We start from the raw sequence: 66,666 nt of genomic DNA on the forward strand, positions 1-66,666 counted from the left end.
TACCCACATGGCGCAGCAGACCTCTCCTGTCTTGCCTGCTGCTCCAGGAGTGTATTTCAATCTGCCTGTTCTGTTCCCCACTCTGTCTCTTGTGAGTCCTCTCACCCCCTGCATCTCTGGGCAATACCCCAGCTCAGTGCTAGTAAAGAGATTAGGCCATTGTAAGAGCTGTTTTTACGTCATTTGTTTGTATACATAAGTAAATCTTTAAAAAAAAAAAAAAACTCACCTTGCTGCTATGGGATTGCCATATCAAGAAGCCTAGGTTAATCTCTCTAAAGTTGAAAGATAGCAAGAAGAGAAAGGCCCTGACAGCATGTGAGTGAAACTATTGTTGCTGAATGGTTGGGATCTTGTGTGCAAGTGATTGAGGAATAATCATGCTCAGGTTTATTGCAAGAGAGACTCCTGAAAGCAGGAGGTCCAAGTGAGGAGCCCGTTACTATTGGGGGTAGATTTAATTTCATAATCTCTCATGGAAACTTTCACCAATCTGGTGCTTTTCCACTACCCACTTTTGCCTCATTGTCCCACCTTGCCACCCAGAAGTGTGAAGCTACCACAGGGTACTGTGTGTACCTCTGCATGCCTCTTGTGGTTGCCAGCCTCTGCCTGCTAGGTCAGCAGCTAGTAGCCTTTGCCTGTCAGCCTCAAGCACCCAGCCTCAGTCTGCTAGCTTACAACCAGCCCTTGCCAGCCAGCTTGTAGCCAGTTCTTGCAGGCCAGCTCCCTAGCCAGCTAGCTCTCTACTGCTTCACTATCATGGATCATTCAGTCATTCTAGCCACCAACTAGCTGCAACCACAAGACTAAACCCAGGTGAGACCTGAATAACCATGCTGGGCTTAACCCAAACAGCATTGTAACAAAACAAATGGTTGTTGTTTTAAACAAATATATTTTAAAGCAGTTCATTATATAGCAATAGATAACTGGTATAGTATAATATCATTGCTTAATTAGTGTCACATGGTGTTTTTTTCCCCATTTTTTTATTGTTAGAATTTCTGAATCTGTAGATAAAATAAATTTGGGATAGACGGCATATAATTTGTTCTATTTTTTTCTCTTTAATCTGATGACCTCTGTCTTTTAATTGGTATATCTAGATCATTCACATTTAATGTGATTATTGATTTAGGCAGATTAAAATTTACCATCTTTGTGACTACTTTTTATACATTGTGATTATTCTTTCTGTTTTCCCCTCTCTTTTCTTTTTGATATGATTCCATTTTACTTCCTCTCATGATGCATCATTTAGATTAAAAAAAAACATTGCTTGCCTTAAGGCTTACACTATATTTAAAAATAACATAAGTTCGCCTACAAATAACACTATATTGATTCACTTTATAAGTATACTTCAAATTGTTCTCTTCCATTCCCTGTGACATTGCTGTCAATCATTTCACTTACCCATTTGGTAGTCACCCAGGACAGATCATCCAGACAGAAAACCACTAAAGAAACAGAAGATCTGAATAACACTATAGCCCAAGTGGACTAACAAACATATACAGAACACTCCATCTAACAGTTCTAGAATGCATATTCTTCTCAGGCACACACAGAACATTCCATAGGACAGAGCATATGTTGGGCCAGAAAGCAAACTTTAATCAATTTAAGAAAATTTTCTGACCATATGAGTATGAAACTAAAAATCAATGCCAAAAAGAATACTGGGAAATTAAAAAGTGTCTTAAAGACAAAATTGAAACAACCACCAAAACTTAAGGAAAACTGCAAACCTTTTTAGATTCATCTCCATACAAAAGCCTACTTTCCCATAGGAATGGTGAACAGTACTGAAAATATATACCAGTTGAGAGAAGGGAACTCCATACCAGCCGACTCCAGGCTTCCAACCAAGAGGAGAAAACTCCACAGTTAACAGGGGTTTTTCTTGAATCCTGGGAGAAAACTGTTGGCATTCCTGGAGAGGAAGTGTCCCCCCATGATCACCCCCATGGCTATGGTCTCTAGGAATTTCTCTTCCCATTAGTCCACACTTAATCTCCAGCAATTCATAAAAATTATTAGTCAAGTGCTCCAATTAGTTTACTGTAACCAGAAACGTTTGCTCCAGGTAAGTAAGTATCAGGGACTGTCTCTGGATTTGCATGTCTTTTCAGATTTTAGGGTGGTTATTTTCCCTTTGACAACAGTTCTCTAATCAACTCAATAAAAGTTATGGGTTCTGTTTGTCTAGTTTCTCTTCTTGTAGGGAGGCAACTTCTAAATTCTTTAAACATCAGAGCAGCACATAGATTATCGTGACTAAGAACCTCAACTACTGAGAACACAGGAAGTAGGAGGATTAACTATCTCCTTAAACCTGGGTTTGAACTTGTCACTGAAATGAAGTCAGGGTTTAATACAATCTATAGTGTGCACAGTATTGGGAGGTATTTTGGCAAGTGTTTTTTTTGTTTGTTTTTGTTTTTCTTGAGAAATGAATGATTTGTGTGGTAAAGTAGGCCTTGAAAAGAATAGGCTAATAGGAGCATTGTTGGAGAAAAGCAGAATAGCTGGATTGGGTTGGAGTAACCCTTAAGAATCAGTGGGAGCTAAAGCTGGAAATGTTAGGTTGTATATTTGGACTGAGAGATGTTTATCACATTCTGTGGTGAGCAGGGAATCACTTTAAGATTTGGAAAGGTTAACAGCAAACACGTGAACAATTAATAATCTAGCAACAGTATTGGGTGAACTGTTAATGACACTGAGCACGTAGTATCAAGCTCAGGATTTGGTTTCTGACTAGATGGAAAGGAAAAATTGAGGAGGGCTGTGATATCTCATTATTAAAATCTGAAATACAAGAGGAAAAGTCCAGGAATCTGGCATACAATGTGAAGAGTTTGAAATACAAGCGGAACACACAGCAGACATTAGATTTCAAAGGCATCTGTATGTATAATGGAGCTGGCACCTTGAACATATATTTGATCTCTGAAGAAGAACAAGAACTAGAGTTAGAACCTTTGGAAATGTGTAAATTTAAGGTGATAGGAGAAAATAAAGCCAGGGAGGCAAAAAAAAAAAAAAAAAAAAAAAGCCAGAAAGACAGGAGTAAATCCAGAACAAGATGAAAGAAAATTAAGACAAAAGATGGTCCTTTTTCTTTTCCAACTTCTGTTAGGCCGACAGGGCTGACTGAACTGTACAAATCCAAGCTGTCCTGCTAGAGGAGAACCACTTCCACTCCAGCTTGGCCCGAAGGCTTCTTGCGAGTTTTTACATGAATTCTTTCAGCAGTGGAAGTAGATGTAAATGTTCCACAGGAAATGGTTAGTGTTTATCTGGAAAAGTGTCCACATTTATGAGCTAAAGCCCTATACTTGGACTCAAACCAGGTAGCACAGTGATTTGTGGTGGCTGTAAAATTGCTCTAGCCAAATTTAGTACATAAATGACCATGATCTCAGAGGTAACTGAAAACTTTTTACTCCCAATCAATATATCACCCTCATAACATAGGAATTTCTTCAGATCTCTGTATTCGTATAATATAATGTAATTACACACACAAAAAGAACAATGAGATGACTTATGCTTGTTATTTAATAGCTTGTTTTTTTCACGCTAATAGCATGGCCAGTGTTTGAAGGAAACCAAGAAAGTCTGATAAGTTTTCTACAGGAACAAGGCAGTTTTCATCAAGTTTGTGAAATGTACTTTTATTAGTTAATAGAAGGGTATGTCCTATCAGACACATTGTCCCGAAATAAATAAAATCTCAACATCATTGAAAGCACACAGACACAGTTTTACAAGGTACAATACAAAGTTAATTTGGATGATATTCTTATTTTCCATTTGCTAAAAATCTGAGAATGACTGTAATCAATCTCTAAATAATTACCTTGCAGAAGTAGAGCACAATCATTTCATAGGAAGTGTGGAGTGACACTTTTGAGAGACTTTGCATTAAAAGATATCAAGATCTATCACAAATCAAATCACACTCTATAACGTTACAACATGGAATTGAACTTAATCAAAAACAAAAGTAAAGCAGCTGACACAGGCTGTATACTTTCTTTCCCAAAATTGGACTAATTTCTATTTTTGGCATGAATTATTAACCTTTTCCATCAGCAGGAAAATGTGCTCTGCAAACTCTCGGAGGGCACCACGGCCACCATTAGATTTGCAAATATAACCAACAGCCTTCTGGGCAGTGGAACAGGCATCAGCGGGGACACCACTGAGGCCCACTTTCTTCAAACACTCCTCATCAGACACTTCATTGCCTATTAAGCAAGAGAAGCACAGGTTGAGTATATACAGAGACAAAGAATATTGTTTCGAAATAAGGCAATAGCAACCAGTCAGTAATACTAGTAACTTTAATCAGGCCTAAGGCACTGCATATAAGAGTACCCAAGGCTAGGTGGAACAAAGTTACATTATAGTATTAAAAAGTATAACTGAGATCTAGGGTATTCCCCTAAGGAATTCAAAATAAACTCTGAAGGCCTTGGAGAATGGGGTATACTTTGTACTTGCATATTACAATCACTAGAAATTCTATATATAGATTATGAACTTAGGCTAAGGAAAATTCCAACCGTTTGAAGAACTCCAAGTTCACATGGAATAATTATCAATGTTTTAGATCTTTCATCAAAATTTTCTCTATTCTCCAGACCCTAGTTTTCTAGAGGAGAGGGAGAGGGATTCCCAGTTATTGTATTTTACCCTGAAAACTCTTTAGAACCTGTAGATGAACATTTTTTTAAAAGTGACATAGTATCACCAAACTAACAAAATTAACAATAGTTCTTTATTACCTACTAGTAACCTAATGCATGTTCATGTACCTTGAATTGTCTCAAAGTTGTTCTTTTACAGTTGATCTATTTGAACCAGAAGCCAAACAAGGTCCATATATTGCATTTTGTTAACATACATCTTAAGTACTTTTAAATCTGTAATACATTTGCTTTGTATACCACTTATTTGTTGAAAAATCACCACCACACTGACAAAACAAGAAATCCTTTCTCTCCCTGCCTTGCTCTTCTTCCCCTGTCCATTGTTTTTTTGATAGCATGAATTTCATAAGCTCCCAGTACCACAGGTTTAGTTCACCACTCAGAGTATAATTATTTCCATATCATTGATGAAATACTAATACTAAAATGCTGGTTAAATGGTTCCCACAAAAAAAAAAGTTTAAATTTCTTCTACATTTATTACTTCAATTTTTTCTTTCATTTATTAAATGCAATGAAATTTGTTATTTTCCTCAAAGATGATTAAAATTAAAGTTGATGTTTCTATACAATCCACCCTTCAAACTAAGTTTTATTTACTAAATTTTACTTATGAAAGTGGTGATATTTTTAAGGAATATATTTTATACTGTTTATGACCCATACAAAATACTTCTCTGATTTTAAAAATAAAAATTAGAAGTCTATTTTCTACTTTGATTTTTAACCACTGCTTTTTAGTTTTCTTTTTCTGTTATAGAAGTAATGCATATTTTTGGTAGACAGCCAAAAGAGTTAACTCTCACTATTTATGATCCTAATTATCACTATTTATGGAGGAGATAGCATTTATTTTAGAATTTTATCATATATATGGCAGACATGATTATTACCATATGCACACATTACTGTAAACATTTTCTATTGTTTTTTGCTTTTCTTTCAAATGCCTTATAAAGTTTATTTGTATTTATTTGATAAACAGGAAAACAAAGACATGGACAAAGTTTGCTAAGGTGACACAGATAATAAGTACAACGGGGATTTATTATGATCCATGAAAATATATTTTCTTCTTAGAAAAACTGGATCATTTTCTATCAAAGATTCTGTAGTACTTTTCTCCATTTAAGCTTCACATATGATTCAAAGGCTATACCTCGAGTCCCTGGATCATATGCTGCCCAATTATTCCTGTGCTGCTGCTTCTGAGATCCATGTTTCCCTGCATTTATATCATATTGGTCTACAGATATTTATGTATTTTAATAACTTGTCTTATTAACAGTGTGCATGTTGACAGCATCAGACAATATGCTCTGTAAGCAATTAAGTCCCAGCAACCAGGTCCAAGCAGCACAGAGTAGACACCTGATAAATATGCTTAACGCTAAAGAGAGAAACGCGTGACATAGGACCATGTACATTTACTTAATAAAGACAGACCAACAAAATCATGTATATATACAAATATATATCAAAAAACATACAGTGCTTTTTGGGACAAAAAGCATGGATCTTGAGGAGATATGCTAAGTGAAGAAAGTCAGATAGTGAAAGACTAATACCAGATGGTTTCACTCATTTGTGGAATATAAATAACCAAAGAAAACAAAGTGGCAGAATACAACAAAAATAACCTAAACTCTGTGAAAAATGTAATGGTTGCCAGAGAGAAGGTGAGAGGGGAGGTAATGTGAAGGGTATGGGTAGACATGGAGCTTGGTGGAGGGTAAGAGCCACATGTGCCCATGTTGATGTGTGAAGTTGTACTCCTGAAATTATATAGCTAGATAAATGATTGGCAAATTAATGAAATTTGATTTAAAAATATAGATTATAGCATTGTTTTAAATGGTTGCACAGTATTCCATTTTATGGATATGCTATTTTTGTAGGCTATCTAGGTGTGTTCTTTTTTCTCCATTAGTGGCACAGTGGTTCGATTTCTTTCTTGGAGTTGGAATTTGAGGGTCAAAATGATGTGTATTTTATTTTATTTTTTTTTTAAGGTACTTTTTTTTTTAAAGATTTCTTTATTTATTTTATACAAGCACTGGGTACAGTCAGAAGCGCGGGAGGGTGAGAGAATTCACCAGAGCCAGAGCGGGGAGCAGAGCAGGCAGAAGGACCGAAGTACACTGCTGAGGGGAGCAGTGGGTGGCAGGAAAGGTCTGCACGCCATGTGGGACCCTCCTCCGGTGGCCGGGGAGCAGCCGGGGATCGAACCAGTGCTGCAGAGGCTGCGGGCAGCTTCGCAACCCAGCGCTCAACCGCTGCGCCACCGGGGAGGCCCAAAATGATGTGTATTTTAATAATGGAAAAAAATATTTCAAAAGTAAACTTCTAATACATTAGCAATCTGCTATTGTTACATTATCTCATTAATCCCTATAATAGACCTATGCTATCGGTATGCTTGAAATTGGTATAACAGATCTATAACATCCAGTTTACAGGTGAGGAAACCAAGGCTTATCTTAGCAAAGCTGGTTAGTCAATGGTGGGGTCTGAGTCTTTGACAGATACAGTAGTCATTCTATTGGATTACTCTTGACATATGCTATGGAACTCACTTCCAGAAGACCTTCCCAATTTAATAGTTTGTCAGCAGTTCCTATTGCCCTACTCTCATGTCAATCTTGGAAATAGTCTTTCTTATTTCTCTATTTCTTACTCCCCCACCAAAAAAATCCTTGCCTATTTCATTATGTCTGAACAAAAAGATACCAACCAAGATAAGCCACTTCTTTCCAGCACAGGCCCATTTCTTTTCTCCATTCATCTACAATTGCTAGCTTGTCTGGTACGTTGACTTCCATTTTGCAGTCCAGTTTTAAGGACGAAAGTGTCTGCTTTGAACAGGCCCGTTCTGAGATTAACCTCACCTTAAAAAAAAAAAAAAAGCAAAATGAGAAAGTAAAGGAAATAGAAATCTTTCATAATAAAATACCTTGTAAATAATTTGACCTTCTATAAGACCAATTAAGTAAAATCAATTAACTGTCATTTTATATTGATTATGCTTAAAACATTTCATCTTTAATAGCCTCATGAAGGTGAAAGACACTTTTCTACAGTGGAAAGGAATCCATCCAGAGGTAAAAAATGTAACATATAATGTAACTAATAAAAGATTCCCCAGTAATTCAGTTTATCCAGAGGAAAGTATCACTGTCTTGTACTGCTTAGGAACACTTATTTATTTCTAGAGATTTATTTAAAAAATCTAAATGGTTTTTGAAAATAAACTTGAATATATTGATTTTGAATAAAAATTTTGATTTAAAGAATGAAGTATATTTTAAAAGTCCACAAGATATTTGCTTTTTTCCTAAATGCTGACACTCATTTTTATGAAATCTTTCTTTTTGCAAGATCCTATGGGAAATTTTAAGAATAATGGCTATACTTATTAAACAAGCAAGAAATATTTCAAAAAGATAAAAATATTTCCTAATTTTACTCACTTAAAGGAAAATGGGAGGGTTAAATTTCAGCTGTTTTAACAGATATATTAAAAACATAAATCTCTATTTACCTCACATATTCTTTAACCCTGAGTCATAATCTGAAAACAAAAACAAAAACAAAAACACTGCTATATTCAGGGGTACATACCTCAACACCACTTTTCTTTAATAAACTTATCCCAATAGCATCTTTTACATCATAAGATATTATTTCTTTTTGGTCTCCTGAGACATAAATGTGGCCATTGGTGAGGCATCCATCAATACTGCAAACCAGAAGTTTTATCTCCTTAAACTTCTCTTTGCCAAAATAGCCATATCTAAAAGGAATCAAAACAGACCTCTGAGTAAAAGTGCAGTACTAATCTCACTCTCTCATCTGGCTAACATCAGTAAACCTAATAACCATTCCCACTCAATTAAATACCACCCTTCCACTTTATATATATATATATATATATACACACACACACATGTTAACTCATGGTGCACGAGCTGTAAGTTGTGTGGTCTAACCAGACTCTCTTTCTTGAGTTACTGAATAAGCCATCTACAGCTGTATTTTTTATACATATGTCTTCCTCTCACATGCAAACTAATTACAAAGAGAAAATGTTTGAAGCATCAGAAATCAGTGTCTGTAAGTATTGGGTTGTCGGAAAAGTCATGACTTGTTTTTTGTTTTCAATGTAAAAATGCATAACGACTTTTCTGACAACCCAATATAACAACATGTATTGACTAAAATGTGCTAGGGTCTAGTAAAAGGCTACACAAGTCTTACTTTTCTCTGTGTGGAGGACCCACAAACTACTAAAAATAGAGCTATTGTATTACCCAGCAATTCCATTCCTAAGAATCTACCAAAGGACACAAAAACATTAATTCAAAAGGGAATATGCACCCCTGTTTATTGAAGCACTATTTACAGTAGCTAAGACATGGAAACAATCTAATTGCCCAAAACAGATGACTGGATCAAGAAGATATGGTATATACACACAATGGACTATTATTCAGCGATCAAAATAAACTCATGCCATTTGCAGCAACATGGATGGAGCTGGAAGGGATTATGTTCAGTGATATAAGTGAGAGGAAAAAGACAAATATCAGGTGGTTTCACTTATAGGAGGAATATAGAGAAACTAAACAAGAAAAAAAAGATAAAACAAACTATAAATCGGAGACATTCAGCAGGGAAGGAGGAGGGAGAGGGATCAAAACAGGGAAAAGAAGAACACAACAGACTATGGTGATGGTTTGTGGGTGACTTGGTGGTGGGGATTTTATGGGATTACACCTGAGACAACTCAAACATACAAATATGAATAATGATGTAGGAAAATATATACATGTAAATATATTGAAAAAAACGCCACAAGTCTTGCTTCTACCTTAATACTCTCTGTTCTGCAATAGGCCAGTCAATGTCCACATCTATATCCACACTGTGCTCAGCTCGCATTTCATAGTATGCCATTTTTCCACCCTAGAGATAGTACAATTGCATTAATTCACATATTTCAAAAGGTTTATCATGATACAGAACAATGAATTAATTTCTAACCTACTGAGAAAAATGGATAGCCCAGTAAAATCAGTAACATACAACAAATGATTTGTTAAACAGGGAAAAGCTTTTTGTTTGCCATTTAGTCAAACCACATAAAATATCCTTAATATTTTCAAAATCTGTCAATCCAGTGCGAATTTTTCTTTAAGTAGATTTCTATTTTAAGATTGAAAAATGGGGCCTCCCTGGTGGTGCAAGGGGTTAAGCACAGCATACCTCTCCTGACTTGCCCACTGCTCCCCTCAGCAGTGTTTTCAGTCAATCTGCCTGTTCTCCTCCTCACTCTGTCTCTGGTGAATCCTCTCAGTCGCCACACATCTGGCCTGTACCCCAGTTCTTGTATGCATGAATAAATAAATCTTTAAAAAAAAGGTTGAAATACATCCTCCAGGATTCTCACCACAAGTAATTTTCTGGAACCCCCCTAACTGTTCCCTGTTTTCTGGCAGTCTCTCCCCCATCATTATCCAAAAGCTGTAAAGATTTTTGGAATTTCTGTTCCAATTTGCAACTAAGAAGCAAGATAGGGACATAATGTCTCAGATCCCTCAGCTACAGGTGGAAGAGAAGAGAAATTGTCTGGCTCACATGTGGGCAATGGTGTGGTCTATGTGATCATCTTGGGGACTGGGGGCAAGAGAGGCTGTTCTGTGATTGTGATCATTTGAATGTCAAGATCAACTACTGGATACTTTCCTTTTTCAGACTTATCGTGTCTCCATAAGTCTTGTTATGATGAGAAACGTCACCTTTTCTCCAAACTTGAGAACAGGGTCAGTTCTAGTCCCCTTTAGCAAAGATCTTGGGGAGGGTGGTGCCTATATGTGTCAAACCTAACTTTCCTGAATATTCAAACTTAATCAAGCAGCTGGTCTACTCTATATACTGAGTAGAGGCTGGATAAAAAATGCTTTTCCTTCAGACTCTGATTGCTTTAGAATTTTGAACACACAAGAGCAGAATTTTGGGCCTTTTTTAATGCTGTATTTTAGCAATGTAAGGACCCGAATCCAAATTTTGATGGTACTGTCTATTTCCCTTTTAAGTTTTGTGGCAAGTGCTTCATTTTCATTTTTGCCATTTCCTCCTCTGTAAAGCTGGGCTAGGGACAGCTACTTTGTTGTGTCACTGTTGTGACATTTTAGGTAACCTATACAGACTATCTTGGATAGTCTTTGGCATATAGCCAGTGCTGAATAAATAACAGCTCTAACTCAAATGACCAAATAGTACATGATGTAACAGCCACGTCGCCTCTAAAAATGAGAGAGACCTCAAATTTCTTAATTTAAATGAGAACCATGAAATTCAGGACAGATAAAATGATATAGTCAACATTACCTGGCTAGAGATAGAGAAGCATAATCTTGGTTTCCTAATTCCCAAGTTGGTGCTGTTTCACCTCTACTGTACTGTTTTTTGGTCTCTTTTTAAAGCAGTAGAAATTATTCAACTGTACAACCACAACCTGACAGTAACACAACCATGGGTTAAAAACAGTTTTGAATGGAACAATATGAATACCAGGACACAGTAGAACAGTTAATACTTGATTCATTTCTTGTCTTAATGTGACAATTGTAGATTGTCTTGCAAATTTACTGAATGAATTCCAACTATCAGTCTGGGGTGAGCTGCAGGATAAATGCCACAGATAAGCCTTGTCAGTTACTGCCTTTCCTCCTCTAGGGGTTGATCTTGCCCTCCATGAACTCTGCCAGCCCGACTCCTCTCTAGAACTCAGAGTATACACACAAAAGGGTTTAGAAGGTTTTTGCAAAATGAAGGCACAAACCTGTAAGTAACCCATCTCTATCAAATGTCTTTTAGCAAAATAAAATGAGCCATTTTCATATAATTCTCCATCCCAGTCTTGTCGACGAGGTCGTTTAGCTGGATTCAAATTCAGAGGCTCAGTCACTTCACGAACTAAAAGCAAAAAGCTATAGTAAGTCCCTTTTGCTTTGAATACTGAAAGTATTCATTTAGTAATTGTTAAAAAGCAAATAAAAGTTAACTCAGAATATTTTATATCTCTAGATAAATAATTAAAAGGGATTTCTTAAAGGAATAAAATCCCTAATAATTTTAATGACATCTTTACTGTTAATAATAGTAGTAATAACAGAAAAAGTATTTTTTAAGGAATTCTGAGTAATTAAGCTTTTTAAATATTTACAGGAATATAATAGTTTAGGAGGATATCAGTGCAACCTTAAAGTAGCTTCAGAGGAACTAAACATGTCATAAACTACTCGTGTTCAACATTTGAGTCCTTTAATCTAGTTCTCACTGTTTGTGTCTATGGAAATACAATGTATGTTTGATTTATCTAATGTTGCTGAGAAATTACCTTCATGGGATTATAGAAAACTGTAGATTTTCCCATTAAATTATTGAAATTTTTATAGTGATAGCAATGTTTATATTATGTATTATACGCCTGCTGTATGTGTATACACACACGACGCATATCAATAATAAACTGTTTATTATTCTTGTTATGAAGGCTCGGCAGCACTGAAATGAATGATTTTAACATGATATAACAATGAACCCCTCAATATTAATATATAAGGATTCCCTTGCCTTTTCACTATTTTTCCTCCAAATTTGTGTTTGTGGATGTGTATGGGTTTGCATGCAAGCATGCCTGCACATGCTCAATAGCTGTGATTTTTCAGTAGCTTTCTTCCCTTCCGCCATCAATACTGTGTAAAAAGTCTTTTAGGAATGATCTCTGCTTACTATGCTAATTAAATGTTCCCTAACTGCTCAACTCCATTGCAGTGTTTGAAGTGTTTAGGAAAAACAGTCTGCAGGTTTACATAGAATGTATCATAGTTTTACACTCATTGGAAACACAATGAGTATGACTCTGTTCTCCTGGAGTGTGCAATCTAGTTTAGAGAAAGGCAAAGAACAAACTAGATAATTTAAGTGGTACTTTGAAGAAAAGGAAAGAGGGAAAAGTGCTTCCTAGGTGAATGATGACTAATGACTGCTTTCTTTCTGGGAATATTTGCTGAGTCCAAGAAGGAGATGAGAGAAAGGTCAGCCTTCACATAAGAAGAGAGACTCTGCTGAGTGAAGGAGAAACCAAAAGTATTTTTAATGGTCCTATGGACAGGAGTCATGGACTGTCATCTGCAGAAGCGCAAACACGGAGTGAGCTCTTCCTATGCAGTCATCCCCTCTGCTGAAATTCTGCTGAGTGCACTGTGGCACAAGAAGCTGGCTGGGAATAGGCTGGAAGACAGAGAGGCCTGAGTCTGGTTTTGTGGTCGCTGGATCTCAAAGTCCTGTTAGTAGAGGGGTATCAACAATTTCTGACAAGACACCTACACAGAGGTGAAAAGTTAAATTTTAACCCAGCTCAGTTCTGAATTGGACCAGAGTGATTCCTTATCCTATCTGCCTGCTACAAGAAAGGGTATGCTCTCTCTATAGAGAAAGTTCTATTCTCCAGCTCCAGGCCAGGCAGATGATAAAATAGAAAGCATATGAAGAAGCTGACCAATAGAGAAAAAACAGTCACAGAAACAACTACTGAGTCCCCAGATACTGGAACTTGCCATCAAGGATTTAAACAAAACTATTGTAAATATGTAAGAGAAACTGGAAAAAAGATGGAAAAAAAATAGACTGATAAGATGGAGAATTTCAACAGGGTAGAAACTCTAAACAAAAATCTAAATTTTATTCTAGAGTGGAAAAATACAGTGAAATAATTCACTGGAGAGGATTTACAGTGCCCAGGCTGTAAATAAATAATGATCAATAAATTCAAATATAAGTCAATAGAAATTACTCAAAATGAAATACAAAGAGAAAAATAGACAAACAATACAGAACAGAATGTGAACAACATAGAGACACCATAAAATTGTTTAAAATCCAATTAAATTGGTGCAATGACTAAGAAAGGAGAAAGAGGGGAGAAAAAATACAGTAGAAGAAATAGTTGAAGAGACTTTTTGAAAAATGGTGATAAGTATCAACCTAAATAGGAGAAAAGTTTAGAGAATTCAAAACAGGATAAACACAACCACAGCAATACAAATCAGAGTTAAATCTGTGGAAAACTAAAGACAGAATTTCCTGAGAGAAAAAGACATATTCAGAGCAACAACTGCCTATCAATGAAGGACAGATAATGGAGTGGCCTGTTGAAAATGTATCTTCAAAGGAATTACATCTTAAAAATGTAATCTTAGGCTGAACAAGAAAAAAAGGCCAACCCAAACGTAATATGCACATCAGTGAAAATATCCTTTACAAATAAAGGCAAACTAAAAACATTTTCATATAGGTGAAATTGGGGAGAGTGTTAGGAACAGACACAGAAACACAGGTAAATAGTGAGGAATGAAGAACTGCAAAGAGTAAATATGCAGATGAAAATAAGTAACTTGTTTAAAATTTTGAAAAAATACTATTTATAATTAATATCCCAAAATGTCTTGTGGGTTTGTAATATGTAGAAAGAGATATATAACACAATTGTACAAAAGATAGGGAATCGATAGAACTTTACTATTGCAAGATTATTAATTATTTGTAATGTTGTAAAATGCTAATTCAAGGCAGACTATAACAAGTTAAGGGTGCATGTATAATCTCTAGCAGTCCTGTGCAGCAGAAATATGAGTGCCACATGTAACTCAAAAATTTTCTAGACGCTACAGTGGTTAAAAAAAAAAATAGTAAAAAGAAACAAGTGAAATTAATTTTAATAATACATTTTTATTTAGCCCAGTGTACCTAAAAGATTTTAACATATAGTAAATACAAAATTGAGATATTGTACATAATTCATACTAAGTATTAAAAATTCGGTACTGTATACTAGCCACATTTTAAGTATTTACAGGGCTAGTGGTTACTATATTGAACAGCATAATTCTAACATAATGAGTGATAAAAGAATACGAAGTTACACAAAATAAGACAGCATAATGATTTTTAAAGTATTGATTAATGCACTAGCAGTAGTGATTTTATAAACAAGGAACATAAAAATAAAATCATAAGAAATACCACTCAACTTTAGAATTATTACTAGGGGCATTCTGTTTCATAGTGGTTCTAAGAGAATATAGCCTATGAAAAGACAAAGGCACTGTCCCTAACATTCAATCTTGATATTAAAAGATATTTATTCAAACATTCCTAATTTTCTTAAAAAACACTTATGGATCTTTCATTTATGAATCTGTCATCTGTTTTATCTAGATAATTTCCTGAGCCTCTCTAACTTTAATCACAAAGCATATGAAGCTCAATGTTCAGTTTAATACTGGGCTTCTCTGATTGGTCATCTTATATCTTACTTCCAAGGTTGGTGGATAATTTAAAATTTTATACTTATAGTTTAACACAGAACCTAGCAAAAAGAAGATAATAAATGTTTATTAAATGAAATCATTAAATAAATGCATTCATTAATATATTTTATTGGTTTTGATAACATTCACCTCTTCAGGTTAAAAAAATCATTATTTTTAATAGTTTCTATCCACTTAATTGCTCTTCCTTTATACCTTCATCAGTTTCACTGTATTTTCCTTCTCTTTTTTTATTCTCCCCTCCTCTCCCTGCCCCTTCTATCTCTTTTAAGTCACACATAAGTTAGAAATAGTTAGGCCAGCTTTTCTATATTCAGCAAATGTCTGGGCACTCAGAGAAATCATAATGCCTGTCCTGAAGTGAATTACATTTACCCGTTTGTTGGTGATTCTATTCTTGATGACATATTTGGCTAGTTTATCTGTCAAGAAATCAGGCTCCTAGTACTCTTACATAATGTAAAAGAGTTACTTATTTTGGAAAGTAATTCCACAATTCATTCTTGAGATTCTCAAGAACTTTTTGGTGGAAGATTTCTATTCCCATGATTCTACTATATGATTTATATGGCATTTATATGGAATCAAACAAAGTTAGAACAAACATGAAAATGTTTGACAGAAAACAAAAATGACATTTCTGCCTCAAAAGTCATATAGCGTTACTTTGTAAAAAGTGCAGCAAAGGATCAATGTGGTCTCACTGTATTGCCTCATAATCACAAGATTTAGACCTGATTATAAATGTTATTACCATGTTCTCTTTTACTGCCCTTAGTCCTAAAGAGTATTTACATATGAAAAACTGATTCCCTGCAAAATGAACTAAAATAAAGACTGATATCGGATTACCTCCTTTCTGAATTTCACTCCACCGAAACTGATGGCGTCTCACAACGGAGAAAACAGAATCATATCCTTCTTCTCGAATCATTTCTGCAACTTTCTGAAGGTCAGTAGGATGTAAACATGGAGAAGTAGCTTGAATATTTCCTACAATGTCAACCTCTTAAAAAGAACAAATGAAAAGGACATCAAAACAAAGTTCTTTGCAAGCAAGTGGTACAAAAACTTGCATTCACATGTTAAAACAAAGTCTTGTGAGATGATAACCAAACTGGAAATTTCAAATAAATTATTAAACCCATACCATTGTGATAATTAAGAAATTCTATGATGGCATCTAGTGAGGTAGAGCTGTCTTTTGAAACTTCAGAGCTTCGTCGATGAACTTGTGCACCAAATTGTTTGGCCACATTTTCAATTTCATCATGGTCTGTTGAAACCCACACACTGTACAGATATTAAAAAATAGATAAAAAGCCAAATCACTAAAAGAAATCATTAAATTTTTATAAAAGGCTCTACAAGCCAAAAATACCACTTACATTATTTAGAAGTTTCTGTACCACAAAAATGTTACAGAACCAAGGTAATGTAAAAAATTTTAAGAATTCTGAAGTATTTTGTATGTATATTTTCTAATGTCTGAACCAAAAATGTAATCCTTAATATTCTTATATTTATATATCATTTTTATTTGCACAAATATTTATGTAGCTCTAGATACTTTGATGCACTTGAAAAAATATTTGGGTTTTTTTTTAAAGATTTATTTATTTATTTATACAAGCACTGGGTACAGCCAGAAGCACGGGAGGGTGAGAGAATTCACCAGAGCCAGAGCGGGGAACAGAACAGGCAGACTGACGAACACACTGCTGAGGGGAGCAGTGGGCACGAAAGGAGAAGTCTGCGTGCCATGTGGGACCCTCTCTAGTGGCCGGGGATTGAACCGGCGCTGCAGAGGCTACGGGCAGCTTCGCAGCCCAGGGCTCAACCGCTGCGCCACCAGGGGAGGCCCATATTTGGTATTTTTAATACTAATGGTATATATTAAGCAAAATAGTAGCACTAGAAGTTCATAATCTAAAGAAGTCAATAATAAAGAAGATCCTGCTATTTATATTTTATTTTACTTTATATTTTTTTATATCATTTTTCATTTTTGCACAATGTATGCATTTTCACCTTGGTTATATTCCCCATACAATTCCCACCCTCCTTATTTTGACCCTAATCCCGCCTCCTTTTCCCCTCCTTACCCCCGTAGTGTCTCTGGTTTATAGTTGCTTGTTGCTTGTTGATTTTGATTTTTACTTTATTATAGTCTTTTTCCTGGTCCCTTATTTAGGTTTTCTAAATTCCTGCTACAAGTGAGACCATCCAGTATTTTTCTTTTTCTTTCTGGCTTATTTAGCTAAGCATGATCCCTTCCAGCTCCATCCATGTTGCTGCAAATTACATGAGTTTATTTTTTTGATTGCTAAGTAATATTCCATTGTGTATAGGTACCACATCTTCTTCATCCAATCATCTATTTTTGGGTATTTGGGTTGTTTCTATAGCTTAGCTATTGTAAATAGTGCAGCTATAAACATAGGCGTGCAGATGCCCTTTTGAATTAATGTTTCTGTGTCCTCTGGGTAAATACCTAGGAGTGGAATTGCTGGATCTTATGGAAGCTCCATCTTTAGCAGGTTGAGGAATCTCCACACAGCTCTCCATAGTGGTTGGACCAGTTTGCAGTCCCACCAGCAGTGCAGGAGAGTTCCTTTTTCTCCTGCACATCCTCACCAACATTTGTAGTAGCTAGTTTTTTTAATATGTGCCATTCTCACTGGTGTAAGATGGTAGTTCATTGTAGTTTTGATTTGCATTTCCCTGATTACAAGTGATGTTGAACATTTTTTCATATGCCTGTTGGCCATTGCATTTCCTCTTTGGAGAAGTTTCTTTTTAGCTCTTCTGCCCATTTTTTGACTGGAGAAGATTCGGCTTTTTATTCCTTATCTATTTCCAAAATATTGCATAAAGTATTTTAATAAACTTGGTAAGGACAGCTTGCCAAACCCTAAAGTGAAAAAATTTCTAATTTAATGTGACTAAAAACTAAATGCCCAAGTCTAGACTCAAGATAATCAGATAATTCAGCTTTTTTTTCCCGAACAATGGATATATAAATATTTGAACACAGAATCAACTGGGTTACACCCATTGTTAACAATTACAGACATGGAGAACATGATTTAATTGGCTCAGAAGAGTATGCTTTAACAGCTCTATTAACTGTAGCTTCCACTCCACCCTAGTTGTTTCTACTGAATTTAAGTTTCCTAGACAACTGGACAGTCACATAGAAAAGGATGAAAGTAGACTATCATTCCATACACAAAAATTAACCCAAAAGGTATTAAAAAAAAAAAATACCGGGTGAAACTATAAAATAAATAGAAGAAAACAGGCAAAACACTCCAGGACACAGACTTCAGTGATGTCTTAAGGGATTTGACACAACAAAAAAGGGAAACAAAAGCAAAAATAAAACAAATTAGATTATATCAAACTAAAAAGCTTCTGCAGGGAGAAAGAAGTGATCAGTAAAATGAAGAGACATACTACTGAATGGGAGAAAATACCTAACAATGGGGTTAATATCTAAATCTGCAAAAAACTCATACAACTCAACAAAAAGAAAACAACCCAATCAAAAAAATGGACTGAGAAGCTAAATAGACACTTTTCCAAAGAAGACAGATGGCCCATGAAAAAATGCTCATCATCACTTTAACATAAAGGAAATGCAAATCAACCCCACAATGGGATACTACCTTACATCTTGAGAATGGCCCCTATCAAAAAGACCAGAGACAAGGGTTGCTAAAGATGTGGAGAAAAAGCAACCCTTACACACCGTTGGTGGGACTGTAGACTGGTCCAGTTCCTATGGAAAACAATATGGAGGTTTCTCAAAATATTACTAATAGATCTACCATATGACCCAGCAATTCCACTCCTAAGATTCTACCTGAAGTATGAAAAATCGCTAATTTGAAGTTCTCCTGTGTTCACTGCAGCACTATTTATAATATTCAAGTTATGGAAACAAGCTGAATTGTTAAGGTATGGTGTGTATACACACACACACACACACACACAGTGGAATACTACTCAGCTATAAAAGAGATGAAATCTTGCCATTTGCCACAACATGGATGTAAGTGAAGGCGATTATGCTAAGTGAAATAAGTCAGAAAGAAAAAGTCAAATTACTGGAACAGTCAAAGGAACAGTCAAAACTAAACCAAAACAAACTTTAGAAATCTGACTGTAGAACTGAGGTTCCCAGAGGGAGGACATAGGAGCTCTGGTTTGATCCATCTGGAAGTCTGAAATAATTTTGTAACAGATCTTTCATTAGAGAAATATCACAAAGGTATCAATGTGAAATACCAAAAAAAAAAAAAAAAATCTAGTGAATTTTTAAAATAGGGGTGTCAAGATGATTACATAGTAAAAAGTGAATAGTAAAAGCAAAATGAATGGGTCTTTTGACATCTAACTGAAGCCATTTACCTTACTCTCCTTATCTTTACACAAAAATAAGTAATTAAACTATAAGACCAAGTACTGGTCCCAAGAATGGACAAGGAAGTGGCAAAGGGATGGGAAAATCAGGTAAAATGGGTAAACTATGTGGTGAAGGATAGAATTGAACTTTTGTGGTGAATTTAATGTACAATATACACATGTTGATTTATAATGAGGCATACCTACAACTTCTCTAACAATCCAATTTTATTTTAATATAAAATTTTAAAAATAATAGATATTTTGGAAGTGATTTCTCTGCTTTCTTTCCTTTTATTATTCATCATGAAATGTTGACTGAATGCCTGTTTGTTTCAGACATGCCACTGAACACTGGAGATATATTTTCCATTTTTTTGAGAAATTCAGCCTATCCCATAGATGGTTCTTACAGAAGGGCAACCCAGCACTGTAATCCTCCTTAAGCCATCAGGGAGAGAGGTAAGGAATCAGTAACTAACTTCTCTATAATGCTTTCCTTTTACAAATTATTTTTTATAGCACCTGCTACATACATAACAGGTACTCATTATATATTCATTGAATGAAAGAAACAGTAATATTTAAAAGCATTGATAAGTTCTGAAGGAAGGGGATCAAATCTTGGTTCCCCCATATGGTAAAGAGAAACCATCTCCTTAACCCTCAATTTTTAGTAAAATGGAGATGCTAATAATAATTACCTCATGTGGTTGTCCGGAGAATTAAATATAAAAACAATGCAGAATAAACATTTAATCAGTTATTCACAAAAACAGGAATGGTAATGAAGAAACATCACTTAATCCTCATATTGAATTTGTTGGATCATCAAAGGTCCGAATCTCTAATATGCATGATGTATGGCAATGGCACTGTGGGTGGGAAAACAACACCCCACAAGTACACTAAAATACAATGATCATCATCTATTAAAGGAACTAAGTAAGGAAATGATTTTTCTCTGGCTTTGGGGCTTTAGGTAAAGGAAGGGAAAGATAAAGAAGGAGCAAGTGAGCAAACAGGTCTATAAAATTTTAAATCAAGTACAGAGCAAATGTCAAAGTCTAATGTCATTGACTTTAACCTCTAGTGAAGTCATACTACATCTAAAGGACAAAAGGGAATATTTCATAGTGCATGCCTGGGAGAGCTGTAATTGCCATTTTAATGGTAATAACACAGTACAGCACCTTCATAAATCATAAATTCACACCCCAGAAATGCAACTAAAACTTATGTTTATTCTTTTAAAAAAGTATTTATTTATGCATACAAGTACTGGGGTGCAGGCCAGAGGTTTGGAGGGTGAGAGGATTTACCAGACAGAGTGGGGAACAGAACAGGCAGATTGACTGAAATACACTGCTGAGGGGAGCAGTGGGCAAGACAGGAGAGGTCTGCTGTGCCATGTGGGTACCTCCCTGGCTGGGGATTGAACTCATGCTGCAGTGGCTGTGAAAAGCTTCATAGGTTGTGTCTTAGCCCTCTGCACCACCAGGGAGACCCATTATGTTTATTCTTTATGTTACATGACATTTAAGTCAGTGCACTCTGATGTTTACTTACATAGCAGTGAACCTCTGTTGAAAATCAAGTTCTTACAAACTCACAAACTCACTTCTAGCCATAACTTGTTGACTAGTCAGAAGTCTGGGAGGATGTGAGCAACACTGTCAAGCATAAATAAAGTTGGGCATTAATTAAGAGTAAACCGGACAGGTTAGATCGGTTAACTAATGCAGTATGCCAGAGTCCAGCATGAACTTAACTTACTTAACAGGTACCCCAAGATAAAAAGCTAGGTATACTAAGAGGAAGGCATTTGAGAAGAGTTAAAGAGGGCTAGTCCACGTGGCCAGGTCATCTGCCTTTATTGACTGGTGCTTATGCAAGAGGAAGAACAAATTTCCATCATTCTGATGGGAGGCAAGGTGCAAGCTGAAGCAAGGGTTCCATGGAACGTAACCTCTTATCCATCAATAGGGTCTGGGAAAGAGACTGTATTATCTCCAGAATATTTTCAATTTAAGGAAATGACTCTCAAGTCCTTGAAAAAACAGTTTTGGGTAGCAGAGAAGGGATTTACAGTTACAGCTTTCTAAAGTAAATGTTCTAAAAGAGGTTCAGAGGCTGGCAGTCTACCAGAACGAAAGTAAATTCTTCTGGCATCATGAAGCAAGCTTTCCCCAGCAGGCTTTCAGGGGTGTGGGGATCATATGTGTATAACCACCTTGCTTTTACAAAGAAAGAGTTTATCTAGAAGAATCAAGAAACAGAATATTCTGGTAAAACAGTGCACCATTCCTGTACTTTATTTTCCCGAAAAATATTACCACCAGATACAGTATAATTTGTTTGGATATTGCCTGTGTCTTCCCATTATAATGCGCATCCATAATACTAAGGGCTGACCCTACTGCTATTTCTATAACCTCCAGTAAAGGATACAGAACAGTGCCTGTCACATAGTAGGTAGTCAGTAAGTATTTCCTGGATGAATGGAGTGTTTTTTGCCCTTAAATCTGACTGTAGCTCAAACAGACTTATCTTTTTTGTTAAGACAGTTTGAAAAGGGTTTCCCCACAGATGCAATACAAGAGTTACTGGTAAAGGAGTTTTTGTCCTCAGTCTACTGTGAATGTGATTTTGATCTCTAGTTTATTTCACAAAAATGGGATTTTACCATATCACTGTTTCCTGAATGCACTTTCTCTCAGTCCTTTCCTCTGTCCCACTGTGTATGTACCTTTGTAAGGTTAAAAGTGTCAAAATGTCTGGGAGCTTCAAAAGGACATGAACAGTGTCACATTCATCTTGGTATTCCCTAGGATGTGTATTGCAGAAATAAGGGCTCAGTAAATGTTTACTGAATTGAATCATAATCCCCAAGTCTTTCCCTATCTCTCATTAGCACATTTCCTGTTATATCAGTGTTATGTTCCGGGGACCAGTTTCTGTTTCACTCACTCCACCAGGACTTCCTTTAAATTACTATTAAGAAAATTTGTAAATGTAGACTTTTTGGTATCTCCTTTTTTACCCAAATTGGTAAAATGTAAATCATTTACATATACATTTAATATGGGTAATTAATATCCATCAAAGACAGCCACCTCTTAAAAACCAAAACCCAAAAATCAAAAGGTTAAAATAATTTACTTTCCACAGTAACACATTCAAGCATAACTGGCTTTAAGTTACTATGTGTAAATTCATTTTTGGCACAGAATTCTGTCTCCCTTTTATGAATGACATCAGCTTGTAACTCCTGACCAATATGGCATATGGCAGTGCCTCTAAATGCTGTACAATTAAAACTCTCCTTAGGGTAGGGAGCTTCCAAAGGTACAATAAAACCATTTACAAACATATTATAAACAGCCATCTGTACCGGCTCCCGCGGTCTCTCACCTATGGACAACTGTAGGGAGCTTTCTACATTATGCTGACTCATAGGCAGCTAGCTTAGAGTATTTTTCTAAGGTCAGGAAGCTGAAAATGAAATTCGAAAGCCTTGACACCCCATTCCATTCATAAACCTGATGCCTTCCTAATGGGTGAGCACCAAGTGGTGATCGCAGGCTGATCTGCAGGGGAACCCCAATGGCTTCTGTCTAAAGGTGTTCCCAATTTATCGCAGAGGTTTCACCAGGGGTGGCCTCCTCGTTTACCCCCGGGTCAACCCGCCCGGCGGGGTCGGTTGAGAAGAGGAAAAACTCCCCCTTGACGGATGGCATTCTCAAGGGCGGGGACAGGAACTGTCCCAGGTCAAGGCTACCAGCAACTGAGGAACAAGGAAGAAGCCGGAGCCCTTCCTCCCCGGGCTCTCGGCCGGGGCCCAGACACCCAGATCCTGCACACACACCCCCACCCGGGGGAGCGACGTCCAGGAGCCGCGGCCCCTCCAGGCCCGGCTCCCCCCGACCCCGGCCCAGGCCGCGCCGCCCACTCTCGCACATGCGCACCTCTGGAAGACCCCCGAGTCCAGGGCTGCACGCAGGACCCAGCCAATGAGCGGGACCCCCGCCAGGTGCTTAATGTTCTTCAGGGGGATGCCCTTGCTGCCGCCCCGGGCCAGGATCAGAGCCGCCAGGTGCGGGGGCTTCTCCACCCCTCGGCCCTGGCCGCCGCGGGAGTTGCGCTGCAGCTTCGGGGGCCGGCCCCGCGACGGCCGCCCCCGCGGGTTGGAGACGGAGGTGGCGGCCCCCTTCTCCACCGAGTCCATCTTCCTCCCACGCCTTCTCCCCAGCTTCTCCACATCCGGGAGCTCGTCTCTCACCAGCTCTGCTGGGCGCCGCCCGATCACCCCGACCGGGCGCGCGCGGGTGGCTGTTCCCGGCCCCGCCCCCTACGCGCCCGCCCCCTACGCGCCCCGCCCCCTATTCGCCCTGCCCCGCGCGGGGCGGGCCGGGAGTTGTAGTTCGCCGCTGCCAAGCTGGGTGCCACCGGCGGGCGACCTGAGCTGAGCTGGGGGAGTCCCAGCTGTTTCTGGAGCGCGGATATTGTCCAGAGAACGCCCCACTTAAAAGCTGTGCTGGGTTTTCACTGCTTAATGCCTCCTAATGCAAATCAATTATATGTTTTCAAATTTATGCGTTTTCATTTTTTAAAAGATTTATTTATGCATGCAAGAGCTAGGGTGCAGGCCAGAGGTGTGGAGGGGTGAGAAGATTCACCAGAGACAAGAGTGGGGAACAGAACAGGCAGAAGGACCGAAATACACTGCTGAGGGGAGCAGCAGTCGAGACAGGAGGAGAGCACTGCTGTGCCATGTGCATCCCCTCCCGGGCCGGGGATCGAACTCATGCTGCAGTGACTGTGGGTAGCTTCATAGTGCTGCATCTTTATCCCTTGCACCACCAGGGAGGCTCCTTGCCCTCCCTTTTGAAGACAGAATAGCCTTTCATGTTGCTGGTCATCAGAGGGACAGTGAAACTTCCCCTCTCTGAGTAGGAGGTAGCTGATGGCCCAAACCTTCCCAGGACTGTTTCTGGGGGAAGATGCTGCCCTGGCAGTTTGGAGAGGGTAAACAGAGACCAGTGCTGCCCCTCTAGATGGGAGCCTCCTCAAGAACCATCCTGGCGCTGGGGCCTAGTGGGCAGCATGTCCAAACACTGCTCTTCCAGAGAGACCTTTGCACTAACTGTGCTTTCGAGACGTAACCACACGGGGAGGACATCTACTGCTCCTTACACACCCAAGCCTCCTTCCTTCTCCATGCCCTGACAACCATGGAAGTCATCAGACGGAGTGGTTGCTAATTTCCCCAGTGATCTCTACAATCTCATAAACCCTAATAGGCTGCTGTACCTGAGTAATTATCTCCCAGGCCATGTTGTCCTCCACTCTGGGGGTGGAGCCAGTGACACCTCTGTTGCTTAACAAAAGCCACTGCAGGAATTTGTCCAAATACCAGGGCACTTGGGCTACACCAGGAACTGTTCCTTTCTTGTGATATTCTCATTCAGAACAAAGTGTGGGGCACGGTATGTGTTCAGTAAACTTGAGTGAACTCCATCTCCTTTCAATTTTTGTTTCTGTCCACACACACATTTTTATATAGGTTGAATCTTAGCAACATAAAGCATTTTGTCATTTTCATATTGTTACAGTATAATTTTGGCTGCACCCAACAACTGACTGAGAAAGATAGGGGTGGAGAGGCAGCAGGGGTTGGGGTGGAGTGTAGTGAAAATGGAACGTTATTCATCCAGTCCAGTGTATTGCCCCATGGATAACATGATAAATATTTTTCTTTAACAAAATTAGAGAATCCTCATTTAATATATTGTCTTCAGTGTAATCAGCAACATAGTTACAGTTAAGCAAGATGAATAAACTCTAACATCGTACCTGTGCTTAACAATACGTGGCATGCTTCAGCATTTGCTGAGACACTACATCTCCTGCTGTGTTCTCATCACAATCAAATAAAACTGAAAAAGAGAGAGAGAATGGCTGTGCCAGGGAGAGGAAATGTTAGCTTTCTTTGTCTTTAGATTACATTGGAGAAATAAAAATAAACCACTTGGAAAGCAAATATTTAGTCACCCTTCCTTTAAAGACAGGTGTGAAGTGTTTTGCCAAAGAATAATTCACTTGTGTGCCTATGTAGTGAAAGAATACATCTTTTATTACCTCTTGCTTTATGACTCTGTATATGAGCAAACTTAATACATAAAGGAGTCCTTTCATTCATTCATACCTTTATAATTCTTTCATTCCACATGCCAGGCCCTGTGCTAGATGTTCAGAACCCCAAGTTGAGATGGCCAGGATGGGGGGCTTAGGGGAAAAGAGGCAAACCTCAGTATGTTGTCTGGGGTCTCCTGAAATCTAAATGAATTAAAGTGTTCAAAGAAGGAAAAAGTGATCAATGATTTCAAATGTTTAGATGGTCATTGAGTAGAGACTTTCCCATTTAGCGATGTAGAGTGGCGGGTGATCTCAAGGAAAGGATGACCACTGGTTTAGTGTTGACAAGACCCTGCTTGGGGTAGGTTGAGGAGATTGGTGTAAGGAAAAAGAGGAAAAGGGACTGTAATTGTCGAGTGAGGTCAAAAGAGGTTTCAACTTGTTTTTAATTAAGAGGAAGGAAATAATAATATCGTGATAAGGGGAATTAGAGGGGGAAAATTAATGATGCTGAAGAAGAGGGAAGAATTGCTAAAGAATTGCTACTTTCCTTAAGTAGATCCCAAGGGATGTGATCTACTTCTCTCTGTGTGGCAGGACTGACTTTGGCTAGCAACAGAAGAGAAGCTGAGCTTCATGGACTTGTGTTCAGGTATGTTGGTTGACGTGGTACCAAAACTGGACAAAGATATCACAAGAAAACTACAGACCAATATCCCCTATGAATATAAATGCAAAAATCCTTAGCAAAATACTAATGTATTAGTTTTCTGTGGCTGCCCTAGCAAATTACCACTACATCACTGGGTTAAAGCAACAGCAACATATTCTCTCATAGTTCTGGAGGCCAGAGGTCTGAAATCAATATCACTAAGCTCAAATCAAGCCATCAATAGGGCCATAGTCCCTCTGGAAGCTCCAGGGGAGAAATTATTTCTTGCTCCCAGTTTCTGAAGGTGGCTGGCACTCTTTAGCTTGTGGCTACATCATTCCAATCTCTACCTCTGTGCCTGTGCTGTCTTCTGTTTATAATTCCTTTCTGCCTACTTCTTATAAGGATATTTGTCATTGAATTTGGGGCACAATTGAATCATCCTTCATAATGTCCTCATCTCCAAACCCTTAATCACATCTGCAAAGTCTTTGCCATATAAGGTGACATTTCCCAGAGAGTATTCAACTAGACTGGTTGGTTCCTTATGTTGAATTTTGTTTCAGGGCCCCACTGTCCCATTTGTGAGCCCATTCTTAGCAGGACCGACGTGAAATTGAACCGCTATCAAGGACACTCATTGGTTTCTTTTTCCAGATTGATATAACATGAATAAAAACAGTTCGAGGAGAATCATGTAGATTCTGACAGCCATGTCTTTTTCTTTTTTTTAAGATTTATTTATTCATATGAGAACTGGGGTACAGGCCAGAGGTGCGGGGAAGGTGAAAGGATTCACCAGAGACAGAGTGGGGAGCAGAACAGGCAGATCTATTGAAACACACTGCTGAAGGGAGAAGCAGGCGAGGCAAGAGAGGTCTGCTATTGACCGGGGATCAAACTTGTGCTGCAATGGCTGACAATAGCTTAATATCACTGTCTTTAACCAGGGAGGCCCCCAGTGACAACCATGTCTTAATCTTGGTTCTGGCTTGGGTGGGACTTTTTTCTGCTGGGGTTGAGATATTGTTAAAGTGAAAGTCCAGGATCTGACCCATAATGAAATATTGGTGACTTGTAGTATCCGTTATAAGGTTTTAATATTGCTTACTCTTACCAGCTAGTAGGTGGAAATGAGCCACACCCACCTCTTACTCTAGCAGCCCAGTCAGTCTGGTCAAGGAAGAATCCCAGATTCAGTATTTCTGGGAGTCCTCAGGGGTATCCTGTGAAAGTAGAAGTCCTGGCTGTCACTTAGAGCTGCAGCAATTGCTATGGACCCCGAGACCCTTAAGCCCTCACTTCTCTCTCTAGAGTTGAACAGACTTTGTAACCAGCTTTTTTATATAGAGATTTTTAGAGAATTGTAATTACAAGTTATAGACATATATTCTTTTAAAAGTCTATAGTATTACAATATCTTTAAACCTGTTGTTACAGTTTGTATAAAATGACTTTAAATCGACAGAGCATAATTTATTTAGGAAATCCTATGGCTGAATATTTTTATATAAGGTAATAATCCCTAATAACTGTGTGTGTAAATTTGTAATTATGTAGGCAATAGTTCCTGGAACAGATTTCTATAAATGAAATTACTCTATCAACACGTGGTGATTATCTTCCTTTGAATTTGAATTGAGTCAATGCTATCTGCAGGTGCTGACCATTGTTACTCACTATGTAAGAGTTATCTATTGCCATATAATAAATTACCCTAAAATTTATCAGCTTATAGCAACAAGCATGTGTATTTCACAGTTTCTGAGGGGCAGAGAGCCATTTAAATGGGTGTTTTTGGCTCAGGGTTTCTCATGAGGATTCAGTCAAAATTTTGGGGAGGGTGATGATCCTCTCAGGACTTGAGGAGCTGGAGAACTCAGTACCCAGATAGCTCTTCCATGTGGCTGTCAACAGGCCTCAGTTCCTGGAGACTAATGGACCCAGGGCCTTAGTTTCCCAGGTCCTTAGTTTCCCAAGCATTTCCTTGTTGGCAGTTGGTAAGAGGCTCCATTAGTCCTTCCAGATGGACCTCTCCATGACTTGCTCAGATAAGGTGATCCAAGAAGGAATTAGAGCAGCCAAGATGGAAACCATAATTTCTTTTAAAGACCTCATTTCTGGAATCACGCGCCATCACTGTGTTTTATCCTATTTGTGAAAAGTGAGTTACTGAGTTCAGCCCAGTCAAGGAGAGAGAAACAGCTGTCTGCTTTTAAAGGGAGGCACATCAGAGAATTTATTAACATATTTTTAAAAACACCATAGGGGGCCTCCCTGGTGGTGCTAGGGGTTAAGCACAGCACTGTGAAGCTATCTCCAGCCACTGCAGCACGAGTTTGATCCCTGGCCTGGGAGCTACCCACATGGCACAGCAGACTTCTCTTGTCTCACCTGCTGCTCCCCTCGGCAGTGTATTTCATCAGTCTGCCTGTTCTGTTCCCCACTCTGTCTCTGGTGAATCCTCTCCCCCCCCCCCAACCCCTGCACCTTTGGCCTGTACCAGAGTTTTGTATGCATAAATAAATAAATCTTAAAAAAAAAAAACCTCATATTAAAAAAAAAATAAAAAATAAATAAAAATAATAAATAAATAAATAGAAACACCATAACCAGGACTTGTGCCTTCCTTCCTTCCTTCCTCACTTAGACCCACCCCAGCCTGGGAAGGACACTCAGAAGGCCACATTAATAATCCCAAGTAGGCCATACATTGGTAGAATTTTTTCAGAAACCCCATTTGAGAATCCACATGATTGCCAAATCACAGATATTCCCAGAAAATGTGACAATAGGGTCCAAAGAGAAGAGCTAAAAACAGTGCAAGTATGCTGGGTGAGAGGCTTCCACAGCTACCAGGTTGCTAATGGTTTGGTGTTTATGGCCTTACAATTATTAAGATTTGAATTGGTATTTAAAACCTGGAATAGACATGTTGATTTTTGAATTTATATCAAAATAAAGGATTTCCATAAGCATAGGTATGTTAAGTGTTAGAGAACTTATTCCAAAAATCAGCATGGAAAGGAGCTGTAGAAAATACACTTGAAAGTGTGCATGGAGCCAGGGAGAGGACAGCTAATCTGTGGAGAAATGGACTGTGGAAACTCAAATTATTTGCAAGACTTGACGGACTCACTGGATCCTTCTCTGACTCCCCCTACAAAACAACTACTGAGAATGATTTTAGTAGGAGGGAGAAAAGAAGGTGCCTCAGAGCTAATGTTGTCAGAGCCAGCAAGGACTTCATCTAGTCCTAGTTCAGTCTGGGACGAACAGATAAGGCTGAGGTCTGAAGGGGGCGTGCACCTGGTGGTGGTAAAGACATCAGCGAATCACCTGTCCTCAATTAGAGAAGCCCAGAAGGAAACATCAGATTCTTTCAGGCACACCCAGCCATGGGGTGGTGCTGAGGAAAATATAAGGTGATAGGAGCAGGCCAGAGCTGGTTCTGAGGCTGACAACATGGGTCAGGGAGGAGCCAGCACTGAGTGTCCATAAAGCTATGGAACTGAAGCTGCAAATATTAGCTCTAAAGCCCACGAAATCAGAGCTAGTTTGCCTAACTGTGAAAGAACACTGTTGGAACAGTACTCTACATGTGGTGAATTAAAATATGGCCTGGGCCTCCCTGATGGCGCAAGGGGTTAAGCAACGCATTATGAAGCTATCCACAGCCTCTGCAGCACAAATTCAATCCCTGGCCAGCCAGGGAGCAACCCACATGGTGCAACAGACCTCTCCTGCCTCCCCTGCTGTTCCCCTTAGCAGTGTATCTCAGTCAGGGTGCCTGTTCTGTTCCCCACTCTGTCTCTGGTGAATCCTCTCACCCCCCCCCCCCCGCATCTCTGGCCTGTACCCCAGCTAATGTATGCATAAATAAATAAATCTTAAAAAAAAAATACAGCCTGCCCATCCCTTACTGCTAATGTTAAAGGAGAACAGTCATTTTCCAGCGGGATGTGATCCTGACTGCTGTGAACATTTATAGAGGAGGTGTGTACCACGCTGTAGTGCCAGCAAGGCTCAGGGCAGGTTCTCTATTCAGGTAGATGGGTAAAGGAGAGTCTGGAGCCCTCAGTGGCTTTTTCAGGTTTTAATTCTCTTTCTACCACAACTGTTGTGGTGGCAAGCCCGAAGGCTGGCGAGGCTGGTGGGCCAGGAGGCTGGTAGACCTCCCAGTTCCTGGCAACCCTTTACTCCTTCTCTTTCTCTTTGGGCTCTCTCTGGCTTTCTCTCCTGGTCTCTTCCTCTTGTAGCCATTTGAAGGGTAAGTAAAATATCAGGTTTTTCTGCCCTCCCGCCATTAGGATAGATGACAGAACCCTGGGGTCCTGAATGCATGCCTGATGGCAGGCACCTGGAGTAGGGTGTGGGCATAGGTAGATGGGATTCACCTGGGCTGAGACTGGGCTTTTAAGAGCGGCGTCACGGGGACGCCAGCAGAAGCGGAAGAAGCAGAGCAGCAGGAGCAGAACGAATGAAAGAACAGAGACCACCAGAGAACGCTGGAGAGCCCAGATAGAGTGAAGACTTGCTGGGGGCTGGGAGGCCTGCCAGCCTCCCGGCCCCCCAGCACCCCTGCCTGCCATATGCCTGGTAAATCCCAATAAAAGCCTGCAAAAGGCACCGAGGACTCTCCAGGACTCCTCCTTTACCCCGGTCTGCTGGAATTATAAAGAACCTGCACTGTGGCCATTCCTGCTCCTACACATTTGTAAGGTCAGGAATGGACACAGTGCAGGTTTTCTATGATCCAGCAGACCGGGTAAAGGAGGAGTCAGAGTCCTCAGTGGTTTTGCAGGGTTTTATTTGGATTGCCAGATACACAGCAGGCAGGGGCGCTGGGGGGCCTGGAGGCTGGCAGGCCTCCCAGCCCCCAGCAAGTCTTTACTCTATCTGGGCTCTCTCTCTCTCTCTCTTTTTCTCTCCTGCTTCTCAGCTTCTGCTGGTATCCCCGCGATGCCGCCCTTAAAAGCCCAGTCTCAGCCCAGGTGAATCCCATCTACCCATGCCCACACCCTACTCCAGGTGCCCGCCATCAGGCATGCATTCAGGACCGCAAGGACCCATCATCTATCCTGATGGCGGGAGGGCAGAAAAGCCTGACATTTTTCCTTACCCTACAACATTGCTTGTCCTCTCGTAGCTGTCCCACTGTAGCCCTCTCCATCCCTTATAGCGTCCGTCTCCAGGCTCAGGTGTGCACACTTAGCATGCCCACTCCATACTCCAGGTGTGCACCATCAGGCATGCGTGCCCCACGCCCACGCTCCCAAGCTCCTTCATTCAAGGTCTCAGGTGATAGCCACTGAGGTCAATGGTGTAAAAGCCTGACCACTTCATTTACTCTACCCGTGATCTCATTCCATTTCAATACAACCCTAACCCTATCTCTTATGCCCAGGTGAGAAAATGGAGGCTCTTTCACTCTCTAACTATAAGTTTCCCTCAATACCCAAAAATAGTGTTACCATGAAGCTGTTCTCAAGCCAAAATGGTGCAAAGCAAACACACAATTTAGATTATAGGGAAATATTCTGAACATTCCCAGACTCTCCAAACAATTTATCAAATCACACCAAGTGGCACGTGAAACCTAAAATCACATTCACATGTGACAATGCATAAAAAGCCTCAGTGAATAACATGTGACATATTCATGTGAATAATACATGTAATATTTGTGTCTTGGAAAAAAACAGTTTATGCATAAAGTTCCCTATTTCATCAGAGGAGGGATCATGCTCAGCGAAATAAGTCAGAAAGGAAAAAAAAATACCGATGGTCTCACTCATAGCAGGAATTTAGAAAACCTAAATAAGGGGCCAGGAAAAGGACTAATTATAATAAAGTAAAAATCAAAATCAACAAGCAACTATGAACCAGAGACACACTACGGGGGGGGGGGTGGGGAGAGAGGAAGGATTAGGGTCAAAATAAGGGGGGAGTGCAATTGTATGGGGAATATAACCAAAATGAAAATGCATACATTGTGCAAAAATGAAAAATGATGTAAGAATTATATAAAATAAAATATTAATTAAAAATTGAAGTCACATTAACTTATAATGTTACATAAGTTTCAGATGTACAATTTACACATTAACCTGTGTATCTTCTACATAAGGAGAAAGCCTTCAGAGTCCCATGGGTAGAAAAGGCAAAACCTTGGAGAGAAAGGAGGAAGGCATAGCCTGGAGGAGCTCGAGCGAGGGCATTTTTAAGCTGTTTGCTGTGCTGTGAACACCTTCCGTGTCTTCCAGCTTCAGCTGGAGTTGGCTCTGCACAAGGTCTCCAAATACCTGGGTTGGGCATTGGAGTACAGCCCCCAGGGTCACCCACGTGCAGTGTGGGGGGCAGCGTGTCAAAGAGGGATGGACATACACAACGCCCGATGTAGGTGCAGTGGATAAAGGATGCTGCAGACACAAGAAATCAGAACCTCCCAAGACTCCTCAGAGAAACTGGATACCAATTATATGTAGTTTGGAGGTTGAGATATTTTATTAAAATCTTGAAGTCCAAGGAAACCACAGCCGACTCAAGAACTTTGAGGACTGATTAACAACTGATACTTAGGTTACAATTATTTGTGTTTTGCTGGAGGAGGGTTTCAGTAGGCTGAATAACAGCTCCCAAAAGTGCAAATTCTAACCCCCAGAACCTAAGAGTATATTACAAAGCGAGCTGCAGGTGGTGTGAAGAATCTTTTTTTTTTTTAGATTTTTATTTATTTATTTATACAAGCACTTCTGCACAGTCAGAAGTGCAGGAGGGTGAGAGAATTCACCAGAGCCAGAGCGGGGAGCAGAGCAGGCAGAAGGACCAAAGTACACTGCTGAGGGGAGCAGCGGGCGGCAGGAGAGGTCTGTGCGCCATGTGGGACCCTCGCCCGGTGGCTGGGGATCGAACCGGCGCTGCAGAGGCTGTGGGCAGCTTTGCAACCTAGTGCTCAACCGCTGCGCCACCGGGGAGGCCCCTGCTGTGAAGAATCTTGAGATGTGGAGAGGCGCATGCAAATCCAGGTGGACCCACTGTAATCACCGTGCAGTATAAGAGGGAGGCCAAGTGTGTCAGCTGATGAGAGAAGACAGAAGCCTGGAAACAGGTCGGAGAGGAGAGACATGATCTAGCTCCTGTCTTGGAAGACAGAACATGGAGGCCTTGGGGGAGGAAAGTAGGTGGTGTCTAGAAAAGGTAAGGAAACAATTCTCCCCTAAAACTTCCAGAAAGAAGAGAGACCTGTCAGGGGGATTGAGCCCACTGAAACTGATTTTGGACATTGACCTGTAAGAGAATACTTTTGAGCTCTTTTAAGCCACTAAGTTGGAAGTAATTGATTTTAGCAAACTGATACAAAAGAGGAGTTGGGGCAATTGTGCCAGCATGGGCAAGGGGAGAGAACGGTGAGTTCTGAAAACTTCTGGGCTGGCAAAGGAGTTGCTGCGGGTGGACAGGAGGGAGCTGCGGTAGTGTGGAGGCAGGACTGGCGTGGGGAAGGGCTCAAGGCACAGGGGAGGCGCAGTGAGCAGTGCTCTTGGTGTGTAGGTGTAGGGTAAAGAAAATGTCAGGCTTTTCTGCCCTTCCGCCATCAGGATAGACGATGGATCCTTGTCCTGAATGCATGCCTGATGGCGGGCACCTGGAATAGGGTGTGGGCATAGGTAGATGGGATTCAGCTGAGCTAAGACTGTGCTTTTTAAGGGCGGCATCACGGGGGGACGCCAGCAGCCCCAGCCAGCAGCAGAAGCAGCAGCAGCAGTAGAAGCCGAAGCCGAGAAGCAGCAGAACGAACGCTAGAGAGCCCAGATAGAGTGAAGACTTGCTGGGGGCTGGGAGGCTGGCTGCTCCCCAGCCAGCACCCTTGCCTGCCATATGCCTGGTGAACCCCAAATAAAAAACCTGCAAAACTACTGAGGACTCTGACTCCTCCTTTACCCGGTCTGCATGGGATCGGAAAACCTGCCCTTGCCCATGTCCTGCCCTTACAATTGGCGTAAGTCGGCAGGATCCATGCAGACAGGTATTGGAGCCCTCCGAAGACCTGGAGGGACTAAGGAGAACAGACTGTTTGCCTGTGATGACGCTGGAGGCGCCATGGCGGTATAGAAGATGGATACGTCCACGAGCTACAGGATGAGACCTGGCATGAAGGAGACGCCCGAAAGGACCAGGCAACGACACCGGAAAGGACCAGCCAATGACCCCTGAGGCAGCAGGCCACTGCTGACGCAGGGAGAGGCCAATGGACTTGGACTGATAGACTGATGAACTGATGATCTTGGACTGACAATCCCGCCAGAAGGCGGAGGACCTTGGCAGGTTATGGTTTTTTTTTTTGAGAATCTGGGGGTGGCCAGTGGGCCTTGATGGCCAAAAGCAGCCTGTTATGCCCAGCAGCCAGGTGGAGGAGAAAGGCCAACTAAGAAAGCAAAAGCTGGTACTGATGCTAAGTTGAGAAGCCCTGAGTGGCTGTTAAGCAGCCTGGGTATGCTGAAGAACTGTGAGTCTCGTAAAATCACCTGTGGGTGATGCCCTGCTCATTTTTGAGCGAGGGTGAGGAGCTGAGGAACCTGTCCTTGGGGGACGGGTGGGGAATGTGGCTTGGGGTGGAGCCCAAGCCGAATGCAGAGTTTGGATCCCCGACCCATGTGCTTGTGCAGTGGGTTGGCTTGAGCGCAGGGGTCTGTGAGTCGCATTGGTGGCCGTGAAGGCCGAGTGTTGGAGCGACTGTAGACAGAAACCCTGAGGGTTGGCGATTACCCCCAACAGAATAAAATTGCCAATCCCAGAGCTAGTGCATCCTGGGGGTGGATGCTGTGTGTGCCTTGTAGCCGAGACTACAGCCAGAGAAGGCCAGGAAGCCTGACGGCTCCTGGTATGTTATAGTAGATGCCGTTGAGTGATTCCCCTCCCTTGTATGAGCAGTGCCTTCGGCAGCAGATTTGGTGGCTTATCTGCTGGTACCAATAATCGTCTTTTGCGCTAGGTTGGTGCCCTGCCTGGACTTATTTGTGTTCTGTTGTATTTTGTTATATTGTATTTTGTTATATTTGATGTATTTGCTTTTGTGGGCCATGGCTGCATTGTTTGTTTCCTTAGAAAATTGTATATATATGTATAGACTGTATGGCAGAAAACCCTGAGGGGGTGGACTGTAGGGTAAAGAAAATGTCAGGCTTTTCTGCCCTTCCGCCATCAGGATAGATGATGGATCCTTGTCCTGAATGCATGCCTGATGGCGGGCACCTGGAATAGGGTGTGGGCATAGGTAGATGGGATTCAGCTGAGTTAAGACTGTGCTTTTTTTAAGGGCGGCGTCACGGGGGGACGCCAGCAGCCCCAGCCAGCAGCAGAAGCAGCAGCAGCAGCAGTAGAAGCTGAAGCCGAGAAGCAGCAGAACGAATGCTAGAGAGCCCAGATAGAGTGAAGACTTGCTGGGGGCTGGGAGGCTGGCTGCTCCCCAGCCAGCACCCTTGCCTGCCATATGCCTGGTGAACCCCAAATAAAAAACCTGCAAAACTATTGAGGACTCTGACTCCTCCTTTACCCGGTCTGCATGGGATCAGAAAACCTGCACTGTACCCAGTCCTGACCTTACAGTAGGCTTGTATTGGTGAATGGCTGCATTGGTGAGTGCCCTGTGGCACCGCACAGAAAAGTTTGTGAGTCCATGGGGTGGGGAGCAGGGTGAGATGGTGCCAGGAGAACCAGCTGTCTGGAGGCCGGGCTAGTACCTGTTTGCAGAAATGTTAGCCATCCATGAAGCCTGGTTGAAGGACTGGAGGGGCGCTGGTGGAAGGGTGACTTCTAACATGAGCAGGGAAAGCCAGGCAGGTGGGATTATTATCGTTGCAGAGAAACGATAATAATGCAGTTTCTCCGACCTGGAGAAACTCGGATAACGAAAGGGTCTTAGTAGCAGAGTTAAGAATCCTGGTACTTCTAGTCAAATAGATTCCCAGGGATGAATGGAATGAGAGACACCTGCAGCCAACCTTGTAAACGTGAACGTCTGAAGACCTGAAGTGAAAAGATGGTGGTGGGGAATCGTATGGCCACTAGATGGCGCCCTCCCGAGCAGGACAGCTAGTTGAGTGATTTCTGCCCCTAAGGGCTGGAAACACCCTGTGGGGTTGTCCTCTCAGTAAACCTGGGGGCCTGTAGCCTCTGCATACTATTTGCTACTTGTTTTACAACGTTTGGTCACCTGTTTTCACCTAAGAAATAAAATGAAATTGTTGTATGTTACATCCTAGGCAGGAGCTAAAGAATGACTTTGAAATTCTCTTTAAGATTCCATTTCTTTCTCTTTTTGATAAGGACAGGATTGTATATTATATGAAAGAACAACTGTTTTTGCACTTTCGCATTGTCAGCTGCAATGATATTCTCATAGCCAGCCATCTCTTTATCCAGCGAATGTTTATTGAAGACCCATTTCCATTTCAGTAGGTTATATAAATTTTAAAAAACCACACAACTACAGTTATAAAGAAATCTTAACATTTCATAGAGGAAGACAGATATGTAAATTATTGAATATGACATATGGGGGATGATTTACATAATACATTTTATCTTCAGTCTTCCGGTAGTCAGTCATCCCTTTCAGGCAGATATTTTCCACATGATACATTGGTACTTCCTTTCACTAACATTTATAATATTATGATGCTAGGAAAATGTTTAAGTTTTAACAGCTGTTTTAAGAGCCTCATGCTCTACCAGTTGAGCTAGCCAGACACTTTAACAGCCATTTTAAACTCAGCATCCATAAAGAGATATGACAAGTATCTATAAAATTGTTCTGAATACATTAGAAAGCCTGGGGAAATAGGAAAAAGCACTTTTACAGTACCCGCCTGTGGGGGCAGGAAGGACCACTGAGCAGGATTTCTATGATCCCATGCAGACTGGGTAAAGGAGGAGTCCTGGAGCCCTCAGTAGCGTTTGCAGGTCTTTTATTTAGATTTACCAGGCATATGGCAGGCAGGGGTGCTGGTGGGCCAGGAGGCTGGCGATCCTCCCAGCCCCCAGCAAATCTTCACTCTATCTGGGCTCTCTCTGGTGTTCTCTCTGCTTCTCTTCTTCTCTTCTTCTCTTAGCTTCCATTCGTTCTTGGCTTCTGCTGGCGTCCCCGTGACGCCGCCCTTAAAAGCCCAGTCTTAGCCCAGATGAATCCCATCTACCTATGCCCACACCCTACTCCAGGTGCCCGCCATCAGGCATGCATTCAGGACCACAAGGATCCATCATCCTGATGGCGGGAGGGCAGAAAAGCCTGATATTTTTACCTTATCCTACACCTCCTAATGCCCACTGAAAAAGAAAAATAATTGTAAAAGAAAGGTATTGATTTTGAAAATACTGATAATATCCAAAATATACTAAACTGTTCTCCCTATTACTTGATTGTCCTCACCACTTTCGAGTAGTTTTATACCTATATTTATAATGCATGCTGGTCTCTAGCTTTCTTGTGCTACTGTCTGATTTTGGTATTAGAGTAATAATGGATGCAAAGACTGAATGGAGAGGTGTTCATTCCTTTCCTAGTTTTTGGAAATGTTTGTGCAGGACTGGTGTTAATTCCATGATAAACATTTGGTGGAATTTATTAGTGAAATTACCTGGGCCTGATCTGTTGTTTATTTGTGTGTGTGTGTGCATGCGCAGCTTTTATTACTAATTCAATCTCGTTAGTTGTTACAGATCTCTTCAGATTTTCTACTTTTTTGAGTCAGCCCTGGTAGTTTGCTTCTTTCTAGGAATGCGTTCATTTAATCTGATAGCTAATACATTTTGATCACTAGTATTTTCATTACCAGTGAAGACTTTTATTCAAATTCTAGCAGCCACAAAATAACATTCCTTCCTTCCACTCAAATCATACAGACTCATATATAATATATACACACCCCTGTACACAATAGATAACACACACACACACACACACACACACATTCTTCCTTTCCTAAAGATTATTTAAAGTCCAGGAACCTTTATCAGGTGATGTCCCCTCTGCATCAAATTTCCCTGAACAGATTCTTCTTGAGTCTTTGCTGAATAAGTATCTTCTTTTATTTCAGGGATATTACTTTGACTGTATGCTACAAATATGTATTGTTATCTTAGATGGGCATTTTAGTAGTATATGTATTGCCTGTCTCCACTCTCCATTTCCATTTTTTCTAATCATTGTAACTCTTCATTTTCTTCATTTCACGTTGTGGACTCGTGTTATTTTTATCTTCTATGTCCTTTAGTGTATTTCAGGAATACCTACTTTTCCTTGTGCTTCTTCCATGTGGTGGGATTTTTTTTAAAACTATAACCCAATCCTTTTTTAAAATGAAATTTTATTGATTGGCCACTGATTTTATAAAATGATAGAATCTAGTGGGGTACATCTCCACCTCTGCGTGTGTATGAGCCTCAGCTTATCCACCACCAAAGTCCAGTGCCACTCCTGCTGTTGGATTGGAACCCTCTTTGAATGATTGTTTTTTCTAGCTTATGGGCCATTTCTTTTTTTCTTTTTTTTTTTTTTAAGATTTATTTATTTATTTATACAAGCACTGGGTACAGTCAGAAGCGTAGGAGGGTGAGAGAATTCACCAGAGCCAGAGTGGGGAGCAGAACAGGCAGACTAAGTACACTGCTGAGGGGAGCAGCGGGTGGCAGGAGAGGTCTGTTGCGCCATGTGGGACCCTCGCCTGGAGGCCTGGGATCCAACCAGCGCTGCAGAGGCTGTGGGCAGCTTTGCAGCCCAGTGCTCAACCGCTGCACCACCGGGCAGGCATTTCTTTATGTTTAGTCACAGAATCCTTGCTGAGCTGCTGCTGGATCCGTTCCTTAGTCTCAATTCAAAGAGGCAATTGCTTAATCAAAAATTTTTCTCATTTCTATTAACTACCTGGAGATAACCTTATTTCCTCGTAGTAGTATTCTAGTAAAGTGTCCTTTATTTCTCAGTTGATTTTTCTGTGCTTTCCCCTCCTCCTCCTCCTGTCTCCTTGTGGATCCCAACAGAATGGCTTTTAAAAACTCGTCATGAAACAAGCCACTTCCTCCAGTTTCTGCAGGGGTTTGGGAGAATGAGAGTGGATCAAGGCTCAATGGCAGAGTATTTGCTTAGGTGATCATCAGGGTTGTTTAACAAGGTGATGACGCTCTTCTGCAGCTACAGAGCAGACGACTTCATTCCAAATGGCCTTTCCCTGTCATTACTCTGGCTTCGCCTGCTCCTCTGTTTGTGTCCCTCCTTTCTGCTGTTGCAGAGCAGGGTTCTCAGCCCTTGGACCTTAGCATGTGCCACTCTGTTTCAGGAAATGTACTTTTGGTCTGGATCTCTGTAAGCTCTTCTGAGCAAACTATCCTGTTAGCAGGAACATTTTTTCCCTTTGCTTCTTTGTAGGAATGTTGTCTGTTTCATCCTCATAGCTTTTAAAGTGCTTTCACCTATTTTTAACTGTCTTCTGGTTTTGCCAAAAACAAATTCATTGTTTTTGTTTCTCTTTTTAATGCCTTTTGAATGATTTCCAGGAAGAGAAGATAGAAATGCTGTCTTTATGTACTACTTTGAAACGAAACAGTCGAAGCTTAAATTTGGACATTTCTTATCTTTTCTTCCCCTCCCAATCTTTACATTCTTCGTTGTTGTTTATCTATGCTCACAATAAATCTGGCTGAATTCCTGGTAAATTGTCATCTCTATCCCTGGCTTCTCTCCTTTGGATTATTACCTCCTTTGCCTGTTGTCAACTTGGAAACTAATATTTCTCTTCTCTGTGCTCCCTATTTCATCTCTTGGACAATGACAACCCAGTTCTCTCAACTAATTGAGCTGAAAATTGTATTTTTGCTTCACTTTCTCCTTGTTAATTTGCATGATCCCATCCCAGGACCCCACACCTGTGTTCCACCCACTATTCTTGGCTGTGTTGGCCAATTCCACCTATTACTCTTCTAGAGTTAGCATCCTTAAATAAACCCCATCCTGTCATTCCTCTGCTCAAAAACCTGCATGGTTCACCAACATGAACAGAACAATTTCTTGAACCTTCTATGTACTCTCAGTTGATGAACATCTAAACTCAGCATGAAACGACTATTTCCTAAAAATTGTCTTATTCCTTTATTAGCATAACTTTATCTTTTGTCCAGTACTCAGTAGTTCTGTTTCTTTAGCCTCGTTTGTTGATGTCTTGGTAATTTTCAAGGTTCACTTTCAAGAGGCCCCTTCAAAATACTCATTAACTCCAAAGGAGCTAATTACTCCTTTGCCTGCATGCCTGTAATTGTTTTATCCCTTCCCTGTTACATACAGCACTTGAGTTGTGTATGTGTCTGCCTCTCCCGCTACTTTGAATGTCTCAAGCACAGGAACCACACATTCCCAGCTTTGTTACCCACATTATGTGATGTCAGTCTATAGGGTAGGTAAAAGGTATCAGGCTTTTCTGCCCTCCCGCCATTAGGATAGATGAGGGAACCCTGTGGTCCTGAATGCATGCCTGATGGTGGACACCCGGAGTGGGTACACCTGGGCTGAGAGACTGGGCTTTTAAGGGCGGCAGCAGAAGCAGAGAGAGAGAGAGAGCACGCGAGCCAGAGAGCCCAGATAGAGTGAAGACTTGCTGGGGGCTGGGAGGCCTGCCAGCCTCCCGGCCCCCCAGTACCCCTGCCTGCTGTGGACCTGGTAAACCCCAATAAAAGCCTGCAAAAAGCCACTGAGGACTCTGACTCCTCCTTTACCCGGTCTGCTGGATCATAGAAAACCTGCGCTGTCTATTCCTGCCCTTACACGGTCCTTCCTTATGTAGTGGACCACATTCATTCATTTGAACTTCAGTTATGCTAATAGATAGTTGTAGTATATCCAAGTGGAGATAATATATAAATATGCAATTTTATTTTTATATGGTTTAATGGATGTTAGTGTTCAAAAGTAAAAAAAAAAAAACCTGTTTAAAGATTTTTATAATTTTGATGTAATCCTGTAAATGATTTGCCAATGTAATTTTTACTTATTAATCTTTTAATATTTTAACTTCATTTTATAATCAATAAAAATAAAAGCTCCTAGATCTATCCACCTTTCCAATTTCTTGAAATATTTGTGTAGAAGGGTATATTTTTCCTGGGGACCAGGTTATCAGCACATTTAATAATTGCTAGTTGTTATGGTCCTTGTTGTCTTTTATCTTCATCATGTTACTGCTTCTTAGGCTCATTTTCTGCCTCTCCTTCTTCTCCCCTCCACCCCCCGTATTTCTGAAAGCACCAAGAACCATCAAAGTGGTGCTAGCTCTCCTCAGTTTTACTGATGATGTGGGCTTAGAGTTGTTGAAACCAGGTCAGCACAGAAAGTTCCATCCATGCCAGCCACAGAGAAGTCCTCTGTGGACATTCTCCTTGGGGTCCTGCTTACTGATTTCTTGCTCATCTTTTCCTTCTCAACAACACCCCCCCCAACAATTTTGCAAGATGTTTACCCATAATTTAGTGTTTACCCATAATTTACCCATGATTTAATTATGTTTACCCATAATTTAACAATCCCCTAAAGTGGCTATCTCTTTCACCCCTCAGGGAAAGATTCTTGTTCCTTTCTAAAATAATACTTGCAGCAGGTAAAGAAAACCCCATTCAAAGCAATGCTTAGTAGGTTACCTTCTTTCTCTATCTCTCCTCATAAAATACATGCAGCAATGCCGGGTATCATATTTAAATACAACATTCCAAAGCACAGAGAAACTGTCTCATCAGTTTCTCTTATTTAAGAAAACAAATTCAGCTTCTAGAAGCTTTTAAGCAGAATTCCCTCTTGTACTAGTAGGCTTACTTAGACATACCCTTGAGTTGGGGGATATGTCCACCTTTGTATGGGGGCAGACTTGAATATACCCACAATTTTGTTCGTATGAAAGATACAAAAATATAATTTGCTGGAGGCAAGCAGGAGTGTTTGTTGTTTAAACTTTTCCTGCCTAAAAAGGTTGATGGGGATCTAACCTTTGTAATGATTCCATCAGATTAAGGTATATTTTCCAGAAGTACAGCTTTTTTTTTTTTCTTCATGTGAGGAATCCTGCCTACTTCCTAGCTTCATTGGTCTAAACTGCAGCAGAGATTTATTAAATATTTTCCCCCTGTTACAAATAGATGCCTTTCAATTTCTCTCAAGATTTCTAAGATATTAGTAAGAAGCATACTATCTAGGTCTTGAATTTTTTTTCTTATTCTTGGTGGAAGAACTGAAAAGAGAACTTGATTTGGCTGCATGTCATATTTTTCACCTTAACATCAATTCTATAATTTGTCCCGGCTCTTTACTTTCACTGGTTTTAATATCTTCATCAAGTCTCTTAACCTGTTTGAGTATGGATAAAATAACTGTTTCAGTCTTAAGGCTCTACAAAGCTGAGGGACTAAGGAAAGGGACTTGAGGAAAACTTCTTCTGCTCAGTCTATTTTCTTTTTTTAATTTTTTACATCATTGTTCATTTTTAAACAATATTTGGTTCCCTCCACCCCCTCAGGTGTAGTCCCCATAGTTTCCTTCACCAATGCACCCGTGCACCATCACCTCAGTCCCCTGTGCTCCTCCCTCCCTCTGACCCGTCTCCCACCTCCTCCTCTGCAACATGTCTCTGATTTATAATTGTCTGTTTTTGCTTTGTTGTGTTTTGTACTGTTATTATTTTTTTTACACTGATGTCTTATTTGGTTCCCCTATATTCCTGCTATACGTGAAACCACCCAATATTTTTCTTTTTCCTTCTGGCTTATTTCTGCTCAGTCTATTTTATCTTGACATACTTACATCCATGGTAATGAAATGCCCTGTTTAACTGAATATGCAAATAATGAATAATGCAGATAACTTTTATAAGAGCTTATCATCATGCCAGTGTAGTTTTGATGCATTTGTCTTTATTGTCTATTTTTGGATGTCCATATATTTTAGTGTCACACAAGTGTTCTCAAGAGGTATTTTGCATTGCATTTATAAAATTAGAGTAAAGGTCAAAACTCCTAAGATTGGAGTTTAATGAACATGTCTGTATACTACTTTTATGATACATGTTCTTCAGTCTTAAAATATCAAAGAATTCTCATGATTTCATTGGCTGTTACAGTTTTGTGAAATACCAAGCAGAGTCAACTGAACAAAATTGATATCCATAGGATAATGCAAAATTGTATGAGCATACCTTTCTCATAACCCCTGCTAAAAATGTGTGAATTACCTAATTGTGAAATGTAAGAAAGGATGACCAAATTAAGAGTCATATTTCTGTAAGTTTAAATAGAAAGCAATTTAATTCAACTTGTACTCACTGGGTGTATACAAGATACCTAGTCGGTATAAATATGAGGAAGCACTTAGTCTAATCAACAAGCTGATGCAAAAAATTTTAATTCACATGACCGAAAAGAAATTGTTTATTTATGTTAGGATATAAAATAAATATAATTTCTATCACCAACATAGGGTGTTGTTTACTTATTGGCTATTTGGGGACTTGATTAATGCAGAATAAACTCAAATGATAAAAAAAGATAGCTAAAGATCTTTCATTTTAAAACTCACCAGTAAAACTGTTAAGAAACTACAATAATATACATTTTTGAATAGGGGCCTCCCTGGTGGCCTAGGAGTTAAGTCTCAGCACTATCACCACTGTGGCCTGAGTTCAGCCTGATCCCAGGCCAGGGAGCTAACCCACCTATGGGCGCAGCAGATCTCTCATGTATCACCTGCTACTCCCCTTAGCAGTGTATTTCAGTAAATCCGCCTGTTCTACTCCCCACTCTGTCTCTAGTGAGTCCTCTCAACCCCCTACTCCCTCACCTTTGGCCTATACCCCAGTTCTTCTATGCATAAATAAATAAATCTTTTTTTTTTTAATAGAGGCATGTTTTTCTTTATTTATTTGTTTGCTTGTTTGTTTTTGTTTATACATGCACTGGGTACAGTCAGAAGCGCAGGAGGGTGAGAGAATTCACCAGAGCCAGAGCGAGGGGCAGAGCAGGCAGAAGGACCGAAGTACACTGCTGAGGGGAGCAGCGGGCGGCAGGAGAGGTCTGCGCGCCATGTGGGACCCTCCTCCGGTGGCCGGGGTGCAGCCGGGGATTGAACCGGCACCGCAGAGGCCACGGGCAGCTTCGCAACCCAGCGCTCTACCGCTGCGCCACCGGGGAGGCCCATAAATAAATCTTTTTTAAAAAAAAGTACATTCCTGAATAAAGTAATCAGAGGGAGTAGGATGAGAGAGAAAAGTCTATTAGTTTACCTAAGAACAAAATCCTGAAAATGTTAACCTAGTTTCCCCCCCCACCCGGATTACATGTTCAGAAAATACTGCAAATGTCATCTTAAAACATGCTCAGAACTACTCACAATTCCTTCTTCTGGATAAAAATTCCAATTTTGTCCTCCAATCCTAAACTACTGTTCTAGGCTCTTTGTATTTCTAACCAGAGCTATTGCTTAACTAGATGCTCACCTGCCTTACTAAGAGGTGAGTCGGGGCAGGGGGAGGGAGTGCCTGTAGGAAGCCCTGTGTGGGGCCAGATACCTTCCCTTTAATTCTAAATGCACTTTGGGTTCTACCAGTAAGCGCTCTGATGCTGCTCTGACCATCTGCTGACCTGTAGTGCTGCTTTGCGTTAACCTCAGCTCACAGGCACTGCAGAAAATTGGCAAAGCAGCCTTGCTCAGAGATGACTGTGATTATTGCATATGTTTGATTTCTGCATGCTGTGGCAAACTATCAAATATTGTTCATATTGTTCAGTTTGCTTAGTAAACACAATTGTGCATTTTTTTTTTTTTTTTGCCTTTCCGGTCTGCTCTTGATTTGATCCCTCAAACACAAGTACTCTTTTGAACACTTCACACGCTAATTGGGGGGATTTTCCCCTACAAGGCATTTTTATCATAACTTTTATAACCTGGAAAAGTTTTATTCCACTGGGGTCTGTTTGCTTTATAGTGATCATGAGGAGCTATGATAGCTTATAAACTTGGACATTTCTTATATATATAATATATATTATATAGAATATATATAGACTATATATTCGATATAGAGAATATAAAGGAATATATGATATATGTATCAGTACATGCTCACACACACAGTTTTGAATTTGATGCATTTATACTCCAAGCTTATTAAAGACAATAGGTGTTAAGCAAGTCAGTTTGATTTGTGTAGGCAAGAATGCCTTTCTAAGGTTTAATGTGATCAACATTTAAAAGACACTAGAAAGAATAAGAGAGAGCTTAACTCTTAAAGGAATTATTGAAGGGCGTGATACAAGAAGAGTTTAGAGATGATAAATGGAGAAACTTGGGTGCCAAAAGATAGATGGTAAGAGTAGGGTACTTACAAGAGGAAACAAATCACATCTAGTTCAGAGGAAGTGTGTTGAACAAGACTTGAGGGGTTACTTGGCCTTCTGAAATAGTGCTAGAGGGACAGGACAGGCAGGGCCAGACCACGCCTGCTCTTAGACACCACGTGTTCTCATTGCACTGCCACCGCTACTGTCTTCTACACGGAGCTCCTCCCAGCCCTCTATTTTTTTCTCTTTTATTGCAGTGTCTTTGGCTTACCAGCATTGGTGTGTTAGAAATATAGGGTATCCCCTTAGCCCACCACCAAGATTCCCATTGTCCACCTCCATCATCCATTGTGCTCCCTCCCCACCTTTTCCTGTTAAAAATCACTTTTTGGGGCCTCCCCTGGTGGCACAGCTGTTGAGCACTGGGCTGTGAAGCTGCCCGCAGCCTCTGCAGTGCTGGTTCGATCCCTGGCCACCAGCGAGGGTCCCACATGGCGCGACAGACCTCTCATGCTGCACCCACTGCTCCCCTCGGCAGTGTATTTCATCAGTCTGCCTGTTCTGTTCCCCGCTCTGGCTCTTGTGAATCCTCTCACTCTCCCGCGCTTCTGACTGTACCCAGTGCTTGTATAAATAAATAAATAAATCTTTTAAAAAAAATCACTTTTTGTTTTCATAGAACATATTTAGCTCTCATTAAGTGTTTTTCTACTGATGTTTTTCTGAGAACATTTTCTATTCTTACTACTAAAACTCAGTATATCCCTATTCCATTCATCTTCGTTATTGCAATTGCTTTTCCCATTTAATCATGCTTTATAAATTGGTAGCCAGATCTAAGCAAGGTATATAAGGAAGCCCTGCTTCCACCCTTGTTTCCTCTATTCTAGTTCTCTTCCACTCACAGGACTAGTTTTTTCATGGTTTATTTAGAAATAAACACATTTGTTTATATGTGTACATACTATATACATGATGCACATGTTCTATAACATATAGAATTCTATATAATATATAAAAATAGACTTATATATATATAATCATGCGTATATAATATATACATATATAATATAGTTATATTCTATAACATTATAGAATATAATATATTCCATTACCTCCCTTTTCCTAGATAAATGATAGATTATATACAGTTTTGACTACACTTTTACAATTAGCAGTATATCCTAGAGACAATTCTATAGTAAATATGTTAAGTGAATGATTAAGCAAATAGTTTGGGGTTATATTTCATAAAATTGAAATCACTTCTAACTTTTTGAAAAATAAGTCAAGGTTCAACAAATATTGAACAGTTACATGCAAAAACAGTTGTCTACTAAAGAACCATATTGGTTTTTTGGTAATCAGGACTGGTACCTTCAGCATTTACATCCTAATAAGATAGTTTGATGTGTGCATACATACATTCATACATACATACATATGCTTTAGTAAGCTTTTGTTACTTTTCCTAAAACCTGTGGGAGGTAAGGGCTGGATGTGTAATGAGCTACAGTTTTTTCTTATTGAAATAATGGGATATATTCTCCAAGTGGGTATTACTACATAGAATATTTGATTTCTAGAAAAAAATGCTGAAAATTACTGGAAGATACCTGTATTTTTTTTATATTCCCCATAGAATTACACCCCCTTATTTTGATTCCAATCCCTCTTATTTCTTGATCCTAATTTGCCAGTATGGATGTTGTGATTTAAAAATCAAACAGTAGGTGGCACTATAAGTACATCATCTTTAGAGACCTTATTAATTTCTAATAAACTTCAATGTGTAATTTATATTACTTGAAGCTCTACCTCATGACATTTGAAAGGGAATGAACCATTGCCTGAACCTGAGGTCTAAAGGTATATTTGAGTATTTAGAGTTTCTATTCAAAATTTAATTTAAATACTATGAGTTGGGGCTATGAAGGGGTCTAAGAGAGAGAGAGAAAGAGAGAGAGAGAGAGAGTAAAAAGATAACATTACTCACTCATAACAGGAATCTAGAAACCTAAATAAGGGACCAGGAAAAAGAATAACTATAAGAAAGAAAATAATCAAAATCAACAAACAACTATGAACCAGAGACACACTTTGGGGGGGGGGGGGCAGGGAAAGGAGGGATTGGGGTCAAAATCAGGGGGTTGCAATTGTATGGGGAATATAAAAATAAAAAAAAAATAACTTAAAAAAATAACATTACTGATATACCAATAACAAAATCTACATCTAAACATGGTATTTCAATATGGGAAATAATTTTGATGGGTTATATATTCCAGGGCTGGAATATCCAAAACACTGAGTAGATTTCCTAGTCACTTACCAATGAACTACTCATCCCTCATTTTAATAAGGCGATAAAGTCAAAGGAGCCTAAGAAATCAAAGCCTTGATATCAACATCAGAATTTTGTTGCTTTCTTAATCTATATTACAAATTTTTTTTTACTTTGCATTTTTTATGGTGATTTTTAAGTTGCCAGTGGCCTCCATGTTGCTAAATCCAGCTTTTATTCATGTGGCTCCTTTTGCATTTCCTACAGCTGATGACTCTTCTTCTGAAAACATCTTTTTTATTTGGCTTTCAGGACTCTGAATCCTCCTCATTGTTGCTTCTGTGTTAGCTTCTTCCATTTTTTCTCCATAATTCCCTTTTAATGTCAGAGTGCCCCAATGTTTGCCAACTTTTCTTTCTTTTCTTTTTTTTTTTTAAAGATTTATTTATTTATACAAGCACTGGGTACAGTCAGAAGTGCGGGAGGGTGAGAGAATTCATCAGTCAGAGCGGAGAGCAGAGCAGGCAGACTGACAAAGTACACGGCTGAGGGGAGCAGCAGGCAGCAGGAGAGGTCTGCGCTCCAAGTGGGACCCTCACCCGGTGGCTGAGGCTCAAACCTATGCTGCAGAGGCTGCGGGCAGCTTCGCAACCCAGTGCTCAACCCTTGCACCACTGCAAGGGTTGGAGGCCCCAACTTTTCTTTCTTAAGTCCACTTCTTACTGTTATCCATGAGGTTTATGCTTTTATTTTTTGTTTTTTTTAAATAGTAATTTATGTCATTTATTTTCTCTATTCTTTTTTCCATTTTTATTTATTTTTAATTTTTTTACATCATTGTTCATTTGTAAACATTTGCTTCCCCCCACCCCCTCAGGTGTAGTCCCCATAGTTTCCTTCCCCAATGCACCCATGCACCATCACCTCAGTCCCCTGTGCTCCTCCCTCCCTCCCTCTGATCCCTCTCCCGCCTCCTCCCCTGCAGCATGTCTCTGATTTATAATTGTCTGTTTTTGCTTTGTTGTGTTTTGTACTGTTATTATTTTTTTACACTGATGTCTTATTTGGTTCCTCTATATTCCTGCTGTAAGTGAAACCATCCAATATTTTTCTTTTTTTTTTTTTTATTTTTTTTTTATTTTTTTTCAAATAAATTTTATTGTTATATTCCCCATACAATTGCAGCCGCCCCATTCTGACCCCAATCTCTCCCCTCCCGCCCCCCTAAAAGTGTCTCTGGTTCATAGTTTTTTGTTGATTTTGATTTTCACTATCTTATAGTTATTCATTTTCCTGGTCCCTTATTTAAGTTTTCTAGATTCCTGCTATGAGTGAGACCATCCGGTATTTTTCTTTTTCTTTTTGGCTTATTTCACTGAGCATGATCCCTTCCAGCGCCATCCATGTTGCTGCAAATTGCATGTGTTTATCTTTTTTGAATGCTGAGTAATATTCCATGGTATATATGTACCACATCTTCTTGATCCAGTCATCTATTTTTGGGCATTTGGGTTGTTTCCAAAGCTTAGCTATTGTAAACAGTGCTGCCATAATCATCAAAACTGCATGGTATTGGAACAAGAACAGACATACAGACCAATGGAATCGAATAGAAAATCCAGAAATAAACCCACAGATTTATGGTCAACTAATCTTTGACAAAGGAGCAAAGAATATGCATTGGAGCAAAGAAAGTTTGTTCAATAAATGGTGCTGGGAAAACTGGGTCGCTACATGCAAAAGAATGAAGCTTGACCACCACCTCACACCATACACAAAAATCAACTCAAAATGGATTAAAGAACTAGACATAAGACCTGAAACCATAAAATATATAGAAGGAAATATAGGCGAAACACTACGTGATTTGCACATCAAAGACATCTTTACAGACACATCACCCAAAGCAGTGATAGTGAAGGCAAAGATAAACAGCTGGGACTACATCAAATTAAAGAGCTTTTGCACAGCAAAAGAGACAATAACAAAAACAAAGAGAAACCCCACCAACTGGGAGAACATTTTTGCACCCAACACTAATGATAAAGGACTGATCACAAAAATCTGCAAAGAGCTGATGAGACTCAACAACAAAGAAAATAATCCAGTCAAAAAATGGGCAGAAGAGCTTAAAAGAAACTTCTCTGAAGAGGAAATGCAAATGGCCAACAGGCATATGAAAAAATGTTCAACATCACTTGTCATCAGGGAAATGCAAATCAAAACTACCATGAGATACCATCTTACACCAGTGAGAATGGCACATATTAAAAAAACTAGCAACAACAAATGTTGGCGAGGGTGTGGAGAAAAAGGAACTCTTCTGCACTGTTGGTGGGAGTGCAAACTGGTCCAACCACTGTGGAAAGCTGTGTGGAGATTTCTGGACCTACTAAACATAGAGCTTCCATATGATCCAGCAATTCCACTCCTAGGTATTTACCCAAAGGACACAGAAACATCAATTCCAAAGAACACCTGCACCCCTATGTTTATAGCAGCACTGTTTACAATATTTTTCTTTTTCCTTCTGGCTTATTTCACCGAGCATAATTCCTTGTAGTTATATCCACGTTGCTGCGAATGGCATGATTTTATCTATTTTGATTGCTGAATAATATTCCATTGTGTATCTATGCCACATCTTCTTGATCCAGTCATCTATTTTTGGGCATTTGGGTTGTTTCCAGATTTTACCTATTGTAAATAGTGCTACAATAAATTCACCGTGAACAAAAATCAATTCAAAATGGATAAAAGAACTGGGCAAAAACAAAACCAGGTTTGTGGTTTTAAATACAAGTAAAATGTCTACATTTTAAGTCCAGAAGATGCAACTGTATGAGGAACTGCTGCCTTATTTTAAGGCTAACCTGGTACAGACTATTCTGGCAGCTAACTGGGTTGTATGTAAATTCCACAAGATTGCGAGGTGTGTTGTCGTGGGTGCTATATCATGTCAATGGTGATGACACTCAAGCTTACAGCTCTAACCTAGACCCCTCTGTGAATCCCAGACATGTATTTTGCTGCCTACCTGGTAACTTTACTTGAATATTTCATTTTCATCTCACCCCCCAAAGCCACCTCTATTCACAGTCTTATTTTTATCAGCCAATGCCAGTCCCATATTTTATTTGATCGGGTCAAAAACATTGAAAATATTCTTGATGTCTCCATTCCAACCTGTTAAGAAGTCCAGATGACTCCTCCGCCTTCACAACTACCCAGAATTTGACCATTTCTAATCTTACCACCCAATGCAGTCATCATCTCTCACTTGATTATTGCATTCGTTGTCCAACTTTACACCCCTCACTGTCCAGTCTGACTGCCTTTCAGTTTTCAGCAGAGCAGCCAGAGAGGTCATGGCTCAAAACTCTGAAATGGTTTCACTTTTCTCCCAAAATAAGAGAGTTCTTATAGCGAATTAGCAGGTCGTATAAGCCTTGACTTCTGACTCACTGTGTTCCCCATCCTGGCCTCCTTGCTTTTCTCAAACAGCAGGTTTGAGGCTCAAGACCTATGCACTCACCATTCTCTTTACCTGAAAGGCTTTTTTCCTAGAATTCATATGATGTGGCCTTTAACCTCCTTGTTTTCTTGACCTCTGAATTAAGGAGTATATTGAGGTCCTATTTACAATTTTGAACTTTATTCTGACTCCCCCTCTTCCTTACCTTACTGTTCTTTCCAAAGCACATATCATCTGTGATGTGCTATTATTTTTTTTCTGTACTAAAATAGAAGCTTCCAATGAAGAGACAATTTTGTCTTCATCACTTCTCAGTGACTGGCATACTGTGGACCATCAATAAATCTTTGCTGAATGATGAGTGAATGAATGGTGAGGGGGAATAGCACATCACAATCTTTTCATTAATTAGGATCTCTAAATATTATTTCATTTAGAAACTATCAGTCATTTTGAAGGATGACTCACTGTTATGACAAGTTTTTTTCTTTCAAGTGGGTTGAACAATGGTGAACCCACTAGAAGGAAATCCCAAAATATTAACTGGCTTAGTTAAAAATACAATTCACAATGTCAGGTATAATCAGTAGGTGCCTAATATTTAAAGAATGTTGACTATCTAGATGCCTGGTAAGGAAGGAAATTGACATTCATTGGGCTGCTGACATACCTATCACACTCTATGCCTTTTATACACACACACACACAAACATGTTACCATTTACTCTTTTGCAATTTGGTGGTCGGGAATGCCTGAATTTTGCTGACTAGGAGGTTTCCACTCAGAAAGACAAAATTGCTTAGCCAACATCACACATAGCATGTAATACAGCTGGGAACGAAACCCAGGCTTGAGTCCTAAGTTCATGGTGTTTCCATGCTACTCACTACACTGCTTCACTTCTTTATGTTGTCTTCCTTAACTATGTATTACATCAACACCAGCTGTATGAAAAATAAAATCATCCAGTGATTCTTGAACATTCATAGCCCAGGGGCTTCTCAGCTTCAGGACTCACCTCTAATTCCAAGCTGATCCTCTCAGAATGAACTCGATTTTATTTTACATAAAAAATAGATTAAAAACAACCCAGTGGTGTAGATCCCTGTGTACAGGCCAGAGATCTGGATGATTGGAGGTAAAATCCTCTAGCCCTTTCATAAAGAACAAGACAGTTCAATCTATACAATTAAATTATCCTGACAAAAATATGGCCAGTCTGGTTGTGGAAAGTGGTCAAAGTAACCAATCTCGATTTTTGTTTTGATTCCCATAAGAAAATTAATGCATGCCATGACCTAAATTTAAATGGGAAAATAATAAAACAAGAAGACTTTGGTCTGAAGTCGATCCTCCTTCCGGTCCCAGACTCTGGCTGACATGCACTCAAAGGCCACAGCACTGCAAGTGCCTGCAAGATCTTAGGCTGCTGCTGGAATTGAAGGGAGTCCGCTGGCTCACCTCTGCACCCTGGACCCTGCTGCTGATGAGCCAGAGCAGTGGAACCCACTCCCCTCCCCCCCCCACCCCAGCCCACTCAGTAGCAACATCAACAGGAAAAGTGTTCTTCCCCTGGCACCTAAGGGATCTCTCAAAGTCACAGAAAATTCTTTCCAGTCTCAGGCCCTGGTGTGAGTAGAGCCGCTCTAGCATGGGGGGTAAGGGGGGGATGTTTTGCATCACTTTTATTTTGGGATCCCACGTCTTGACACAGCTGGTGAGTGTTAATGGCCAGGCCACAGCGCTCAGGTCTGCACGTCCACTCTCCCTATTTCAAAACAAGGGAAACATCCTGGGTTGTGGTTCTCACAACACAAAGGAGACAGGACAGCCCTGAGATGATCCGAGTGGGAGACAGGCTATTTTTCAACTTGGCTTGGGACCAAGTCCTGAAAAGACATGAAACCATTGATTACATAGGACTCCTTGTGGCCAGGGAGTCGACATTACATAAACATGCAAGAAAATGTATTGTGTCTTTCCCACATTCTTCCTTTGCCCCAGATGTATTGTTTAAATTTGAACAGGCGCATGAACAATCCCATGGGAATGACACTTTCCCCAGAACTGCTTCCTTGCCTGTAAGAGACTAATTCCAATTCTCTGGAGACTGAGGGGCCAGTTTAAGGCTATGGGAAGTCCTCATCTGCCATCTGTGTGGGGGAAGGGAAAGAAAAGGGTGAATCCCAAATTTCCAAGTTGTTAAAGACTGGCTTATGTGTGGTGCTGTTTAGCGTTGCCTTCATGCCATGCTTAGCTGTGCCAGCACGAAGCCCTGGTGATTGCAGAGAATACAAGGAGATTGACGGAGGGATCAGTGCAGATCAATAGTCATGCATTTACATCTACACAATAAGAACTTAGTTGAAAATTCAAAGGTGTGTTACCTTCTGTCCTTGCCATAAGCTTTACCATCTAACTGGAAAGAATGGGCTAGAATTGAAACATGGTGCCTCACAAACCAAAAGCAAGAATCCCACCTTGAGCAGGGAGCTCTGATTAATTCTCTTATAGCTCTTCTCAGCCCAATGATCCTACCCTGTGGACCACTATCCATCCTGCGGGTGAAATGAATTAGCAATTTCAGCTAATGATCTAGTTAAACGAATGAACCATCTGAAGTAAATTGAAATAGAGAAGCAGTTTGCCTGGGTCCAGAAGATAATTTATGTATTGTTATCTTAGGAAGCTCAAAATATGATCCTTTCTAAAGCAGAAAAAGAAAAGGAATGTGGATAAAATTGGGACGACTTAGGAAGGTATCCTGTTTTATTTGATAAATATTATTGTTTGAACCATTCTGTTATTGGAACCAATAGGGTCATGTTGCCCTCATATCTAAGACTGAGGACTTCTGATTCTTTTTCTGTTATGAGGTCTCACTTTATTTAAAAAAAAAATTTTTTTTTAACTTGCCATTGGTTCACAATACTGGGTTAGTTTCTGGAGTGCAGCTTCCCACGGTGATACGTTGTAAACACACATACTTGCCACCAAACTTCTAGTGCCCTTAACCATAATCAGATTGACCCCTCTCCCTAATTCCTCCTCTCCCTGGCCATTCCCCTGTGGTATCCACCATATTTTTCTTGGTGTCTGAGAGTTATTTTTGTTGTTTTGTTTATTCATTTGCCGTGTTTATGTTCCACATGAGTGATACCATCTGGTATTTTTATATTTTCTGATTTACTTTACTTGGCATAATCGCCTCAAGTTCCTTTCACGCTGTTACCAAAGGCAAGGTTTCATCTTTTCAATGGCTGAATAGTATTCCATTGTGTATGTGTACAACAGCGTCTTTATTCAGTCACCCATTGATGGGAATTACACTATTTCCATGCCTTGGCTATTGTGACTAATGATGCTGTGAATATAGGGATGCATATAGCTTTTCAAATTAGTGTTTCCATACTCATTGAATAAATACCTAAGAGTGGGATTGATGGATAATATGATGGTCTTAAAATTTTAAATATTATATGGAATCTTCATACTATGTTCCACAGAATCAGCACCATATACTTTCCCACCAGTTATGTATGATATTTCCTTTTTCTCCAAACTACTGGCAACACTTTGTTTCCGGTCTTTTCTTCCAGTTATGAGACGGTTTTCCCAGGTGTGATTTTGATTTGCATTTATCAGATAAGTGATAATGAGCAGTTTTTCATGTGCCTGTTGGCCATTTGTATTCTTTGGAAGTGTATCTGTTTAGATCATCCATTTTTTTGGATTAGATTGTTTTTTGTTGCCATTGAGTTATATGTGTACTTTCTGTGTTTCACATACTAGCCACTTGTTGGATGTATGATATATAGATATCTTCTCCCACTCAGTAGTTTGCCTTTTTTGTGTGTGGTGGTCTCTTTTTGTTACATAAAAGCCTTTTTGATTGATGTAGACCCATTTGTTTATTTTCACTTTTGTTTCCCTGGCTGTTGGGGACTCACTTTACTACACATAAATTGTTGCTGTTGAACAACACACTTTAATCTACAACAAAGCCTACTGAGCAATTTATTGAGCCTTACCAGTCTCTCTCTGATGTACTCGTCTGTGTATCATCTTAGTATTGTTTATAGGAATAAATTACTAGAAATGATTTAACTTGCCCAAGGTTAGTCATCAGCTAAGTCATTCAGAGTGAAGGTATAAACTGTGACCACTGATAATAAAATAAACTGTACTCAAATTTTAAAAATTTTGTCACAAATTTGACTTTTTAATAAAAAGTATTTTTACTATATATGTAATTGCTACTTGAGAATATCTTTCTGTTTTATAGAAATTCCAGATTAACACTTGAATTTCACAGTTTTAATCTGCCTGAATGAATAGGGGTTTATTATTTCAATGTGCTAATGAGGGTGAAACAGTTTTCTCAAGCAATTTTGGGAAGAAGGCTTGAACATAAAGAAAAAATTATGTATGTGTTTTTATTATTTCTTATAAAAACAGCCAATTTCTTACCAACTGATTTCTACCAACTCATTTTAAAGTACTATATACAGTTCTTCCTTAGGATGGGGTAAGGTCCTGAGAAGCCCATCTTATGATATTTGCCTTTTTCTTATTTTACTTGGCATAATCACTTCCTGTTGTATCCATGTTGTCACAAATGGCAAGATTTCATCTTTATTTTTTAAAGCTGAGTAGAATTCCACTGTAAATACATCTCATCTTCTTTATCATTTCATCTGTCATAGGACACAGAGGTTGTTTCCATTCTTTGGCTTAGGAGTACATGTATCTTTTGGAATTATTGTTTTAATACTCTTCAAATAGATACCTAGAAGCAAAATTGCTGGATTAGATGATATTTTAATTTTTAACTTTTTGAACAATCTCCATATTGCTTTCCCTTAAGGCTATAGTGATTTACATCCCCACCAGCAGCATAGGGGATTTCCTTTTTTGCCACACTATCCAACATTTGTTGTTTCTGGCCATTGTCACAGGTGTGAGGCAATGATCTCATTGTGGTTTGATTTGCATTTCCCTCATAAGTGAGGATGAACATTTTTTCATGTGCCTGTTGACCATCTTGGTTCAGTTTATCTTGTAAACAGTTACTGGCAAGTTTAAAGAATAAAAACAGTGGGCCAGCTCCTCATTAAGAACACTTTTCTAGGTGGGCTACCTTTCAAGAACTGGTTAGGTGGTATTTGGCCATAATAATGACTTTATTTCAATTTTCTACATTTGTCTATAAAAATTAGGTGGAGTTCTTAATTTTTAGTAGGACTTCAAAATGCAATGCTAATTAAAATTTTTTTATTCTGTCAATCCTGTTCTTTATTGTCCTAAAGATTAAAAATTGCATGCTGAAAGAAACTTTAGCATTCTTTTAGAAATTAACTCTTATACTAATAATTTCCTAATTTAATAACTTCATGTGTTGAATATATATATATATAAAATTTTGCAAACTATAGGGATTAGGATAAAATTTATCTTTGAAAGAAATAAAAAAGATAGTATAAAAGCTTTCTTCTTAGTTCCAATGTCTCTCCCTCTTTATCCCCCTTACTCTTTCCCACTCTCTTTCTGAAATCAGACTTTTAAATTATGAATCAAACTAATTCTTAGGACATTCATGTCAAGCTAAATTGAGAAGAATAATTTTGGGCAATTTTCCAGATAGTTAAAGGAAATAGCTAAGACTGATAATTAGCAGACAGTGCATTCATTGCCTAAACTCAATTGATAATTGCTCATATCTTTATTTTCCTTTGTTTACACAATGTAGATTTGATCCACGTACCAAATTATGTTGCTTCTGAGGAGATTTCTAAACATTCTAACATCCAAACTTGGTATTACTCTTCCCTTTCTATGTAAGAAGCAAAATGGAGACTTAGACACCTCAATCTGTCATCTTACTCAAGAAGAACTGTGGTCTGGATGGACTGTCACTGGTTCCTGTATCCTGTACTTAAACCCTCCCTGCAAAGCCTGAATTCTCCATTGAGGCTTACTGCCTGGGAGGAGCAAAGCAAGAAGGAAAGCACAATGATGTAGTGGCCTAGAATCGCATTTTCCCAATACCCCACATAAGTAGGCAAAAAAAAAAAAAAAAAAGTAAAGAATTCATTAGAAGAAACCACTTTTAGAACAAGATAAGGTCATACATTTCAAAAATTTTATTTTTCAATGCCAAAGATACTTAAGTGACTGGGACAAAAGGGAAACAAACAAGATCCTGAAAAATACCCTTCTACCCTTTATCTTGGAGAGAAAATGGCTAAGGGGGTAGGAAGACAGTGCCAGGGACGATCCATGGATAGATCATGCTAAATCACTCAAGAGTAGAAATGCTTGCATCCCATCTGCAGACCTCAACTGGCTCTGTGGCACTGAGCTGAGGTAGAAGAAATGAGCTGCTGCCCAGAAGGGTACAGCCTGAATGGGTAGTGTGGACTCAGACACAGGATGAGCAATGCGGTTTTAGAAAACTGAACAGAATCTAGTTCATGAAGGTCTTTAACCCCAGCTGTGTTCCCCTATTATCTCTTCACCATCAGACTAAGGCAGGTACATAGATCACCTCAAGTGTAGATGAAAGGGATGGAGGGAATGGTCTGGGATGACAGGGAAGAAAACATTTATTATCCCTTCCCAGAAAAAATTTCCACATTAGTCATTTAGGAAAATGTCTCTCCAGTATGGAACCCTTAGGACCGGCTTACCAGTCTGTTCCACATGGACAAATGACGAAAGAAAGAATTTTGACATTAGTTTTTCAAGTGTGTCACTGCATCATAGTTATATTTTTCTAACCCCAAAGAGTATTAACTCTTTCCCACAGTCATTTTGACTTTTCCAATGTTTCCTTTTAATCAAATTGCCATTAACATCTGTGTCAAGCAACAAGATGTTCCCACGGTAGCAAAACTATGATGATTTTTTCATATGGAGAATGTGATGAAAACGTATGAACTGAGGAAAACAAATCTACTTGAAAAACTGGGGGATCAGGGAAGATATTTTGATTAACTTATGTAGGCCTTATATTGTGGGGAGGAATAGTAAGAAGAATACTACATGTGGTAGGTTCTGTGACGAAAGCTGCTGAGAATCCATCAGTAGCTGCACTTTGGTTATTCCAAGACAAGCCTTAACTAGTTCCTCTGTCTTACCTTTTTGCTTACCGATCTTTCCTAAGATGAAACTTTCAGACTTTTTTTTTTTGTCATAAGCAATGTGGGAAGACAAACAACTTGTCCTCAATAGATGTAGTACAGGGTAAACCTAGCAGTGTGGAAATTTCTCAAAATGGATCTGCCATATTACCCAGCAATTCCATTCCTAGGTATCTATTCAATTTCAAGGGACATATGCACTTCTATCTTCTTTGTAGCACTATTTTCAATTGTCAAGTTATGGAAACAACCCAAGTACCCAGACAGATGAGTGGATTAGGAAGATCCACTTCCTATGTGTATCTTCCTATGTGTGTATGTAGTACATACACACAGCGGACTGCTACTCAGATATTAAAAAAAAAAAAAAACTCTTGCCATTTGTGATAACATATATGGAACTGGAGGGATTACAATAAATAATCCAGAATAAAATCAATACTACTATATTGAATATGGAAGGGAGAATGGACATGATGTCAATATCTAGCAATCTCTGCTTCCTCGAATATATATGTGTGTGTATATATATATATATATATATATATATATATATATATATGACTACTTAATATTCAGAGCTCTTGAACTTCTGTTCTTGGTCACATAGACAAAGAGTTAAATTACAGTGAAGGGGGATGATATCTTTGACTGTAGTTGGACGGTGCAATGAAGACCTTGTGCTGGGAGGAACCTGTGGATGGATTGGATTGTCACCCAGGTTCTAGATTTGGTTTTGGGCGGAAGGTTTGCAAGTGCTTATTTTAAGGTTGAAATGTGCTGGTGAGCTGAATCAGTAGGCACAGACCATGCATGAACAAAGAGCAATAGCTTATCATGAGTCAAGATTTCTTGCTAATCCATTTCATAAAGGATGGGGATATTTTGAAATCCTAATCTTTTTAGTTTGCATATGAAAGGATATATGGATGGAAAAGAAAAAAATGAGTAAAGAATAAAAAAAAGTCCACTGTCAGATTTTAAAACTTCTAACACATCACTTTAATTAAGCACTGAGAAACCATGCTGTCATAGCTCCATGGGAGGACATCCTTTGCACATTTTATTGAAAGTAATGGGAAGGACATCATGTGTGCCCTTCTCCACTAAAGGAAGGTGATCTTTGTTATGCTCATTTAATCTCATTTTCCTGACTCACTAGACATTTCTGCTGAGTCATTATGCCCGCCTGCTGCAGGATTATTGGTTGCCTAATCCACTATCTGTTCTCTCTCTTTCCTCCTGGATCTTATCAAGATTGTCAATGATATAGAAATGGAGGCTTGTAACTTCTGGGAAATTTTCCGAAAAGACAGCTGGTGTGCACCCTTTGACCTTCCTGCCACTTCCTCCTTCCTGCTGCCTGAAATGCAGAACTAATCCTTCTGTGAGCAGAGGAGTTGGGAGACGTCTGTGCATCTCTGGAGTACCTAAGACACACAGAACCATTGTATCAGGCCCGCGCTGCATTCTGTGACCTTGATTTGTGCTCCTAAGCTTCTGTAGTAGATCTGTTACAGCACAAACCTAATCATAGTTGACATACTCTCCTTCTCTGTTATTTGCCAAGCAATTCTGAAAATCAGAAGTCACATGAAACTAGCAAAAGAATGCTAAGAAGACTAAGTTCTGCAAGAGGACCTTCAAAATGATGGTGGCTGATCCTCCCACACACAGGAAAAGAGGATTCTCTGAGATACACGTTCATGATATTTTCCTGTTTTCTCACAAATAGGAATGTTCCCTCTTCCAAATAAATCTCTTACAAGAGCTCCTTACACTAAGACCATGTAGTCAGCATTCTATATTTAAAAATGTAAAATGGAACTCAAGTCAACCGAAATTCTCCACGATTAATTGATAGTTGAACTTATGGTTCACAAAGAATGTCTGGTGGAGTTTAAATAATATCTAGGCACCATTCCTAAATATTTGCAGCTCAACAATGCTGACGGACTTCTGGTGGTATTCAACACAAGAAAAATCCTGCCTAATTCCCCAGCCACTGCTACTCATCTGAAGGGTGATGCCCCTCAGTACACGCACATCTGGCCTAAGCTTTGTGTCCACTGTTGGGACTAACCTGGCAATAAAATTCCCTGACTCGAAACCCGTTGCCAGTGGAACCCACCTGCTTCTGCCAAAGCTGACCTGTGCTCTCAAAGGAGTCTTTTTAAAATACTGAAGGGAAAGTTATAAATCCACTATTTGTTTCCAAAATTTAGAGAGACATTGATGGTATCTTTAAACCTTACTTACGTAGTGAATCACTAAAATAGAAAGACCTAGAGGTATTTTCACCTTCAAGGGTATAAAAGGCTTCCTTCCATTTTTTCCCCTCTAGCACACACACTCACTAGATGGGCTACAACTCTTAGCACCAATGTTCTTAGTATTTCCTCTGCTTTTCCCACTTGAGAGTCTCTCTGTCTCTCATATGCTCTCCTCTTTCAACCTGAGAATGGTTCTACCTTTCCAGAGGAGTTTTCTGAGCTTTGTGTTGATGTATCAACAAGTGATAGGAGTGGACAGATGCTACAAGAGATGGCGGTGGAATCAAAGAAACAAAGGGCCATGTATAAACTTTATGGTGTTTGTGGGAAAAGAGTAAAGACTTGGAGTTATTTTGAGATTATCTTGTAGCTTCATTGAACTTTCACTCTGAGACTTTAACAAAGTCATAGACATAAATTCTCATAACTCTTTAAAGAAGACCTGCCTAAGCCTTATTTCTCAATGTTGAGAACTCATGCTCCCTTTTGACTCTCTACTTCCAAGAATTCTTACATGGCCCCATAGTTGAAAGTCACTGGGTCATCTATATTTTCCCAATAGCCAAGGTCATCATGTCAAGCTTTGCTTTTTGGGTAGATGGAATTATAAAAGCAATAGAACACTTTTTCAAGTATGCAGGTATCTTTATATTGGGTTGTATAGGACTTCCCATACCCAAAAGTTGGACGTGTCCACTCCTGTCACTCCCTATGGGAAGTCCTTGCTTCAAACCTGAAGTTGAGTTGTAGAGATCCTAGCCAACAACCTGCAGGCCAAAGTGCAAAGTGCAGTCAGCTTTGAAGTTGGAATTGTGTAGATTTAAGGCACTAGGGGAGCAGAGGAGGAAAATAAATACGGGAAGGAATGGCTGACTTGAGATGAGTGTTCAGAAGAACTCTTACCGGGTAAAGTAAGCTTTGCTAGAATCTATCAGCACCCCAAAATTTTCTGGGATTCATGGCAATTCAGAAGTTCTAGCTTGTGACAGGCAGAATTCCTTCAAAGTCTGTGGGTACAGTTTCTAACTGGCAAGAGTCACTGCTAGATTAGAAATTGCTGTGTGGCTTCTTACTAAGCATATTTGAATCGCATACCTCATTCCTTAAAAAATGTATAGGTAGTTAAAGAACTAATTATTCCAGCCTTTGTAGCTATTATGTGATAACATAGCTATTAAAATTTTGAAACTACAAAAGACCCGTGAAAAAAAAAATTTTTTTTTTTAAGATTTATTTATATAAGTACCGGGTAGAGTGAGAAGCACGGGAGGGTGGGAGAATTCACCAGAGCCAGAGCGGGGAACAGAACAGGCAGACTGACGAAATACACGGCTGAGGGGAGCAGCGGGCATTGCAGGAGAGGTCTGTCGCACCATGTGGGACTCTCCCCGGTGGCGGTGGCCGGGGATCCAACCGGCGCTGCAGAGGCTTCGGGCAGCTTCGCAGCCCAGCACTCAACCACTGCGCCACCAGGGGAGGTCCACATATCTAAAATTTTAAAATGTAAAGTTCAAGGCAGAATCTGATAACTTTTTTCCTTTTGTTCTGTTTTCTCACGGTGTGATTCAAAGGTTATTTGAACCAAATATCATAGAGATAGGAGGATAACTGGGATCCTACTTCTGACTTACAGAAATACTTTCAGGGTGTAAATGTTCTCTTTTTGCAGTTAATCGATTAGTTAAATAAGCAAAATGTTTCCACTGTCTCGGGAATATCCAGTTTCTTAACTTGGCACTAGAGGGAGTAACACTGCAAAAGAAAAATGGCAAATATTAGAGTTTCACCATTATCATGGGAACATTAAACATGACAAAATTTTAGAAATGAAAAGTTGTAAGCTAGTGACAGACTGATAGTGAGCAGTTTCTACAACCAGTCACTAAAATGCCTTCTAGGTGAGATTAGGTGTGGAAGTTGGGGTGCTGCTTTGAATAGCTAAAATTTTCAGGGAAATTTTTCAAGACTGGGGCTTTTCAAGTGCTTACATTATCCGGAATCTCCAGAAGGGTAGGACTCCTCTCCAGGCTAGGATGGGCCATTCTCATGGACTTCACTGCCAAGTCTAGCTAACTAGCTGGATCAAGGCAAGAATAAGTAGAACCATTTGGGGGCCAAGAGCATGCAGTTGTGACCTCGTCTTAATCATCAGACTCCTGGAAACAAAGTATTTTCAGAATGAGTGAAAACACTATAATGCAGATAGCTTACTATTCTATTCCCTGGTTAAAACATTGTTTTTAAAGAGTCAAAAATTTTCAATCACAAGAAATTAAAGAAAAATATCACAAAAAATTACTGCAATGCTGAGGACAAAAAAATAGCTAACAAGAACAAAGTACCCATCCTTGAGTTTTAATATATGATGTCACACTTCTCTATGACCCTAGCATAGGGCGTATCAACCATATTTTTCTTTTTTTCCCCCAACCATAATTTTCAAATCAAGAAACTGGTTCATTATGAACCAAGTATTACACTGACAATTATTTGATTACACTACTAGATATTTATATATCACAAGTGATACAAAACATGGTTAATTTTATTTCAAATTTTTGTACAAATAATGGAAGAAAAACTTAGTTTTTGGTGTTTTTTATTTATTAGAAAAATTAATCCTTCAAAATTAAACTATATTTCTAATTACCAAAAGAGAACAGTTAGCTCTTATTGTTCTTGGTGGTTTTAATATTAACTTACTTGAGTCATGTGTATAAATAGGATGTGTTTATGATCAGAAGTCACTAACAGCTTGTTAAGTCTCTGATTGCTTAGGCTGATTCAGGTGATGCTGATGTCATTTTCTGCTGGTGGTTTCATGACATGAATGTGTTGATGTGTACACGAGGATAGGATGTACCAACTCTGACCAACTCAGATTCTTTGAGGTAATCCATCTGGTGTGAAGGAAACTTGCTAAACTCAGAGCTAAGAATAAAACATACTATCAATCACTTTTAAGCACAAAGAATGGTACTCCTGAAATATGGGGCATCCTACCTGGAAGTTTACAAAGTGTTGGTTTCCCTCCAGAACCTTGAGGGGACAGAGAAAAGTCACTTTCTCAAGACTACTTTCTGAAGCATTGAAATCTTCTCCAACACTAGCCTTAAGGTTTAGGGGCTTTCTAAGAATTGCAGAATGCCACTGGCTTCTCATCTGGAGATTTCTGAAGGTGTGAAGGAGTTCACTGAAGCAGGCGGCCAGCAGGGTCTGAGTGTCTCCTCATGTGCCATGAAGAGGAGGCTGGAAGGCCACCATGGTCCTGTCACTGGAGCATGAAAGCTAGTGTCCAGGAAGCCACGTGTGTAGGTCCACAGCTGCATGAGGGACAGGAGCCTCTTACAGTGTTGCTTACATATCAGTGGAGACAGCTGATATCAGACTGAATCTGATTGAGAACAGGGATTGCTCTCCCATCCCTCTGAAGGCCCCTGACTTTGACTCTGGCTGGGAGCTCCAATTCCAGGGATCAGCCCAGAGGATGACTTTGGTGACAGAGGTCTGTGAGGATGAACAGAATTGGAAGAGGCAGAGGAACTTAGGGGAGGTAAAGAAAGATGCCATGAGAAATGAGTAAAATTTGGACAGTGCAGATGAGGGAACTCTGCTCAGGAGCAGCGTGGGAGTCACTGAAGAATTAACTGGGCATGGGGTAAGTAATAGTTCAGAGCATGGGAGCCATTTTGAATACTGGCTGCTCCATGTTCTAGTGTGTAACCTTGAACAATTAAATGTAATTTTTGAGAGAAAGGGTTAGACCATAAGAAACACTCAATACATGTTAGAATGATGGTGGTACTGGAAAGAAATTTCACAGCAGTTGTGGGAAAACTTTGTTTTTATTTTAATTTTTAAAATTTATTTTTAATATTAGGATACCCCCCAGGGTATTGCCACCATAGTTCACCCACCCCCCCCAATCACCCACAGTCCCCCACCATAGCTCATTTTGGTCCCTCCTCTTTGTTCTAACTCCTCTCCCACTACCTCCCCCAGCTAGTCTAGTGGCAAACAAGAAAGACAAGGCCCCTCCTCTTAAAGAGGTGACACATAATGGGGAGGGATAGAATAAATAGGAAGACCAAAAATGAGAAATACTGACATTTGGATTAGTGGTCAGAAAAGACCTTCTGGATAATAAGTTGCCACTTACTAGAACACAGACTCCATAGAAGCCAAGATGGTCTCTTCTGTTCACTGCTGTATCCCCAGTGCCTAGGACAATACCAGGAACATAACTGATCCTCAGTAAACACTGTTTCTGGTGCAAACATGAGTGAAAATGCTTTTAGGGAACTCCCTGGTGGCGCAGGGGTTAAGCAGCACACTATGAAGCAATTCATAGCCTCTGCAGCGCGAGTTCGATCCCCGGCTGGCCAGGGAGATAGCCACATGGCACAGAAGACCTCTCCTGTCTCACCCGCTGCTCCCCTCAGCAGTGTATTTCAGTCAGTTTGCCTGTTCTGTTCCCCGCTCTGTCTCTGGTGTATCCTCTCACTCCCCGCATCTCTGGCCTGTGCCCCAGCTCTTGTATGCATAAATAAATAAATCTTAAAAAAGAAAATGCTTTTAGAATGCAAGGCAGTGCATGTTGGGCAGAGGAAAGAGCAAGTGCAAAGTTCTAGAGAAGGAAAAGTTTGGCATCTTTGAGAACACAGAGAAGGCCAGAAGCCAGAGAAGATAAGGAGCAAGTGGAGGGAGACAGGGTTTGTGGGTCCAGGCCAGGAAAACAGCAGGAAACCCCTGAAGAAAGATGGATACTTGCACATAGTTTTATCATAACTTTTCATGATGCTTTATAGTTTTCCTTTTTTATTGAAGTGACATTGCCTTGTAACATGTTTTTATATATATATATATATAAATTTTTTTTTTTTTTTGTGGGACCCTCGCCGGCGGCTGGGAAACAAACCCGTGCTGCAGAGGCTGTGGGCAGCCTCACAGCCCAGCACTCAACCACTGCGCCACCAGGGGAGGCCCTGTTTTATATTTTTATGAGCCATCCTATTGCGTTCACTTTTTCACTTTGTCATTGTTTTCTGCTCCTTATTCCTTTTATTCTACCATCTTTGTATTTAGTCAATTTTTAATGCCTGATTTTGATACTCATTTTAAAAAAAATTTCTTCATTTTTACCAATATATGAACATAACACTAAAATTCAAGTATTACCTTAACTATCCCATTAGTTTGAGTATGCACTGTTTTCATAACACACAAACTTTTACTCTCAATTTGAATTTCTTCTTTGACAATTCAACTGTTGAAAAGTTTGTTTTTAATTTTTAGATACATGCACTGTTGGTTATCTTGCTTTAAATTTTCTTGTGCAAAAATATGTGTCTGTAGGGCCTCCCCTGTTGGCGCAGCGGTTGAGCGCTGGGCTGTGGGGCTGCCCGCAGCCTCTGCAGCGCCCGTTTGTTCCCTGGCCGCCAGCGAGGGCCCCACTAAATAAATAAATAAATAAATAAATAAATAAATAATATATATATGGGTCTGTATAATAAATTTGGTGGCATTTTATGCTATTTGGTTTGTAGCCAGATTTTGTAACTGTTATGTGTGCTTCAAAATAATGGTGGTCTCGTAATCACTAGATGCAAGTGTCTCTGTCTGTGTACTATATCAAGTATACTATGTTGCTCAAATCACCTATATCTCTTGTGATTTTCTATCTGACCCGTCACTTAGAGAGTTTATAATCGTGAGAGGAGATTTCTCACCTTTTTATGATGATGCCTGTTCCTGTTTTTCGTAGTGATGTCATTCACATATATTGTTAAGTGTATGTACCAG

The 66,666-nt window shown here is 39.8% G+C and overlaps 1 protein-coding gene across 1 annotated transcript; it reads right to left on the bottom strand.

The window, feature by feature from the left end:
* Positions 1-4,071: 4,071 nt before the first annotated feature.
* Positions 4,072-23,776, bottom strand: CMAS (cytidine monophosphate N-acetylneuraminic acid synthetase; the record flags this gene model as incomplete). Its single annotated transcript, XM_084254674.1, has 8 exons — positions 23,503-23,776; positions 16,275-16,417; positions 15,977-16,132; positions 11,572-11,705; positions 9,598-9,692; positions 8,349-8,520; positions 7,462-7,615; positions 4,072-4,262 (listed from the first exon to the last, which is right to left on the bottom strand). Exons 1-8 carry the CDS (start codon positions 23,760-23,762, stop codon positions 4,072-4,074), a joined length of 1,305 nt encoding a protein of 434 aa, XP_084110800.1. The 5' UTR covers positions 23,763-23,776.
* Positions 23,777-66,666: the final 42,890 nt, after the last annotated feature.

This window comes from Talpa europaea (genome assembly GCF_964194135.1).
Source record: "Talpa europaea genome assembly, chromosome: 15".
NCBI lineage: Eukaryota > Metazoa > Chordata > Mammalia > Eulipotyphla > Talpidae > Talpa > Talpa europaea.